Below are 72089 nucleotides of genomic sequence, written 5' to 3' on the forward strand. Positions count from 1 at the left end.
CTTCCTTCTCACCAAAATAGTAGAAGAGAAGCAATATTGTATTCTAGGAATAACCTGAGATATTAATGCCACCAAAAAAGAAATATATCAGAGTTCTCCACATCATATTTTCATTCAACTTTTCCTTGACTCCAAGAAAAAGCAGATGAATTGTGGCAGATTATGATATATCATCAAAAATTTAAACAACTGGTAAGTTGTCTGGTATGGTATCCTTACTGAAATGGATTAAAAACAGGATCTGGCATTTTATCTATTGGTCTAGGGAATGCATTTGTCTCAGTCCTCATCAGTTCCTGTTTATGTGGTAAGAAAGAAGGATACATTTGTTGTATTGTCCAGTGGTTAGTTTCTGTTCTTTTTTACACTATAGTCTGCAAATATTTTGGTTATCTTGACTTTCTGCAGCATATCATGTATATGTATGGGTGGGAGAAAACTTCATGAACATTCAGAGATCTACCACAGCAGGAAAGATTTAGGAGTCCATTGTCCTGTATTTGGATTCTGGTAGCAGCATGTTGTGGTCCAAAAGTTTATGTTCTCCTAAAATTCAGGTTGAAATCCTTACCTATAAGTTGATGGTATACAGAGAAGGGGCCATTTGTGAGGTGACTAGGTCATGAAGGTAGAGCCCTCATGAATAAGATGAGTGCCCTTATAAAAGAGACTTGAAAGAGATCCTTTGCCTCTTCTACAATGTGAAGTTAGAGTACAGACAGCTGTCTATGATTAAATGGGCTCTCATCTCACACCAAATCTGCCAGTACCTTGATCCTGGAATCACCAAAAACCTCCAGAATTATAAGAGGTAAATTTCTACTTCTAAGTGATGTAGTGTACGATATTTTGTCATAGTAGCCTGAATGGACTATTACAAAGCACGTATTTCATTTGGAATTATAATCAATTACTGATTTTTGGATGATGTTTTGAGTAGGACAAACAGCAATGCCTACTGGACTATATTGCAATCTGTCCTTTCTTTTGGCCAATATGATCAGTAGGCCCTTACACCAGACTAAACAAGAATATACGCAGAAAAGAAAGTGAATTTAGTTGTCAGTGGATGATAGAGTCTATAAATGTCTGTTAGTTCCAGTTGATTAGTACTAATTTTTAGTTGTGAAGCATATATAGTGTATGTCTGAATAATCTACTTAATGGTGAGAGAGGTGTGCTAAAATCACCCAGTATTATTGAATTGTGATCTATTTGATTCTTTATTTTGAAAAGGGTTTGTTTCATATATGCAGATGCATTATTGTTTGGGGCATAAATATGTATGATCTTATCTTGTTGCTGGATGATTCCTTCAATGAAGTGACCTATTTCATCTCTTCTGATTAATTTTGAGTTGAAATTACTTCAGTCTGAAATGAAAATAGCTACCAGGGCTTATTTTCAGTTTCCATTTATATCATATCTTTTCTGGTCCTTTCACCTGTAGTCTGTGGATGTCTTTGTAAGGCGAGTCTCTTGCAAACAACATGTTGTTAGGTCTTGTTCTGTCATCCAATCTGACAATCTATGTATTTTTTTAAGACTTAAGACATTTTTATTAAAAAGACAGTATCCTTATAAATTAGTAAGATTTTATATTGATATAGTTTGACTTGTATCCATCTTGTGCCATACCCACCATAATTGCCCCTGAGCAATCTGGACTTTTTTTTTTTTTGCATAGTTTCCCAGAAGATCACAAATACATAAAATCATTGAAGTCATATGTGGTGCTTTACTTTCAAACACTGGATCCAGGGATGCATCTGACTCTTCACTATGATTTTAAGATAAGCCAGGTTAAAAAAATTAAAAAGATAAACCAGGTACATTGCAGCCAAGATGAAGTCACTTTTTGTCTCAGCCTTAAACACTGTCCTCTTTCTGACCTAAACTGTGGGGGATTCAACTGGTCTTGGCGCTACTAGGACTATGCTTCCATCAGTAAGTCCCCTAAGAAATTGGATTTAGTCTGCATTTCTTTCTTCTGTCTATGGCACCTTAGGGTTAGTCCCCTTATACTAGGACTGGATTGTCCCAGAAAACATTTCAAAAAGAATACTGTAAACAGTAGAGCAAATAAAATCTTTTTTTCTTTATTCTTTTCTTGGTACTGAGGATTGAATCAGGTGCACTTATCACTGAGCTACATCCATAACCCTTTTTTATTTTCTCTTTTGAGACTTGGTCTTGCTAAGTCCAATTTTTGTCTTTTGATTGAAGAGTATAGGCCATTTATATTAAATATTACTATAGATGAATTTTATTTCTTGCCATGTTGATTTGTTTCTAATATTTAATTCTGACTTGACTCTCCTTTAATTGACTATTCTAGTGAATTAATCTCTCTTCTGCTTTCATTTTTATTTTTCATTTCTTCTAACTGAAAATCTAATTGAGTATATTTTTAGTGCAAGCTCAGAGGTTATGAATTCTTTAGTTTCTGCACATTGGAAGATTTTTATTTCAGGCCACGAAAGTCAAGGGTCAAATATTTTATCTCATAGGTGGAAGTCAGACCAAAGTAAGGGAAAAATAAAAAGAAATAGGGGTATATAAAAATAGAATTGAGATCAGTGGAGTAGGGTAAAGGTATTGAGGGAGAAAATGGAGGGACAGGAAAAGAGAATGGTGGAATAAATCTGACCAAACCTTCCTATGTACATATGTGAATATACCATAGTGAATTTCACCTTTATGTTTAGCCATAGTGCACTAATTTTAAACAATTATAAATTGAAGAAAGATCAGTAAGGTAGAAAAAAAAAGGATCAGGAGCGGGAGGAGAAAGGAGGATAAGGGGAAGTGCTGGTGACTGAAATGGAGCAAATTATATTCTATGCTTGTATAATTATGTTGAAATGAACCCCCCATGTTATGTGTATCTATAATTAAGTAATAAAAAGAATATATGCTGAGGTTCTGTAAAGCCCTAACAGAAGGTATTTTTTTAGTACAGATCTTTAGTATGTAGTACGAGACATGCTTTCTAAAGTACAGAATAACTTTTCATTTGAAGACAAGCTCTAGATATGTTGCAGGCTCTATAGAAACTAAACAACTGATGCTGGAAGATGAGTAGCCTATCTCGTGTGGTCTGCTGTGAGATCCATCAGGTGAGTACAACCACCATGCATTGTTGAATGGAATTAGTACATTGAAGTTAGTCTGAGTAGGTCCAGAGGACCCAGATTCCCATGCTACTGACCTATGTTACCTGATGTCACCCTCTTTGTTCACCTCTAGGGATCAATGGAGATAACCTGTATTCTGATTAACAGAAAGAAAATGTTTTAGCCTGTTTCACGGTTTGATTGACTTTATAATGTTAGCCCAGGAAGAAAAAGAAAGAAAGAATCAGCAAAGCGGAATTATACACAGGGTTATTCACCTTTAAGTGAGGAGGATATGGCCTGGGGTACGAATTTTAAAGACATTTGGAACTGGCTTGATTAGATGTTCTGGAAATAAAAATTTTGGAATACATAATAATCTTCAGCCAAAAAAATAAGAAAAATCCTGTAATTTGAAATGATGTAAATAAACCTAGAGGATATTATACTAAGGGAAATAAGTCAGGCATAGAAAAGGCAAATACTGTATAATCTCACTTACATGAGGAATCTAAAAAACAGTGAAAATTCATAAAGAGTTAGAAATGTGGTTGCCAGAGGTGGCACAGGATGATGGCAGAAGAGGAGAATGAGGATTTTTTGATCAATTGTACAGAATGGTGTCTAAAATCATAATTTACTACATATTTCAAGACAGCTAAGAGTAAATTTCAAAGTCCTTGCCATAAAAGTATGTGAAGAATGAAATGGATATGTTAATTAGCTTGATTTAATTATCCAACATTGTACAATATATTAAAACACATTTTCCCCATAAATGTAAAAAATTATGATTTGTGAATTAAAATAACATTAGTTTAAAAGAAAAAAATTGGAGAATCGGTGATAAGAAGTTTGGGAAAGAGGTATGCAGAAGGATTTAATGGGATTATAAATCATATAGATTTTGTTCCTTTATTAATGGTCACCAAAAAGAATTGATCATAGAGAAAGTACATAGAAATGAGGTAGACAAGAAGATTCATCCTTTGAATGACAATCAGCTTGTGCTCTTAGGAACTCCAGTGAGTAGACCATAGCTTCATGAAATACATGGCCATATGGCAGGGGTAAGACTAAACACTGACTCAACAATAAGGGCTCCCTCCCAGTGATGCCAATCTAACTTCTGACGATGTTGAATGAAAAACCTGCCAGCTGTGGAGCGTGATGCTCAGCTAATGATGAAGCACCTTGGTAAGAACAGGTGGCCTTTGGTGATAATTCAATTATATCCAATTTCTTATACCTTGTAATTTTTCCTTACCAGACTAACAACAGTTCCCAATTTCCCTTCTCTGGTTCTGCTATCATCATCATCTTTGAGGTTTAAAGAATACATGAATTAATAATATGAAATCACACAAATATAGCTGAAGACTAGAAAATTTATTTTGTAGCCAAGAGTGGAAAGACAATGCCCCCATGACTAGAGTACATTGGTTCCTCTGTATGCCTGGAATTGGCCAGCCAAATTGAATAAAGACATAGGCTATTAAAGATTCAGCAAAGGCCCCAGCTTGAACGTAAGCTCTGTACTCCAGGATATGATATATGCATTAAAGCAGAAGCCAAAACATGGGATAGTCTTCCCAATAAGTCTGGAAAACAAGGTATCAAAATAGGATTTTCCTATGTCACCATTACTCATATTGATTGAATAATATTCCTCTTCCTTATAATCTGATTTATACATTCTCTTTTCTGGGGAGAGTGCTTCAACCAGAGGATATGGTAAGGTTGTATGACCTTAAAAATATACCTGTTGTCTTGTGGACATTAAGAGTTTCTTCTGCTTGTAGTACACAAAGTAGAAAAGAAGTTACCACTGACAGAAATGGTTGACCTGGGTTACACCAAGGAGATAGTGTTGTTGCTACTCAAATAGGGAAGAAAGAAGTGAGCCTAAATCCTAGAAGATTCATTGTGACATCTCTTTTGTTTCTGAATATAGTGGCAACACTCCAACCTATAGGCACAGGGAATTCCTCAATAAGGCCCCTAAAACTTGGAAAATAAAAGGGATGGCGTTAAATTAAAAAAGTTTCTGCTGCTACAGAAAAAAAAAATGATTTTACATATCAATTATTTATTTATTTATTTACTTACTTACTTACTTATTTTTGGTACCAGGGATTGAACCGAGGTGTGCTTGGCCACTGAGCCACATTGGCAGCCTACACATTAATTCTTACCCATCAGTATTTCTAAACTAATTGTTGCTTTAAGTTTTCTTTGAGATACTTTTGAGTTTTCTGTATACACTATCTCTAGTCTAAGCATATTGTCAGTTTTATATTTTCCTTCTAATCCCTGTACTTGTATTTTTTTTTGTTGTATTTGTAGTTTTTGCACCACACTGGACATCCTATATACTGTTGAAGAAAGAAGTGGTAGAGCAAGCATGCTTGTTTTGTTTCCAATTTGTCAGGAGTAGGATTTTAGTATTTCATGATTAAATATATTTGGCCTTAATCTTTTTTTGCATGGATATGCTATCAGTTAAGCAGTTAAGGAAGTTCTCATCCATTCCTGGCTTCTTGTCTTTCTTCTTTTATAATCATTAATGGTTTTAATTTTATCAATTTAATTTCCATATATATACTGAGGTGATATTTTCTCCTTTTGCCTTGCTAATGTGATAACACTGATTTATTTTCAAAAATTAAATCACAAATATACAAAAAGGCAAGCACCATTTAGTTATGCTCTTACTGTTCATTTTGGCTCAATTGTCTTATGTGTTTTTTTAAGAGAGAGAGAGAGAATTTTTTTAATATTTATTTTTTAGTTTTCGGTGGACATAACATCTTTATTTTATTTTTATGTGGTGCTGAGGATTGAACCCAGTGCCCCACACATGCCAGGTGAGCACGCTACTGCTTGAGCCACATCCTCAGCCCCTGTCTTATGTTTTAAAAATATTTTTCTTAGTTTTCTTACATTGAAGTTTAGCATACAAACGAAGTCTCATTAATTCCAATTAATAATATCCTGATATTAAGCACTATTCTTACTTCTACCATTATGTTGAGGGCCACAGCTGAGTCGGGATGACACATGGCATTTTTGCCAGAAGTAGTGGTTGAGAGGTGACGCCAGCGAGCCATTAAGATGATGACTTTTGAGTTCTCACGGAGTTCCCCTTGAGTTCCCATTGAGTTCTTGCGGGGATTCCTGAAGAGTTCGAATTGGTTGGGGAAGTGCTGGAGGAGGGATTTCTGGTTGGTGGTTCTTGGAGGAACTACATGGCGTTCGGGAGAGTTCCCGGGGAGCGTGTGTGGAGTGTGCTGGTGGAGTTCAGAAATAAAGTTTGTTCCTGCTTGAGTGGTTCCTGATTTGTGCCCAGCCAGACTGCAGCACCATTATAGATTTGACTTTCTTATGCCTTACATATGTAGAAACATCTGTGTAGTATGTATTCCCATGTATCTACCTTGATTTATTCAATATCATATCTCTTTGTGCTTGCATGAAAGTCAATCTATATTTTATATATTCATGTGTAGTATGCCATTTATAAAGATATGGTCAAACGTTATGAGAATATGGATAGCAGTTTTCAGTGCCTATATCATTCATTTCTATTGAGTTTGTTTATTTATTTATTCACTTATTTATTATTTTTTTGGTACTGGGAATTGAACCCAGGGCACATAACCAGTGAGTCACAGCTCCAGCTCTTTTTATTTTGAGACAGGGTCATTCTAAATTGCTTAGGGACTCACTAAATCGCCAAGGCTGACTTTGAACTTGTCATCTTCCTGCCTCAGCTTCCCAAGCTGTTTGGATTATAGGTGTGCACCATCACGCCCAGCCCTATTAAGTTTAGTCACAGGAGTAGAAGGACTAAATTAGAATATTGTATATTCAGATTAGTAAATAATGGTAAAAGTTTGTGAAGATGGGTTTTATCAGTTGAAAGTCACACCAGAAGTGTATAAGAATCCTAGTTGTTCCCATCCACACTAACACTTGGTGTGGTCTTTTGTTCTTTTCTTTTTAAGTTTTGCTATTCACATGGGAGAGTAGTAGTAGTAGTGCATTGCAGTTCTAATATACACTTTCCTGATAAGTAAATATTTGAAAACATATTCAGAGCATTTGCATATTTTGTTTTCTGATGTGTCTGTTTATTATTTTTCTCATTAAAAAAAAAGTTTTACAATATTTTATTTTCATTTGTAGTTTCCCATGTATTTCCATAGAAGTAAGATATGTGTAATGCAAATAGTTTCCCAATCTTTAAATTCATTCTTCTCACTAGCAATGTCTTGATGTACCACAATTTTCAATTTTAAAAAAAGCTTAATAACATTAATATCTATGGTTTTGTATTTAAGAAGTCTGCTTGAGAAATCTTTGACTACTACAAAGACATGAGATTTTTCTTTTGTTATCTTTCAGAAGCTTTCTTTTCTTTTCTTCCTTGTTTTACTTTTTGCTTTTAGATTTTGAGTTCTTCTGGAGTTTAATTTTGGGCACAGTGTAAGGTGCATATTCAATTGAAGCAGCACCATTTGTGAAAACAACCAGATCTCTCTGTGTATAGATGTGTTGTTTTTAATGCCTTAATTACTTCAGCTTTTTATCATTTTTTTTTGTTTTGACTCCATATTTCCATATATATTTTAAAACACTTCAATTTCTAAAAGATACACCAGAAGAAAACAAATTTCTTGTATTTTGATTGTGATTACATTAAATCCATGGATGAATTTGGATAGAAATTATATCTGTGATATTAACTTTTTTAATCCAAGTATATCATAGTCCTCCTGAATTTTATCTTAAACATATTTTATATTGGCTTCAGCACACTGTTATATTTTAGTTATCCCTTTAGTTACATCCACATTATTACTAAAAAATATTGAACTATGCAGAAGGTGACAGAGGTTGCTGTGTCTACCAATTAAGAAGTTTCCTCCTGGTTGATGTGGAGATTCGATGCCTCTCCATAGTTATGTTTATTCAACTAATTATGAAATCATTTATATTCATTTCCATGCATCTCTTATTTCCCTTTCTTGTTGCAAATACAGCCAGATATATTTATTACATTTACAAGAAAGCATAATTAGAGTTTTATGTTATTTGCACACTGTATATTCAGGGGAAATTAGAAGCAGCATCAGGATTTCTGGAAAAATCCTCTCAGCTCCTTGTGCATGGTCAGTTTCCTTCCTTTGTCTCTACTCTGCTCCTATTAGCTTTAATCCTAACTCTTATAGTTGTCTGTGAGAACACATTTGTTCATTCAATGTGCTACATCTTTAGTGGTTTGTTAGAACATATTGTTCATTTCATATTGTTCAGCCCTAAAGTTTGGTCTGAGTTTCTGCTTTCAGATATAATACCTGATTGGTAAAGGCCAAAACAATGATCTATCTGGATTTCTAATTAGGCTCAATATTCTTCCCATGCTTACATCCTGACTATGGTAATCGGTGGCAAAATCCTACATCTATAAATTTAGTGATTCTAAGAATATAAAATTTAAACCTAGCTGGTACAAATAATTCCACCCATATTGGCTCCTCATTTCCTAATTTGGAAATCTGGTAATGTCCTGTTACTAATTTCCCCTCTGTAATTTTACCAGTATCAATTTCAAGTTCACATTTGTAACATGTTAGATCTATACGTTACATCTATCCACAATTATAAAGTACTCTGTCTCCTATAAACTGTTCTTTTTCACTTGTAAGTATATCATTGAAATCATTCTTAGGATATACACCTAGTTACCAACAAATTTTTTCCTTATTATTTTCTTCTAAGATGTTTTTAATAATATTTATGAATTGATATGGTTTAGTGAAAGACCAATGAGAGAAACTACTTATCACATAGATTCAATTGTTTAGAGTCATCCAGTAAAGTTAAAGGTCATGTATAGTTGTTCAACTGATCCAACAAAGAGGTTATGTGGCAACCTGGACTCACAGTTGAGTGACTTCTTACCTGTGCTGGTTTCCTGGCACAGAGATAAAACATTAGATGAAAATAATTTGGGCTTCCCAGGAGCTTCTTCTAGGTACCAGGGCAAGTTCTTAAGGGAATACCAACACTGCCCTAGATTCCATGATGAAGGGCAAGGGGCAGATTGTCTCCTTTACCAGGACAATTATTTGCTTTCCCAACTGTATTAACCACAGAAAATTTTAATTATAGATTTGTTCCTATCAGTTATCATCTTTTCTATTGTTTTTAGTACAGACCAGCTACCCCTCAACACATTGCTTGAGTTCTTCACAAAAATTTTTTGTAAAAGTACCTCAGTCTCATATCAATTTATTCTTTGGAATATCGGTGGTACTTTAAATCTTCAAAGCTTAAAAATTCATTATAGTGAAAGACAGAAAGAAACTTCAGCTTGCCAATACTATTTTACAGAAATAAATCCAGGACACAGAAGTGAGTTAAATGGAAAGGACAAGTAATTTTACATTGTATATATTTTTAAAATATGTATTTTTAACAAAAATATGTATATTTATACATCTGGTTTCATACACACACACACACACACACACACACAACATACAAGTATGTAATACAGTGTGTTGGTTGGTCACTCTTTTGAGTATTTTCTTTGTTCTCTCTTTTGTTCTAATAATATAGTGTTATTTATTTATCAAATGTTGAATTAATTTGGAAAAGATCTTTACAGAATAATTCTATGAAGACCTCAAAACTGTAATAGATAGTATTTGCATATTAATCTTAGTAACCCAACGTTAATTTAATCTCTTTTTATTCTCTTCCTTTCTCTTTTACTCTATCTCTTAAACGCACACACATCAGGCTAGAAAATAAGAAATGTCAATAGAAGAAACCATTGACTAATCATTGATCCTTCTCTTAAATGTGGAAAATAATGTAAAGTTCAAAGACAAAAAAAGACACATTCTAGTACCCAGCAAAACAAAATGTCTAGGTGGTTTGTCAATGAGCAGTTAAATCCTGCTCTGAATGGAAACATTAAAAATTCTTCCCACTAGCCCCTTAAAAAGCGGCTTGTGTGCCAGGTTGGACTCTGCTGCCAGCCCTAGCTGGGACATTCCTCATCTCTCACCACTGAGATTCTCTAAATGTCTGTCAGCCATTTGCAGCACTCACTGAATAGGTCAGCATTACCTCATGGTCCCAAAAAAGGTGGCAAAACAAACCGGTTGTCTATTCTCTCTGCTTATTATTTACTTTAGGCAAATGTGAGCCTTAGGTTTGAGACACAGCTCTGGGGGTAACTAGAGCCCAGAATAATAGCTTGAAGGAGGTGAAGGGGAGGGGTTGGCAGGCAGCTCTCACTTGAGAAAGCTTGAGGAGGTGGTATGTGGGGGTGAGCAGGGGGAGAAACGTGAGTTAAAAGAAAAGTCCAAGTGTGCGTCTGGGATCCTTTAACGGAGGCAGAATACTGACTAGTTAGCAAATTAAGTTCTTTCAGGGGCGTCCAAATAAATGATTGGTTTGCATTCGAGCAGAAAATACCATTATTTCTGGCTTCGTGTAGTGCAAATTAGAGAAATGAGATGACAATTTCTTCTCTGTAACAAGAACCCACGAAAGAGATGAGAAAGGCCAGGAGGGTGGGGGGTAGTATGATGGTCTTCCTTTCCTTCAAAGAAGGTAAATTTCCTGAAGATATTTTTAAAATACAAAATTAATGAAAAGTGAAAAGAATACATACTCATTTGCTATGAAAATACATCCATCCTAAATTGTGCTGAAGGTGTGGTGAAGATGAAAGAGCTCCTCAACAGAGGGACCAACCTTCTCAGGTGCTTGTTGAGAATCCTGACTCCATTGTGGCCACTGGAGGCTGCAGGTACTTAGAATCAGCAAGTGTCAGGGCTTTCGTGTTTCATTTAAGCCAGAACCTCCCTTGACAACCTGAATCTGAACAATCTTTCAATAATGTTTTTTAAAGGAAAAAAAAATTTTGAAAACCAGTATGAAGCTAATTTCTCATTAGACTAAAATGGGGTGATAACAGAGAAATACAAACAAATTTATTTCGAAACCTGATGTAAAAAAATCATAGAAAGGGCTGGGGATGTGGCTCAAGAGGTAACATGCTCGCCTGGCATGCATAAGGTGCTGGGTTCGATCCTCAGCACCACATACAAATAAAGATGTTGTGTTGGCCGAAAACTAAAAATAAATATTAAAAAATTCTCTCTCTCTTAAAAAAATCATAGAAAGAAGCAGTTTTACATATTGACATGTATCTGAACTCATGACACTAAAATTTCAGTGTTAGTTTAAAAATATAATATTTATGTGTTGTGGCTATTAGATTCTAAATTAAAATCAAAATGAATCTCTTTAAATTTGAGTAGACATTGCTTCATGTAATTAAAAGTTTGTAAAAGCAATTATTTTCTTTACATCATTAAGGTTTATGAGATAAAGCATTCAAGGAAGTTCAGAGACTGACTTTACCAAAGATGTACATGGTGAAGTTGAAGATTCATTTGTACAAATAAAGAGAAGTTTAATTATGAAAGATTAGATTTAAAAGAGAGAACACCAGAAAGGGAAATATGTAAACACTCATATGTAGATATATATTTTTTCTTCTTAGGGCATCATAATTATATGTAATGGTGGAATTTATTATTATATATTTGTACATGCACACAATATAACAATAAAATTTGGTCAATTTTGGTCCTCAGTACCTCCGCTTTCTCTCCCTCCCTCTTTCCCCAGGTCCCTTTCCTCTATTCTACTTGTCTCCCTTGTATTTCAAGGCCATACATATAAATTTAATAGATATCAGAGCATAGATACACATATAATATATGTATATTCAATATTAAATTATATGCCAGTTTTTGCAAATATGGAATTTGAATCTTAGTTTTTATATATAGATAAGTCTTATATAGATATCAGACTATTAGGATCATTAAAGTATAATCTTCCATGTAAAATGAGCATGATGATTTTTTTTTAATTTTTTTTTTTGTGGTGTTGGGGATCAAACCCAGTACCTTGTGTGTGCCAGGAAGACACTCTACCTTTGAGCCATATCCCCAGCCCTAGCATAATTTCTCTCATAGAATAGTTTAAATGATTAAATTAAATGATACCCACATGCATTAAAGGTTTGGCATTGTACCATATATGTGGTAAATGCACAAATTTTTTGCTGCTGGTAGCTTGTTTCCCTTTATTTTTTTCTATTATTTAAAAATCCTTTATTAAGAATGAGAAGAGGGCAAAGCACAATGATACATGCCTATAATTCCCCCAAATTGGAGGCTGAGAGGGTCACAGTTGAAGCCAGCCTTTGCAACTTAGAGAGACCCTGTTTCAAAATAAAATATAAAAAAAGGGCTGTGAATGTATCTCAGTGTTAAAACACCCCTGAGTTCAATTCCCAGTACCACAAGACAAAAAACAACAACAAAAAGAATAAAAAGAGGCTGAGGATATACGTCAGAGGCAGAGCTCCTGATTAGCATGTGCAATGCCTTGGGTTTGGGGGAGTACCACAAAATAAATAAATGATAAGCAGCTACAAATAAATAAAAGTACTTCATCATTCAAGGATAAAGACTATAGGAATTTTCAAACACATTCTGAATATTTTATTAATATTAGTGCATGGGAATAAATCTGTGAAGATAGGGATGGGAGTGTCTATATAATGTAATTATTCTCTTTTAATGATTATAAGGAGAATGGATTGGTTAGATTTCCACAAGTACACACACACTTTTCATTCCACGCCCCCCCCCCCCCCCGCTTTTATTTAGGCAAGTACAACTTTGGTCTAAGCTAATGTGCAGTGGTTAGAAAATGCTCTACCCATCATATATCCATGAAGACCTGAATATTGCCATGGCAATGAGGAAAGCAGGCCGGATTTCTTAGAGTGAATGCTTCAAAACAAACCATGGGCCCACACAGCCTAGTTTAATCAGCATTATGGCTCTGACAGCCATTGGCTCCTTTATTTTTTCTGTTTACAACAATTTGCTAATTATAATTAAAAATGCCTGGTGTTTGCCAATGATTCCAGAGTCACCTTCTTCAATGCAAGAAGACAAGGATATGAAAAAGTCTAAAAATAGTATCCATCCTAGCAGTTTTAGAATTGAAGAAGGAAAGGAAAACCAGTGAAAAGATATAAGATGGTCTTGAATCTGGTGAGAGAGGTAGCAGCACATTAACTGCAAAGTCTTTAACCTGTTCCAGGAACATAAAAGGTATTTATATATGAAAATAAAAGTTAGCTTGGAATTTTCTTTAACATCAACATCCTCAATCACTAGAAGAAATAATTAGGGTGTAAGTATTTATGTTACTTAAAATTCTATAATAGGGATTTCTGTTCTGTAATTCACAGACAATAAATTGACTCCAAAAGGTCTACATAGTCCAAAATTTTAAGCAATATTGTGAGTTCAGGCTCATTTGTGAATTGTTTTTTCCTGGGTATATGATCACTAGTTCAATAAATTATAACATGGCTGGTTACTCATAAAAGACAATATAATCTTCGTTGTTATTCTGTCTTTGCTTTACAGGGCTGTTGAATTTTACAATTTTACTGGAAAGCAATTTTAAAACGCATTTTGAGAGCAAATATGAATAAAAACTCTAGTCCTAAGAATGTATTCTAAAATAATCCAACAGAAGAATAAGACAACGATGAATCATTTAGGAAGGTTTAGCAACCACAACTTTAAAATAACCTTAAAATAAGCATATTTTTATCTCACAGAAAAGACAACAGCCATTTTTTAACTCAATGGTTCATTAACCTGTCTCTGTCCCACAGTTCTGTTATTTCTTCTCCATGTGTACAATTAACACAGAAGATTGGGCCCGTGGAATCAAGATGGTATCAACATGACTGCAGGCATTCCAGGAATCACATACAGGTAGCAAAGCAGGAAAGCAACAATTTTTGTTGTGTATCTTCATTCTAAAACTAAAAACTTTCCCAGAATCCCCTCACATGGCCCTTCCCTCTCATTGGTCAAAATGTCTTTACATCCTCTGCCTCAAACATTTATTGCAAAGGAAATGATCAGATTCATTCCCTGCAGCTGGAGATAGACCCAGCCTACTGTGAAGGACAAGATTGCTCACAGGAGGGCGTGGAAGTTAGAGATCTGTTGGAGAGTAAGAAGATGGGCACTAGATTTTTCTTGGGTAAGAGCCACTTTCCAGCCATGATGCACTGCCTAGGTGATGTCATTGTAGGAATTTTTGTTTATGGTAATATTAACCTGTCTCATTAACCTGTCTCTATATATTTCACATACATGAAAAAGAATTAACAGGATCATGAACACATGAGTACTGAATCACTCAGCTTTAAGTATTAACATTGGTTCAGATCTCATTAATATATTTGTGATTGCTGGGCGTGGTGGCACATGCCTGTAATCCCAGCAGCTGGGGAGGCTGAGGCAGAAGGATCACAAGTACCAAGCTAGCGTAAGCAATTTAGCAAGGCCCTGAGCAACGTAATGAGACCCTGTTTCAAAATAAAAAATAAAACAGGCTGGGGATATGCCTCAGTGGTTAAGCACCCTTGGGTTTAATCCTTAGTACAAAAACAAAAAACAAATAACAAAAACCTCTGTATTCAGCTATCCAGAATTCATATGATTCCTACTTTTTACCCAGGTATGACTATTAACTGAATTCCTTATTCATCTTTCTCATGCTTAATTATATATTTATGTATTATAAGGACACTTTAAAAATTCATTTGTGATTTTCCAATCATGGGTAAGGAAAACATAATAGATATTCAGTATGCAAGAATAACATTGTATTCCTAGGAATTGCCAACTACAAAAAATTTTAATTCTTTATGGTCTTAATTTTGAATTTTACTCAGTTCATTTAATCAAATGAATCAATAAAAATTGGGATCACATACCACAAGAAATTATTTTTATTTTTTTCATTTATTTATTTATTTTTATTGGTGCATTATAATTATACATGATATGGGTTTTACTGTAATATATTTGTATATATTGTATAATTTGGTCAATTGGAAAGGTCAAGTAAATAAGCCAGTGATAAGCAATCCCTTATTTCTGATGTGGAAAAAAAATGAAGAAATATGTAAGTAAATATCATGGCCCCTGAGTTAAAATAACAGAGGAACAAGAAAGAAACAAACTCTAATTCCAATATGTAAGAAGAGTGCTATAGGAGTGGTGCTTTGAAATTCAACTTGATTCTTCTAGTTTATTATTTATTTATTTATTTATTAGTGCTGTGGATTGAATCCAGGGCTATACGCATGGTATGTACTCTGCCATGGAACTACACCCATAACCACATCTTAGTTTTGAAAATGAAGACCTAGTAGCACATAGTCTAGAAGAAAACCTTTACATTCCATATTTTGCCAGCCAGCTATATTCATTTTTTCTGGGGAATTCTGACTGTGAACATGTCCTGCTCATACTTACAGGGGGATCCTAATTGCCATATTGTCTGTACCATCCCCAAAATGTTGGCCTGTTTTCCTTCTTTAAGACCTTGGAGTTGAATTCTCAGTTCATCTGATTAATATGTATATATTAGAAAAGTCTGAGCTGAGCAAAACTACCCTGCCCATAATGAACTTGCTCATGCCTCAAGTAAAGAATATCCTATTCATCTATTACATGCAAGGTATGTAGTTAACAAGAAATCCAATATGAATAAAAACCAGTTCACATATTAAGGAAGTCCTTCTCTATGGGCATCAACAAGTATAATGTGATGTGGTAAATTCTACCTGAAGCAAAAATTATAGGAAGTTCATAGATGTCAGAGACTGGGGTTCACTCTGGGAATCTGAGAATATTTTATGGGAGAATATTTGAAATTGTTGTTGAAGAATAGCACGAGTTCACCAGGTCAAAAAGAGGGAAAGAAAATGTCAGAAAAACAAAATATTCTGTATTTCAAATAGAAAAAACAACTCCATTTGGCTCCTGACCTCTTGAATGTCACTTTATGATGCTTTTATTATTATATGTGGTTCTTAATGAATTGCAAATTTCCTCCCATTCTGTGTAAAGTCAGTTCAATCTTGGGCTTCTGAGGTTCCCCTTTGGAAATGCTTTTCATATATTTCTTCATTTCATCTGTGGCCTCCCTTTGCCTTACCACTTCTCTCAATTACAGTCTCTTCTCAAACCCAATACTCCTGTTCTTCTCTCACTATAGAATTGATTATCCATTGGGACCTCAGCCTCTTGAGTCACTGGGATTATAGGCAGGCACCACTGTACCCAATTAGGTTTCCTTTAATTCATCAGTGATTGTATATCTTTTCTCTCTTTCATTGTATGTTTAGTGGATAAATGACTTGCTTTGAAATCCAGATTTTAATTCATGTCCAACATAAAATAGTTGCATGTTTGGTAGAAGTGATTTTGTCTTTTGAACTTCAGGTTGGTCATTTAAAACATTGAAGGTAATATAGTTTTATTAGATTTGAGGGAATAATTAAGTGAAAAAGATGTGAGCCAAAGGAGACACTCAAAATTTGAATCTATGTATTCTTTTTCAGGGTCAAGATTATACTTGGTTATGGATTTGCAAATATTCATTGCATACAAACTACTTTCTCCACTCTACAAGGCAATTTCTTGGGGATTGTAAGAGATTGACAAATAAGATCAAGAAAAAGAATCATTTTCATTCCTTATCAAACATTAACAGAATATATACTATAAGTGAGGCCCCATGCTAGGCTCTATGTGAATCTTAAGAAATAATAGCATTGAGTTAATTGAAAAGTGGATGATACAGACAAACAGCAATCAATTTTAACAGGAAGGGCTTCATAATCTCCTGTCACTGGGTTCATAAAAAATTTTGTTAGAGCACATTGGAAAATATGTGACATTTTAGTTACAGTAAATTATTTCTAAAAGAAGAAATAAAAAGCAAAGAATCAAAACCAGCAGACAAACAAACAGAAGTAGAAATCAGTGTCCTATTTGTGATATGCCTATGTTGTAGTTTACTGAGAGTTAGGGCTCACAAATGGTTTGCCTTTGAAAATATTTCCTTGCCATATTTCATGAACTGGTATTATAGATCTACTGCTTTTTCTCACTTTCATCTTACACTACATGGACTTCCAGAAACTATAAAATAAACTTTTGCTAAATATCCAGTGGAGTAGATTAGCTATGGTTGTTAACAAGGAGCAACTGACACTAGCATTCCTCAAAAAAATGGCTTGCACTCAGGATTGGGGAACATGATTAGCCAAATGGGAAATTTGTGGGTGCTAAATTTGGAAGTGAATAGAAAACTTGTAGGCTTCAAAATCCCATTTGGCTCCTAAACTAGACACAACTACAGGGCTGTGTGGGGCTTTTTTTCTCCTGTTTTTTCCCCCTTTTCTATTTTATTCCCATGGCAGTTTTAGAAGAAGGAGCAAGAATTCCTTTCAAGCAAGAATGTTTATTGCCTGCATGATGCAGGCTTCCATTTAGTTAGAAAAACATGTTTTTCAATTAACTTTCCCCTGATAAACAATGATTTAATTTAAAGGATGACTGTTTTTCAAATTGAAATAAAAGACATTTTTGTTTTTGTAAGAGAAAACTTTACTTTTTAAAAGAAGAAACAATTAGTTGCCAAAGTTTCTAGAAGCTGAATAATTTTTGAGCTCTTGTTCTAATTCCAAAATATTTTTAGTAGCATACCTGGAATGCTAATGTCTGTATAATCTCACTTGAAGTGTCTAAGAAGATGGCATCCATCCAACCTAATCCATTTGATTTTCTCTCGTTTGCCTTTTGGTGAACAAATTATCTCTGCTGATAGCAATTTACTTTAAAATTGACACTAGATCTCAGCTTGATGAAGAGTGAATAACTCCTTGTTTCCTCTCAAATCATCACATTTAATTTCCTCCCCTCTTTCACTCTTCCTCATTTGCTATCTAGATGCATGAGGATCATGAGATTTCTTTTCCTTCTTTGATTACCAAGATAAGTAATTAAAATATGTATCTCTTGAATTCAATTCATTTATTGTAATATAGAGAAGTCCAGGTGGTTTTATATACTATGTACATTAAATATGTAAAATAAAGAGAAAAAAACCCTAAGGATAAAGTATTCATCTGGAGAAAAATCACTGCATAAGAAATCAGAGTAAATATTCCTTCCATAAAGGCAAACGGAAAGTACACTCATTTAATAAGAAATGATAACAATGATAGGAATTAGCTGAAGATTCTGTTTCACCTACTCCAAAACAAAGAACTTATCTCCCCCAAGTGCTCCTCTCCTCCACCACCACCAGAAGGTGTGGGGAAGAAAAAGTCATGTTTAAGAACTATTCTCTTAAAAGTGACATTTAAAAATCTTTAGCTTGGTGTTTGCACACCATAGAAAGGCTTATCTTTTTAATTCTAGCATGAGTATGTAGTTTGAGAATGGGTATGGAATGAGGAAAATACACAATAGTAAGTAAATAGTAACTTCACTGTAAGATAGATGGTCTTACTTATTTGGGAGGCTATTAGGAAAATATTTTCCACAAAATATATTTAGATGCTATCCTGAAATGTGTCTGAGAAATGTGTGTGTTCGGGTGTAAGTGTACATATGTTGAAGAGATTGAATAAATTACATGTTGGACATAAAGAAAAACAAAACTGTATGCCTTTGTGCAGTTTATACTTTCAAAAAGAACTAACTTGGTCTGTTTGTAGCTGCTCTAAAATTTACTCCAAGTCTTAGTGTTGCCAGCTGGCTGGGCTGGCAACTAAAAGACCATACAAATACAGAAATACCTTTTTCGGGGGTCAGAGACAGCTCTGAGACTTCAGGTGTCAGCTCCCAAGCTGGAGGACAAGGAAAGCAAGGGAGGCAAGAGACAAGAGAGTAAGTGCACCCGAATGCCAGTATTTATTAGGGGAAGACATTTGATAGAATACTTCACATAAATAAGGCAAAGAATTGTGTTACAATAAACAGGGTGGTGTGTAGCCCAGTCCCATTGGGTGACATCCAATCCCAGAGCTGCACTTCCTTTTCCAGAAAAGGTAAGGCCCACTTGCTTCTCACTTCATGGGATGCTAGTTCCACACCCCCATTACTCAAGGCTAAGGAGGCGTGCTCAGCTCCTGTTCATGGGGGCCCTCCAACTTTGGGTATCTAAGCAACCTCATAACCCTGGAAAATCCTGTGAGTCTAGGAATGTCAAAGGCCACCATGAACTATCTTGGTGACACCCATAGAGTGTGTTCTACAATGGATAACTAAGACTTAGAGTAAGGAGAACACACTCTGGAGGGAAATCAAATCAATGGGTACATAGTAGTCTTTCTTAAAAAAAATAGAGATTTACAGGTTAGAATTTTGATATTATTTGTGGGGGTTATTTTTAAAAGGTAAATGCGAGGACAAGAGAATCAAAATAGGACATGGAGACATCTGTGAAATTCCCCCATTGAAAGATTTAACCCTTTTGATGTCTTTCATTTGTATAATAGTTAATTCAAATATAGAATAGTGATAATAATTCATTTCCTTTCTTATGGTATTTAGCTATCTCAACTTTCAGCAAAGATAGATATTCCTGTATAGCATCCTGTGATGTTTTCATGGAGAAAGGGTGACTGTGAGGAGGGATCAGCAGTCAACAGCAATGATTAATCTTGAATTTCAGGTAGTTAATAGAAGTGAAGTGATTGGTTGACCCTACAATACTGAGAAGCAGTTGTCAGATGAATGACTCAAGATGAATATGAGAACCATCAAATTCTAACTGTATATTGACCAAAATATAAGAGAAGAATATGATTCTTAGAGTGGAGAAAATACTTACACTTGGTTAAATTGATAAACTAGTGTTTAGTGTGTGCTGTGTGTTCTTCAAATATTATTTTATTTAATAATCACAAATAATACCACATTACAAATGAAGAGAATACACTTTAAAGAGATGAAATGATGTTCCCAAGTTTACACTGTTTAATGGTGATAGACTCACCATCCATCTCAATTTTTTTTCAATTTTGTCTTCCCTGAACCTATAGCTTGACTAGTAACATGTCATGGTTGTGTTTGCTTAAGCATGAGGAAAAGACTAATAGTAAACAAAGACGAATGGGGGGAGAGAAAGGGAGAGAGAAGGGAAAGCATATGGAAATGGTAGGAGACCTTCAATGATACACAAAATTATAAGAGGTTATGAGGGGCAAGGGGGAGGGGGGGAAAAGGGGGAGAGAATTGAACAACAGCAGAGGAGGTAGAGAGGGAAGATGGGAGGGGAGGGGAGGGGAGGGGGGATAGTAGGGGATAGGAAAGGTAGCAGAATACAACAGTCACTAATATGCCATTATGTAATAATGTGAGTATGTAACAGTTGTGATTCTGCAATCTGTATTTGGGGTAAAAATGGGAGTTCAAAACTCAATTGAGTCTAATGTATGAAAGATGATATATCATGAGCTCTGTAATGTTTTGAACAATCAATAAAAAAAATAAAAAATAAAAATTTTAAAAAAATTGACATATTAAGTATTCTTAAAATTCCAGAGACCCTTTAATATACTGCTTGGATTGTATTGATTTCAACATTTATTATATTTAATTATCTTTTGAGTTCTGGTTTTTAAAGAAAGATACCATTGCAGATGACTTTAACTTCTGTTGGTAAACTGTAGGAGTTCTGTGTTTGGGATTGGGTCTCTGATACTCTTTGTGATCGTGGCATGCTTGATGGCTAGGAAGTTTCTGTGCAAAGATGCAGAATGCCTGGATGCTGGGAAGTATCTGTGCAAAGGTGCAGAAAGCCTGGCTATCGGGAAACTCCCCTGTCAAAGATATGGGATGCCTGGCCACTGTAGCAATGCTCTCCATGAGGGTTTCAACCTTGATCTTAGGCACATAGCTCCTGGGAATAGAAGAATTTGTTTGATAGATAACTAGAATGTTTCATCAAGCTCTGGTGCTCCAGAAGCTGCCCACCTAATAGTAACTTCAGACAATGGACTTTCTTGAGAACTGCACAAAGCTCCTAACATTGCATATTGTAACTGTGAAATGTAACTGCAGCATGAGCAACTTTACTGATACTCTAAACAATAATGTAGGTATGGTCCTAATCATCTAATATAACCTATTGGTATAAATAAACATGGCTGCTTGGACAAAGAGCCACTCTGCCACCTTCCCTGCCTCTGCACCTTGTCTGTCTCCTCTTTATTATAATTCTTTATGGTAAACATCACTGACTATTCCTGTACTTCTGCCTTTCTTTCCAGAGGAAACCACTGAACTGCAGTTGGATTCTATCATACCCATTGATGTTTTTTTTATTTTTTATATTATTCTCATGAATTGAATTATGTATAATATATTTTCATTACACATATATTATAGACACACATGCATTTATCTGTACATTTAATTACTTAGCTGTAAATATCTGGTTTATTCTGAATTTAGACATTAAAAAACCCTCACCATCTTTTAAAATATTTTTATTGGTGAATTATAGTTACAAATATTATTGGGGTTCATTGTTACATATTCGTACATAAATACAAGATTATTTGGTCAATTTCATTCCTCAGTACCTCTCCTTTCCTTCCCTTTCTTCTTCTCCCCTTGTCTCTTTCCTCTACTCTACAGGTGTCTCTTATATTTCATGGGATCTCTCTGCCTTTTAAAATCCCTTTTCTCTTTCTAGCTCCTACATATGAGATAAAACATATGATGATCCTTGAATTTCTGAGTGTGGTGTATTTCACTTAACACAGTATTCTGAAGTTCCATCATTTTTCCTGCAATTGACATGAAAATCTTTCTTAGATACGGCTGAATAAAACTCCATTGTGTGTGTGTGTGTGTGTGTGTGTGTGTGTGTGTGTATATATATATATATATATATATATATATATATATATCACGTTTTCTTTTATTCATTCATCTCTTGATGGGCACCTGGTCTAGAAAAAACCATAAACATCTTTTTTTTCCAAATTCTATCCATATGGATAAATGTAAACTGATTTATTGATTCTCACACCTGTATAGTAACAACATACATGAATGCATTACTATTTATTTCTGTATTTCTATACTTTTGGATATTTAGATTATTTCATTTTTTTCTGCTACATATAATGCCAAGATAAAAACCTTTGAACTTACTACTTTGTGTGATTGTGCTAAGAATTTTACATGTGTCTAGAAGAGAAGCTGCTAGGCTATAAGGTGAGTCAGTTAAAAACTTCAATAAGGTTTGTCCAACATTTCTACCCTCCACAGTAGTAAGAGCTCCTAATTCTCTATATCCTTTTCATCAATTGCTATTTTCAGAGATTTAAATTTTCTTTACCTGGCAAACATTAAGTGCACTTCCCTGTGTCACTGATTTTCATTTTTCTGACTTCTACTATGCTGGTGCAAGGTTTGTTATGTTTACCGAGCTTTGAAGCACCCTCACCAGAGGTAATTTGAAACACTTCTGCAATTTTTTTCATACTTTTTTAAAAGATGGAACCGAATGTCCCTCCTCTTCCATGTGAGCTAGATTTTGTGCTTCACTTTTAAATAATAGAGCAAAAGAGAACTTTATTGTGCTTCAGAGAATAGGCCATAAAATTCACTGAGCCTTCCTGCTTCTATGCTCTCTTGAATCCCTTGCTAGTGGCAGGGAGCGGGAAGCAGTGCCAGCTGCCATATAGTGAGTGTACTCAAGTAGCCTATGAGAAGCCTATGGGGTTACAAAAGAGGCCTCTTGACAAATAGACAACAAGCAACAGAGGCCTCCTGCCAGCATCTAGTAAGGTGCTAATGACTGATGCTTCCAGTGATTGATGTCTTGCCTGAAATCTCATGACACACACTGAGCCAGAAAAATGTGATGGTCCAATATCACCCCAACTGAGCCACTCACAAATTTCAGACATAATAAATGTTTATTGTTTTAAGCAATTAAATTCTGGAGTAATTTGGTATCCAACAACAGGACTGGTAGAGGCTTCATAGAGCAGGTGCTACTGGTGTTTTATAACTAGGGACTAATTTTATCTTCTTAGAATCAAGGTTCTAACAGACAAAGAGAAAATATAAGCCTAACCCCAGATTTATAAAATGATTTCCCTGTTCTGTTTAATTAAAGCTGTCTCAGGCCTTCTAATCTATTTTTTTTAATTCACAATATATTACTAATATCTGCTGCCTATATTTCAGAAAGGAGGTTCTCTTGCCCTAAAGAAATAAACATTAAAGTATTTGGGCAGTTAGTAGATTTTTCCTATTATTTGTATTGAGAATAATGGTTTTTGCCCAGGAGAGTTGCCTAATAATATAATGATGAATGAAAATTTTAACTCAAGAAAATTAAATTTATTGTCCTCAAATTCTGCAAAAACAGAAATAAGCAATTAAATTGATTACATGTTGAGTATGAAGCTAAATTCTATATTGTACACTTAGCACTTAAATTTTCAAAGCCATTTACATAAAATATTATCAGGCTTGATCCAAATGGGTATGTGAACACTAACGCAAAATCATTGTTGATAATTGGACCAATTTACAGGGCTTATAAAAGAGCTCATGCTAATTTAAATACAGATCCAATGCCATGAGATCCAGGCTTTATTCATTACAACATATTACCTTGTCTACAGCGATAATGTCAATGTGAGTACCTTTCTTTTCCTTTAAGAAAGAAAGTGAACATGTCTTTTCAATATAAAATATTAAATTTATTACCAATGTTTATAAAACTAGAAGTGCTTAGAAAAGCTAGAGAGTATCATAGTCAGTGTGAAATACCCTCTCTCCATCCCCAACCACAAATATATATTTACTTAGCCTTGGGGTCCAAGATACAAACCTGAAGCCAAGTCTTATATTTGTATTTTAATTTTGCAACCAACTTCATGTTCAAATTAACTACCTTTAACATCTGATCTTTTAAAACAAAGGTATAAAGTGTATATTTTTAAATAACCTAAAGTCCCAGAATAAAAAATTATTTAAAATACAATGTAATCATAGGCAAAGAAAATAAAAGCAGATAAAACTTAGTCACACACTAGTTACATACGGAAATGAAAATTGTATGTGTTTGTAAGTACATATTTTCATAAAAATGGTTTCAAAGTGATATAACCTTTTGACAGCCTGTTGTAAATATTTTTCCAGATTTACCGGCTTTTTAAATTATAAAGAAAGAACATACAGTGTTATTGTTGTAAAAATATAACAAATACTAAGATTGCAAACAGAAAACACAGTATGATGTGGTGGATAAAATTGTGGGTTACAGAGGCAGAAAGCCCAACTCTGTCACTCATTAGCTGTGTGACCATTGACAAATCACTTAACCTTCATGTGCTCCCATTTCCTCATCAGTAAATGGAGATAACACTGAAATCTTTCTCATAAATATAGGAATAACATAAACAAATATATATAAAGCTTTTGGGACTATGCCTGACACACACAAAACATTTAATAACTGGCAACTATTGACTATTATGCCTATAAATTCCTATGGGCATTTTTTAGAAGAGAAACTGAGTATTTGGAGAAGAACAAGATCAGAAAGTGAAAGAATTACGAGTAGAAAAGAAATATTTTGTGAAGAAGCACAGAGAAAAACAGGAGATAAGGAAAAGAAAAGAAAGAGAAGATATAAAGAATGATAAACAGGAGGTGTCTCATCTGAATTCACATTGAACTATTTACTTTCCTGTGTCTCCTGGCTAGGAACCATGAGGGCTGGGTAGAGTATGTGCTTCCTTTGCATTTATCTTGATTTGCTAACTAGTTAGTTAACCATTCTTCAGTTTTCTTTTTCCCAAATCTATACTCTGGATTAAAAAATAAGAAGGGAGAATTTATATTGGGGGCTTTATCATCAGAAAATAGGACTGGCAGGATCTGGGATATGGACACACACCCATGTACTCGTGTATGTGAGTGTGTGTGAGCACACACACACACACACACAGGTCAATATATACCAATATTTTTATATTTAATATATACTTTTATATTTAATATATACCAATATATTTATATTTTTATATTGTTTTTATATATTCTGTATGGTCTAAACTACTTAAAAAGACCATAATTTTGAGCAAACAAACCCAAGAGGTTTACGTATGTTTGAGTGTATAAAACTTGCTGTTAATGAAAGAGTGATAATTTTGCTTTCCTCAAGTTCACAGATTCAGGCTCACTGAAGCTAATCACATGGAATATAGCATGACAATCACGTAACAGATGATTCTGCTGTAAATGACTGTCTATACAGCACTTGGAAATATTTGCATAAGATACCTTCAGGCAAATGAACAAATAGCTGTGTTAACATTCCAGTAGACTACAAGTCCCATCCCTATAAGGTAAGATGATTCGAACTGAAATGGAACTACTGAAGCCCCTTGATCTCAATACCCAGCAAAATATGCCTTCACTGATTTGTCAGTTAGCATTGCTCTTTCTGCCTATACACATGATCTCTACAAGAGCTAATCTGGGATCCAAATGTTGCTTAGTGCAAAAAAGTCATTATTCAATCTGTTATATATATAAGAGATCTTTAGATACATTCTCATTTGCATTTGGTTCCAGGAAAAAATATCTCTCTGAAGATAAATATCTTACCTTTCCTCTGCTGTGTAACAAGAATAATATTTAAAAGCTTTCCTTGTGTCTCTTTTTGTCTCAGCAACCAGTTTAAAGATTGCTCAGATAAAGACATTTGCAGGGGCTTAGCAATTACTTTTATATTTTTATATATTGTCATTCTGTTCCCAATTTATCATCTTATTTTTAGTATTTTGATTGATCACTTTTTAAAGGATATTAGTGGTACATAAATTCTAAGGAAAGTCAAAGATTTTAACATTCTGTTTTAATTTGTGGCACTTCAAAATTAAGCTGTAGAGAAATCTCTCTTTTGAGATAGATAGTAAGATAGTAATTGAAATTTTGGAGTATTCCATTTGATTTAATTGAATGTACTGAAGATAAATTCTACACAAACTATTCCTTTTAAAGATGTGGCATTTTTATTAATTTATGAAATGGATACATTATATCTGGCTTTAAATCCTTGCTTTACATACTTATATTGAAGAACTTCAAATAATTTTAAGTGCTAGGGTAAATATTAATTCAGTAAAAACTTTAGCTAGGAGAGTGTGTCCTACTTGCTGAGGCAATTTAAGTTATACGTCAAAGTTTTATACTGAAATCTGAAATATAAGTTCCTCAAATTTTGCACACTACTAAACTAAAACATCACTCTTATCGATTATCAATGATATTATTAGTTAACTACCACTGCATAATAAATTATCCCCAAATGGCTTAAAGCAACCAAGTTATTACATCATTGTTTCTGTTATTCAGGAATGTGGATGTTATCTTTTCCCTTAAGGTCTCCTATATGGTTTTTGGCTGGTTGTCTACCACTCTTGGAATTAACTGGAGACTGAATAGGACTGTGGATCTATTTCCATGATCACTCCTGTGCTGTTGGTAGCAGGTCTCAGTTCCTCACTGATTATTGGCCAGAGGCCATAGTCCTTTGCCACATGAATTGTTCCTCAAGGTGATCTGAGGGCCACACAACATAATGGTTGATCCCCCCAGAGTAGGTGATCCAAGAGGGAAGGGGACTTGAAGCTGCCTTTGACCTAACTTATACACCTGTGCTTTTGTCATATGATTGTAGTTAGAAATGAGCCATTTAGTCTAGCTTACACTCAGAGGGGTTGGGTGTGAACTAACCTCTGCCCTTTGAAAGGAGCAATATCAAAGAGCTTGTGGGTATTTTAAAACCATCACAATCTTCCCTCTGGGCATAGTTTATTTACACTAACCACAGGGCTCAGCGGTAGAGCTCTCACCTAGCACAAGCGAGACCCAGTTTGATCCTCAGCACCACATAAATATGAAGGCATTGTGTTGTGTCCATCTACTATATATATATATATATATATATATATATATATATATCCCTCCTGAAGACCAAAAGCACTGTTACTTTATACCATCAACTCAAGTATAAATTACATCCAGGTGCAGACACTCCATAGGTGCAACTTCTTATTTACAGCTCCCAGAAGAAAGTTCTAAAACTATGAAATAAATAGACAAAAGGAGGAAAAGGGATTCACAGAGGAGTCACTGTACATAGCAAATTTGAAATCTCTCTGGGCTTATGTTGTAACTGCCTTGATCAAAACTTAGGTTTAGGTAATGATTTTCCACAGTTCTTCATCTATCTTTTGGGGTTTGGATCTTATTTTCCAAGTTATCCTTTCTTTGTAGTAAAAGGTATTACATGTTACAGTTGAGTACTCTGCTTCCAAAGTTCATTTTTCATTCTATACTTTCTCAATCCCTTTTAGTCCAAACTGGTGACTTTCCTGAAAACACAATTCTTTTCAAAACTTTCTTGGTTTTCTGAATTTATTAGACCAGTGTTACAAAAGTAACTTGGGCTTTTGTCCAGATGGCTGTGAGACAATATCTTCAAGCTTCTTAGAAGGGTCACTGTCAGATTGAGGAGATCTATGAGACGTAACCTTTCACACAACGATAGGGCTTTTGTTTGACTGGATGCTACTCTGAAGCATCATTTTGATCTTTCTGAACTAGTAACAAAGGCATTTTTTAATTAGCCATTTCTTCAATGCTTCTCAGGATTTCATTCATACCTCCAAGTCCTTCTTAGCGTTTATCAACGGTCCAATAACAAAGTTTGTCCCATGCTTCATGTTTTTGTTATGGAAGCACCACAGTTCCAGTTATCAAAATCTTTACTAGTTACACATCACTGTGTAACAAATTATTCAAAAATTTAGCAACCAAAAATGCCAGATCTTTATAATTTCATATTTTCTGTGAATTATAAATTTGAAAGTGGCTTTCCTGGGTAGTTATGGCTCAGAGTTTCTCATGAGGTTGCACTCAAGAAGTTTCTCAGGACTGAGTCCTTGAAAAACTTCACTAGAACTGAAGAATCCATTTTGAAGCCCATTCACAGAGCTATTGTTCATTCCTCCTCAGAAGGGCCTCTCAATGGCATAGCTTGTGTGTCCTTTCACAGGGCAGCTGGCTCCCTCAGAAGCAGGCAGGGAGAAAGATAATTGAATTAACAGTGTCTTTTATAATCTAATCTGAGAAGTAGCACAATGTCATTTTTGTCCTATATTGTATACTAGAAGTAAGACACAATATCCAGCCCAAACTTAAGGAAAAGAAATTAAGCTCAACCTCTGGAAATGAGGTGTCAAAGGGTTTGTAAACAAACTAAAAACTTTTACAATGATCCTTTTCTGCATCGGAAAAGAACTTTAAAAATACTTTTCTGCTTTATGTCATTGTAACTTGCAATTTTATTGACATTCCTTTCCTAGAACATCCTTTTACTGACTTACACAATGAAAGTCTTTCTTCTTTTTTTAAAAATAATTATTGGATCACTGTTTTAGTTATTTTCCACGTTCTTATCATTGTGTATTAACATCTTGTTGTATTAACATCTTGCTGACTAAATCAATTAATATGCATCAAACATCTTCAACATTTATTTGGAGATGAGGCTGAGCACTGTCACTGAGGAATAAAGGGAAGGAGGCAGCTTCCTCATACAGTCAGCTTAGTTTAAATTTTATGTTTTCAAACTGTATTTGTTTGAGTTATCTGTAGTTCTGTAACAAAATACCCCACGACTTGGTGTTTTAGAGCAACAATCCATCTCTTAATTCTTAGCGTTAAGTTGGTGCCCTTTAGGTGTTCATTTGCGGGGTGTGCTGGCAGCTAGTATTACAGCTATCTAAGAGTTTCATTGACGCAGTCACATGGCTGCTTATTGGAGCTGGATATTGGTTGGGAGCTTGCCTGGGACTATCTACAAGGGTGTCTCAATTATTCTTTATGGGGCCTCTCTGAGTGACTTGACATTATCATAGCACTGAGTCTGAATTCTATGAGTCAGAGAGTTGAAGTTTCCAGTAGAATTAAGTCTTCAATTTTTCAAGATTAGAACATCATTTTTTTCCTGCAGTCTATAATAAAGCCAGTAACAAAATCATCCTCAATTCAAGGTGCATTGAAATAATTACCATGTCCTGATATTAGAAATGCAGCAGACATAGAGGAAGGGGAAAATATTATTTATTCCATCTTTGGAAAATAGCTAGCATAGTCTATTATTTTATTTTATTTTTTTGGCCACAAAAATTCATGACACTCCTCTTACTCAACTCCTTGTAAGACTTCAAAGAGCCTCAACTAATTATAGCATTAGCATATAGTAAATCTAGAATTTCATCAAATAAATCAGGTTAAAGTAGCAATGGGTATCCTTGGGTACCTGTTCCTGGATGTGATGGCATAGAGAAATAAGTCCACCCACCAAATTGCCTGATTTTCCTAAATACCCATTATGAAATGCAAGAAATTGACTTAATAACAGCACTAAGCATCCCTATTCTAACAGGGAAGAGATAGTATTCATAGATGTCACTGGTTCATAGCAATTCTGAAATCCATGTAAATATGTATTGTTTTTTACTCTTATCTTTGGTAGAAAACATTGGCTGTATTGAGTCATTTTATTCTATTTAATAAAAAATAATCTTGTATATGCTGCCAGATAATTTTGTCAGCCTGTATTCTTCATAGGAAAACAAGGAGGACTAAAAGTCTATTTTCATTTTGAACTAGTTCTGTCCCTTTAGTTCAAGATAATAAAAATTTTATAAAAAACCTTGTGGATTTATAGTGAATCAAGTTGTGTTTTATTCTATTAGATTTAATCCACAACTACATATCTGAGATAAGTTTCTTTATATGTTGAATTAAGGGTAAGCATGTGGTGATATAATACCTTTAAGATTCTTAGAATCCCTTTTATCTAACAGAGTCTATAAAGCACATGGTGTATAGCTCAAAACTCTGTAGACATGACCTTAATCTTCCTCAGTTCACATCAAAAGTTTTTATGGATGTCCTTTTGAGCTGTTTTTCCACTGTAAGGCTTTTACTAATATATTCCTGAATTTGACATTGTGTTCTATGTTTTAATTTGCCTTGGGCATCTTTCATGTGTTAAGGTACTTGGGAATGATAAAGATTTTGATTTTCCAACCTAGCAATTATGAGATTTCTTCTATGTGTTTTTTTTAAAAAACTGAATCATGGTAACTTTAGTTCATTCGCTTCTTTCCATATTTTTCATAGGCAAATTTTTAAAAATCAACTTTTATTTCCAACACCCTGCCTGGAAGAATCCTTATACTAGTTTATTAGGTTCATGAATGCATGTCACCACCATTGCAGGGTTCTTAGACATTATGGAACTACATAGCATCTGCCACTTTTTGCCTATATCCAAATATACTTCCTTACAGCTCTTTAGTCTCTACTAATACTGTTATAATTTCTGTATAATACCAAATCTACTGCCACATGTTTTAGATTATAGCAATGGTAGTAGTTCACTTCTAGGTATCCATTTTGTATTATTTATTTCTGTGCAAAAAATTACCCTGTATTTTAATGGCATGAAACAATAATTGTTTAAAATTTGCTTAATCATTCCATAAGTTTACAGGGATCATCTGAAAATTCTGCTGTACATGATGCTATCTGGGTTTCAATTACCTGGCGGCTCAATCAGGATAGAATATCCAATATATTTCACTCATAGTAGTGGGTAGTTTGTGTTGGCTGCAAGGGAAAACTGAAAGTCAGTCTGGGAGATCAGCCTATCTTTGAGACCGGGCACTTGGGTTCTCTTTCATCTATTTTCTCTCTAAGGCTTTAGCTTCTCAGAATTTAGTGTTAAAATGGTCAGAAAGTTAAAGGTCTTAATCCTTTCAAGATCTGAGTTCAGATCAAAACCACCACTTTGCCACGTTATATTGAGAAAAGTCAACCACAATGTCAGTTTACAAAAATAAAAGAAATAAATTCTAGCCCTTTATATTAATTATGGAATGTGCCTAATGTAAGGGAAGAAAAAATTGAAGTTAAGTAACCTACTATTCAGAACATAAAAGCCCTGCAGTGAAAATAACTCACACTCCTTGGAAAATGGATTATTTATCCACTATCTTAGGTTAGATTCTGTAGGGAACTAACTCTAAAGCAGAAATAATTCAAGTCAGAATATTACTGGGAATAAAACATGGCAAGAAACTTGAGAGAATAAAGATAGGAAGTATGGTATAAGAAATTTTAAAAGGAGGTAATTTAAACAAAAGTCTCTGAAAAGTCAGTGGAAAATTCTGGAACTGAGTTGTCTCTACCAAGTTTCTAAGAATTGAGGCAAGGGTGTCTTTGTATACCCATATCCCCAGAGTTGCCTTTAAGCAGGGATTATAGTTTTGAATAAAGTAGCCACCTTTGGCCACAGGAAATTTCTGGAGAGTAACTCAGGTATAAGCAGTCAGCAGCAGACAAAATTCCTGAAAGCTGAGGGGAATAATTCCTTAATCCTGAAGGTCAATTATTACTTTATGGTATCCACTAGCTTCTATTCCTTGCCAGTTCTCAGGCCCAGAAGCCACTGACCAAAAGAGGCTAACTTCCTGGGAAGACATACACTGCAGCATCAGGTCTAGTATTTTATGTGAATGTATAGGTGAGATATAATTTACATTGTATAGTGAAGATTTCTATAGTCCAGTATGCAACCATGCAAAAAGGAAAACAGGATACCCAGGTGTAGTGGCACCCCCTCCTCTACAGAAAATCTTAATTGAACTTTTCCAAAGACCCTCACCATAACTGTTCTTAAACAATCAGCAAGAATTTCTGCAACAAAGTTTTCAGGCAGGAGGTGTGTTGCTGAAGCAGGATGTGATAACAAAGATTAACCCAAGGCCTCCACAGAGGCATTTGCATTTTTGTATCCAGGCCTGGGTTTAATGCCCAGAGCAGCAAAAAGGTTGCTTTTGTGTGGACTTCTACAGATTTCGAGCCTCTGAGCCCCTACCCTATACACGGAGTATAAAGTTCTCAAATCTTCTGAACTCGGGGTTCAGAGGGATTGAAGGAATATGACGAAAGCTCCCTTCTAAGCCTGGCTGCAGCCAATAAACCTACTTACTGCTAATTCCTTGGTGTTCAGCCTCATCTGCCCCAGAACATATGTATTTCAAAAACCGTTAGACACAAGATTTTACTTGAAATTGACACCTGGACATCAAAAGTGCCATTATAATCTAACATCTATTATATCAGGCCTCTAGGTATGCCATGGAGTAAATGGAGTCCCATTCATTGTCTAACTTACATTAATGCCACTGAGTTTCTTACCCCATTTAATACCATTTTTTTCAGTTCCTAAATGCAGTATCAGAAAGAAAATCTTGGTAGTTAGGCCAATCCTCTAATGGGTTTCTTGGCCTTTGTGGTAAGAGTTTTTATAGTGAGGAAGCCTGTGTGGCAAACTCTAAAACTATCATTTTTCAGGAATGAGAATCAATCAGAAACAATGTCAAATTCTGGAGTAAATGGTAGATTAGTGGTACCTTAAAGATCCAAAGGAGAAATGGTCTCCTCCATTGTGTTTCCATCAATTCACCCTTTGCAGCTCTAGAAAAATAAGAGAAAACCTGGCAGATGACAATGAACTTCAAACTTAGTAGCCATCCCTGTTTTGGCTGCTGTGCAGATGACATGTCTTTGTTAGAGTAGATTAAAAGTCTCTTGTATACTGCATGCAGCACATGTGTGTAAGGATGAGTACTTCCTTATCCACCTATCAAGAGGAGAGCTGAGATATAGTTTGCAACCACATGAAAACAATGAAGCAATAACTGTGTATGTTTCACTATTTTGGCTCAGGGTCTCCTCATCTTTTATTATAATAAAGACAAAAGAACCTAGACTATATGATTATAATGGAGACATCATATTCATCTACTGTATCAATGACCTCATATCAATCACAATGGATAATTAATGGAATGCATATTGGAAGACCTATAAAGTTACATCTGTACAGGGATCAGTAGATAAGCCATATAACATTTCAGGGGTCTAACAAATCACAAACTATTGGGGTCTAGTAGTCATGGACTTACTAAGACATCTATTCCCAAATCAAGGACAAAATTATTATATTTCATATTTTCTTTGACTAAACATAGCTTGTAAGGCCTCCATGAGCTTTAGATGCACATTTTATTCATTTGTGAATACTAATCTGACCCATTTACCAGATGACAAAGAAGCTTCCAGCATCATATAGGTCTGCAAAAAAGCAGTAAAAGACTCTGCAACCAATTCAGTTTGTGGTACAAGCAGCTTTGTGTTTTGGGTCTTATGATCCTGATACTGGAAGTGGAATTCTGTACAGAATTTATTGCAAACCATTGTAACGTGTTGGAGGAAGGCCATGACATCTGCAGCAGAGCACAAGACACAATTGAAAAATCAGCACCTGGTATGTCATTGGATCAGGTAAAAATTAAGCTTTTGAAAAAACATTTTTATGTGACCACTTAGGGACAACTCCCAATCAAGAGCTGGGTTCTGTTAGGTCAATCAAATAAAAAGATTTACTTAATTAATTACTTACAGGCTGGAATTAACACATCCTTTACTAGGCATACATAAGGCTGGAGGACACATTAAGCTGCCCACACAGATGGACAGACACATTACTATTGGACTAGCACCTGTTTCAACTCATACCTATGTTCATATAAAGCTATTTATGACCAGATGATGGAAGAGTTGAACAGGTGGGTTAGCCTAGTATATAAGTAGAAACAAGAAAAAAATAGACAGATGCTTCCCTATAGTCTAATTCAGAGATAGCTTTAAATTAATTTTGGTTACTGCATCTGGTCATATACTTGGCATGGCAAAAGAATGGCAGAAGAAGAGAGATGCGCAAATATGAAACAAAAAGGTATAGAGAAGAGATGTGCAGTTGAGAGTACACATAAAATGTTAAGTTTCTTGGATTACATAGTAACTCTCAACAAAGGAAATCCACTATTGAAGAAAAACTAAACAATGAAAGTCAGGATGGCTTTCAATAGTTGAAATTGGCTAGACACTAACTAGGCCATTCCAGTGCTGGTACAAAATGCCTGAAGAGGGTATCTATTGTGATTGATATGAAAGCTATGAATGAGCCCAATTACACAGGTTTGGGATTATCAACATTTAGTTAGCTACTTTGACTGTTGAATGTCTGACATGATATCAACAGGGACAAACACATGACCTCATACATTAACGATATCAACCATTCATTTGGCAGTAAGCTAGTTACAATAGATACCTTCGAACTTAACATTAATTGACCTTGAATAGGACTATCATTTATTTTTGGAAATGACTTTACCTTTTCTGCCTGTTAGGGGACTTTTTCATCAAGGGCAGGGGTTCTTATACAACAAAGCCTTGAATCCTGCAGTCTCCTTTACAGCAGAGTAGGCATGCTTCAGATCTACTAGTCCTTCTATGTCATACCACCCAGAAGTTGCCAGCCTTATAGTTAGATATATCCACTCATTGAAGGTACAGCTAAGGAGTCAACTTGAAAGGATTGCTGTGAGCAATCCTCAAGGGTATACTTTACACTTGACATAACCTGACATTATGATGTGTTCCCTGTGGTTAAAGTACTTGGCTATGGGAACCAAAGACTTTATGTAAAGATGGCTCCACTGGTTATCCATCTCTGTGACTATTTATATTTTTGCTTTATTTTCTGAAATCTCAAACCCTGCTGGTCTACAGACCCAATTTCTCAGAGGATAGACACTTGCACCTGGTAAGTCACTAGTAAGTAGGGCAACTAGCCATAGGTGAAACTAGTCAATCAGCAAAGGTATGTCTCATCCTACTAACCTCTTCTTATAAGTTTCTCATAAAGGAGGTCAGTGAGAATTCTGGAGAAGCTGTACATGGATGTCATAAAATTACTATAAGAAGGGAGTGGTTCAAGCAATATAATATATTGTGAATAATCTGTTGTGTTGTCCAGAGCTCTCTTTCAGGAGTGAAGCATTGATCTTCTTAGCAACCAGAAGTCTAGGAGTCTTAGTTGGATGTCCCATGGTTTCTACCCTCTCTGGCACTTACCCTACAGAGAAATGACAGGCTCCACCAATAGTTAGCATGTTCCATGCTACTGTTTAGCGGGATTCAAAAGTTGCACTTGCTTTGAGGGCATCTCCTATCCAAAGAATAATTTAAGCAGGCATGTGAAGACTCTGAGACAATTTTCTCCCTTTGAATATCAAGGGGCTCTTCCAACTCCAAAGGGCCCCAAGGGTCTGGTTGAGAATTCTGTGTTAACTGAATCATAGTGAAACTTTTTTCTTACCCTTATTTCTTTACAGGCATTGTTCCAAAATCTCCTATAAACATTTTTAATGCAGATCTTGTTTCCAATAAACCTAAATTAAAATCATCTTATTTGCTCAGTAAACTGAGGGAAAGAGTATCATTGAAGGATGAAATCTTACAGAACTGGCTACTGGGACAGGACATTCTCCTTGAAAAGCTCTGTCATAGAATATTTTGCTTTCCCTCAGTCTGTGTGTAAAAAATATATATAGGTATACACCTACAAGGAATATATATATATATATATATACATACATACACACATATGTACACACACACTAATATGTGATATTATATATTAATGTATACATCATAGGTATATATATTACATAAATATGCTATGAATAATATGCACATATACAATATATATGTATTTATGTAAATATAAATACAACATATACAATGTTTCTCCATATTTCTTCATCCGAGGTAGAAGTGTCTCATCTTTTTAAGGGATCATGATTTTTTTATTTTGAAAGTACAGAGGAGAGGTAATTCTGAACAAAGAGTACAGCTGTGCTAATAAAAGTTTCTAAATCCACCTCTGTGGTCAATTTCTGTAACCCCTATATCTGTTATATTACCTAGCCCTCCAGTGGCCAATTTAGGTATTGATTGATCAAGTTTCTACAAGCACATTTTAGCTTTGGAATTAATTAGGTCAACCCTACTGGTTAGCATTCTTCAAATCATTACTTAAGTTCATTAACCTAATGACCTAACCATTCAAGTTACTCAAGTAGATTTATTTTCATAACAATAAGAAACCAATTAAATGAGAAAAAGTGTAAATAAATAAATAAATAAACTCCTGGGCCTATTTCTATAGGGTAAGTTTTCTTTAGATGGCACAATCCAATTAAAAGCTACCTTGATGGATATTTGGTAGATTTTTCATAACCAGCCAGTGATTCTTTTACTCTACTGTCAATATGAGTAACTGATCAAAAAAGAAAAAGATGAAGGAGAAGACAAACACCACCCTATTGAGCTACTAAGTTCTCAAAGTAGCAGGGTCAACTCTTCCTGAATAGTGACAGTGACAAGATCTCAGCAATAGAGAACACAATCTCACTGGTTGACTTTGGATGCCTGTGGAAGCTGTTTAGCTGAACAACTATGGGATTCCAGTAGATGTCAACCAAGGTGATAGAATATATTCTTTTGCTTTATCTCCACTTAGTTCCATTCAAAAGTATTGATCTGAAAACTTACAATGAATGGTTCTTGGTACTTTACTGAACTTTTAAGTAGGTATGCTTTGCCTTTTTCACAGATGAGGAAACTCAGGCTTAAAGGGCCTAAGAAACTGTACAAAAAAATCTGATCACTTTGGTCAAGTTTAACAAAGTTAAATCACAATTAAAAAATATTGGAAGTTGAACAATTTCTCAACAAATGCTGTATTTCTTTTTTAAACGAAGACTACAGATCTCAATTTTTTTCACTAGCTCTCTGTGGATCATTTTTAAATTTTATTATGTGAATAACTATTAAGGACAAATGTATTCAAAGTATCCAGATGGCATTCAACTATTTCTATAATGTTAACTTACAAATTACTTTCATTTTTTTCTCAAGTCCTCAAAAAAAAGATAAAAAGCACGCACATTTATTTCTAGTTACACTAAATATTGGTACTTACTCACTAACCTAGTATAAAAAAGGGCTTGAATTAAATCCAGGTTTTTCTAAATACAAAGCCTTTGTCTTCTACCACACCAATTTTTATATGGTGTACTTCTTGCCACTTCTTGGTGCAAGTATTTTTCACTTGAGCTCAGATGCTTTGCAAAGAAATCTTTTCTCTCCCTCTACTTTTCTTTGCTAATTAATTTAAGAGGAGTTGAATAGGGCTGATATCATGATAGTGTACCAGATCTCCCTCAACTTGTATATATATTGTGTGTACTTAAGAACTTTTTTTGTCCATTTACTCCCATTTGCCCACACAGTGTTCCAGGACTGGTAATATTTGCTATGTATTGAATGAACTAATTCATTAATCTAGCTACTTGCCCGCCCCACCAGCCTATAAATCCATCATCATACTAAGCAGGATTAAAAACAAAACAAAATCTCAGAAAAAAAAAAAAAAACAATAAGCAGACACTACAGGAATGTCTGAACAGGGAAGAAACTCCACAAAAAATGTTTCCTGCAAATTTACATCTTTAAGAGGATTACCTCTGGAGGTGTGTGGGTGACTTTTTCCAGAGTAAGCAGTTGTGGGGCAGTTAATTCTCACCTTTTGGCCTCGGATTTTATTAAGAGCTCAGCCCCCCACGTGGAGATCTTGGCTAGTTGGCACCTGACTAAGAAGTGTTTTATTATAATGGAAGGGAGGAGACATGCACAACCTTGACCCTGCAGCTTTGGACAATAAGAATCCTCAAAATGCTTTCCAGTCACTGCAATTCTTTAAAATCAATGTTATTAAGACAAAATTTGCATACAATAAAAGGCAGCCATCTTAAGGGTACAGTTTGATGAACTTTTGGCAGATGTAGGCATATGTGGCATAAACCCATCACAGCAGGTATGCCATATATCTGTCATCCCCAAAATTTCTTCATTCTGTTTTGCAGTAAATTCACACTCACCCCAAACCCAAAACAATCACTAATCTGATTTTCAACATGATGAATTACTTTTGTCTTTTCTAGAAATTCATAGAAATTTGTAAAAATCTAGGAATATAACTTCTGGATCACATGGTAAGTATATTTCCAATTTTATTGGCAAATGCCAAAGTCTTGTAAAGTGGTTGTGTAATTTTACATTTCTTTTTGAAATGAGTGAGTGTATAGTTGCATGTACTGAAATTATTATATGTTTTCCCCCAATTTTTTTTAGTATGGCAAATTGCCTTGATTTATTTTAGAATGTTAAACCAATTTTGCATTTTTAATAATCCTCGCTTATTCTATTTATTTTTTCCAGGATATCAGTTTGAAGTTTTCTTTGTCTTTTACTATGTCATTATTTTGTTTTGATAGCATAAAAAGGTAAAATGACTTGGGAAAGTTCCACTCTTCGAATTTGCTTAATAAAAAATTGTGAAGGACTTGTATTTATATCTACCATAGAAAGCAAACAGGATTCACCAGAGGTAATATTTAGGCCTGGTACATATTTTTATTATGAATCCAATGTCTTTAATTGATATTGAACACTATACTTTTTTTTCTAATCCTAAATTATTTTTGTGTCTTTATGGAATTTGTTCATTTCATTTGAGTTGTCAAATCTATTGCTATAAAGATAGTTATAAAAATTTTTGCTATCCTTTTAATGTCTGAGGATCATCATAATATTGCTCTGTCATTCTCAGAATTAGAAATATGAGTGTCTTTATTTTAATTAATGAGTGTCCTTAGAAGTATATCAATTTTATATCTCTTTTTAAAAACTTCACCTCTTGTGTCATTGATTTTTATCTATTAATTTTCTAGATTCTATTATGATAATTTCTATTTCTTTTTTCTACTGACTTTATAGGTAGTTCTCACATAACTGCTTAAGGTGGAAAATTAGATCATTGATTTTTCTCTTTCTTCTTTTTGCTAAACTGTTTTCCTTTTCATTTGGTTCCAGTGATTTTTTTTTCTAATTTGTTAAGTTTGAAGACATTTACTTTTGTCGATTTAAGTCTAATTAAATTTTTGTCAGAGCATATACTTTGTGAGATGTTTAAAAAAAATCTCTTTTCTCTCTCACTTTTCTTTTCTTGGTGAATATTTCATGTACACTTAAAAAAATGTGAATTCTGCTATCATCACCTACATAACTATGGAGAAGCTTCAATGAACACTGAAGAACTTCTTCGAACTCAAAGTAAAAACAAGACACTTTTTTGATAGTTGCTAACTCATCCAAAGATGGGTGAAAGAAATTTTAATTGAAATTTTGCCACAAATTAAATATATCTTCTAAAAGGACTTATTTTTAGTATCTTTTTCTGGATAAAAACTTTGTTTTGTACAATTTTAAAAGAGTGCTTACTGAACCAAGAAAGGATGACAGCTAAATATTGATCTCACTCATTATATCTCTATTTACCCCGTAGAACTCTAACCTAACTGAAGCAAGAATTATGGTCATTTTTCTTATCCCTGAAATTAGTGCCACAGTCAATGATAGAAAGGCAATTTCATTTCAAACAATGCCCTCACTTACTTTACAAACTCCTCGGTAGGGAGTACTCTCTGAAGGTCAGTAGCAAAGAAATAATACTCAAGCTACCTAATATTCATTATTCATAGTTTTTCTTTAGGTTCATATTGCTTTGTACAAATAATTATTTATATGTAAATTCCAGCTTCTGATTTTTGGGTGTTTTTAGAGATCGTACTTCCAAAAATAGCAGAGCACAGCATTATTGAAATCATATTTAATAAGTTCATCATATTTTTTAACAATGCATTGCAGATACTCTGGTTCTCATCTCCCTGTGGGACTATAGATGATTGTACTTTCTCCTTTATCTTATGGTTGAGTGGTCATGAGACTGATATGGTCTATGAGTTATGAAAGGAAATGACACATGTCACGTCTTGGCTTAAGCAAGACACATGGGGCCCTCTCTTCTCTGCCACTACCAGCAATATCCTGCACAAAGGCTTCCCCATAGGATTTTTATCAGGGCAGAAATTACAGAAAACAGGTATGCACATGGTCCATATGGGGTATGTAAGATGACTAAAATATAAACCAGTAAAAAGCCACCACAATTGGAAAGTATTGATTACTCTAGCATAACTTTGTTTAATCCAATTAATTTATAGGTCCACCAATGAAATACTCAGTTGCTAGAAAGAAAGCAATATAGAAACTATCCCTGAGTTATTTGTACCTCCTCAAAGAAAAGATAATGAGGTATTAACTGAAAAATGCTTACTTGATGTTCATTTCAAAGGGTACCCATTTAATTTCTTTTTATTAACAAGAATTAAGTCTTTTTAAAAAAATGTTATCATTTTGTCTAGTTATAACATCCTGAATCTTCTCAGGTTCTTGGACAAAATAAGAATGTGAATATTTATCTTATATATGTATGTAATTCATGAAAGAATATAAGAAACACAAAGTTTACACTAAGATAAAGTAGTATTGATATGTAAAGTAATGTAATTCTTGAGTTAAACTGTAGTCTCTCCTACATAGGTCTAGATATAGATCAGGCTGCCATGACAACTATGAAAGTGATTTTTCACATAAAGAATCAGAATTTGGGATCTTGGTCATAATTCTCAGAAACTCTTTCTTTCACTAATTATTTATATTATATAAATAATCTGAGGTTATTCATGTTTTTGCAAGATTTTAACCCTTCAGTGTTTTACTTTGAATGTAAAGCTCAGGCATTTCCAATTTGGGGAAGCATGGCAGATGCATACCCCTTATGGGTGATTATTGCGATACACACATCCTTTTCTTTGCTGGACATGGGCATATGTCTTATTCCATGTGTTTAAAGAGCTCTTTCCCTTGGCCCCTTTCTGAGCTCTCAAAAGCCGTAGGTACAGGTGGAGTGGGTAAAATGCTTATAAGAAGCACAAACATTATTGAAAAATGTGTTCCTGTCATCTGGAGAAGCACAGCAGACTGAGTGTCCCCTAAAACAAAGGTATAAGTTGTAGTTGGGATTTGTTTACTCAGGGATAACTTAGGTAAAACCTCAAGTCTTGAGGACTAACCTGAGACTTATTCTACTTTTGAGACAAGATACATTCCAAGATCAAAAGAACCAAGTGAAAAATCAAATTTGGGATCCCAAATGGTTCAAATTTAAGAGGTAAAGTTTAAGAGGTAGTTTTCCAATAGCCATGTTTTTATTAGATTGATTACACTTTCTGAGAGTTTGAATATTTCTAGAATGTTTTGATTATTGAAGCTTTTTTTGGTTATTTGAGCATTCAAGTTAAAGAATGCTTAAGACACTATCACCTCTTCCTTTTTTCCCAATGTCCAAATGCATTAGATTTTGTCAAAGAAGACAATCCTAAAATTTTATTCTGATTCACCAAAAGAAATCCAGGCATAATTTGCCCTTTTCTATTCTTTCTTTGTAGTCATTAAAATCCAGGCAATCTTGGTTCACAGATTGTCCCCACTGTTTGTCAGTAACTATCAATTCATCTTCCTTGTCTGTGCATTAAATTCTTAGTTCTTAAAATTACACACTTAAGATTTGTCTACTTTATATATATGTTATGCTTCAATTTTAAAAAGCTAATATATTTTGGGGCTGGGGTTGTGGCTCAGTGGTAGAGTGCCTGCCTAGCGTGCATGAGGCACTGGGTTCGATTCTCAGTACCACATATAAATAAATAAAATAAAGGTACACTGAAAACTAAAAAAAAAATAAAATATTTTTTTTAAAGAAAGCTAATATATTTTGTTACACATATTTAATTTTACTACAACATAACCTTTTTGTGTGTGCATTCAACCAAGTATGCCTCCATTCATTCATCTAGTTATTCATAATATTTGTTTTTTTTTTTAAAGAGAGAGTGAGAGAGGAGAGAGAGAGAGAGAGAGAGAGAGAGAGAGAGAGAGAGAGAGAGAATTTTTAATATTTATTTTTTAGTTCTCGGCGGACACAACATCTTTGTTGGTATGTGGTGCTGAGGATCGAACCCGGGCCGCACGCATGCCAGGCGAGCGCGCTACCGCTTGAGCCACATCCCCAGCCCTATTCATAATATTTGTGAATACATATTTGTGATTCAAACTGACTTGAGTTCAAATCCAGATTCTGCGACTGCATTTTTACTCTCCCAAAGTTTGAATTCCTCTTTTCTTGAATGTGATCATTGCTTATTTTCAGGGTTATTTTGAGGGTTAGCTGAAGTAATGTAAGTGAAGTACTTAATGCAGCATATGCTATGTAGTAAGTCTTCAGTGAATAGAATTACCATTTTATAAATATAATGCTTCTATACAAAAAGGCAAACAGTGCTTGCTTGTAGCCACTGTGAAGTTGACCCAGGTGAACAAAGTTTTTTTTTTTCTTCCAAGACAAGAAATAAATGGTACAAAAACAGTAGTGAAAGAAACACAAAACACTCAAGACCTGCTTCCCTTAATTAGAAAGACAATAGAAGAAATCATAAATTGAGAGTAAAAAAATGGAGTGTCCAGACCTATTTTCAAGCTTTGTTTTTTAAGCCTGTCATGAACATAGTGTACTCCCATACTTATTCCAACAGTTTTGGTTTTGAACTTTTAAAGTCGATTTACAAATGCATGTATTATGTCTAAGTATTAATTGATGCACTTCCTATCTCAGTATCCTCAGTAAAAAAAGTTCAACATAATATTTTTATTACTATTATAATCCTAGTTAGCTTGCAAGTAGAAGAGGAAAGTAAAAACATGACACCCTGAGTGAACTTCCTTTACAGTGTTTGTAAACTTTTGTTATTTTCTTGACGCCTATAAGACCTCACCCTAACCACTGAAGTTATTTCACAAATATTAAAATTGTCTGATGTTTCCATTTCAAATTACTTTGTTAACAAATAAAAATTGTATAGTTTTATGGTGTACAAACATGATTTTTTAAAATATGTATACAATGCGGAATGACTGAAACAAGCTAATCCTAAAGTTTTCAGTGACTATGTTTGGTCTTGGACTGGGATATTATCACTCAACTAATATTAACATAAGAAAGTAATTTTTGACTGTGAGAATTTTTCACCAAAAATACGATGTAGATAATTTTCGATATACATGCAATTGTAAGAATAATGCAGAGAGAGCCTGTGTGCTCTTTACTTCATTTCCCTTATGGTACTACTGTGCAAAATTATAATATAATATCGTAATCACAATATTACTATTTATACACCATGTTGCTGTTACTCAAACCACCTATTTTATTTGTACTCACTAGTGTGTGTTGGAGGGGGGGATGTTGTATATAGCTTGATAATGTGTATAGTTTTATGTTGCACCAAACACACTCAGGATACTGAACATTTCCCTAACTACAAGGATCCCCCATGTTAGTTGAAGTGTAAATTTTTTTCTTTCTTTTTGGCCTGTCAATGTGATGAATGGCATTGATTGACTTTCTAACACTGATCCAACATTGCATACCTGAGAATAAGTACTATTTTGCCATGGTATACGGCTCTTTTTAAAATGTTGTATACTGTTTGCTAATAGTTTATTGGTGATTTTCATGTCTAAGTTCATGAGCAATATCAGCATTTCTCTTTTTTAAAACTATGTTTGTCTGCTTTTGGTATTAGAGAAATATTGAGAAAGACTATATGAAATTGTTTTTCAGTTTTTCAATGTTTGCTAAAGTTCTCTGGTGAAGCCATCTGGGGCTGAGGATTTCTTCTTCAGGAAACTTTTAATTGCAAATTTTACTTTTTAATGGTTTAATGGGATTTGATAGTTCATGGTTTAAAAATAATTGGTCAATTTTCTCTAAATTATTGAATTTATGAGCATACACTTGTTCAGAATGATGATTTATTATCCTTCTACCGGTTTCAGGTCTGTAGCAGTAGCTTCAATTTTATCCTGATATTAGTGATTCTTTTTTTTTTCTTTTTATTTCTGTCAGTCTTACCAGAGATTTACCAATTTTGTTGACTTTGTTTTTTGATGTGTTAAGTATTTGTTTAATTAATTTTCTCTATTTTCCTATTATCTGATTTTCATTTATCTTTATTATGGTAATTGACAGAGGCATATGGTGAAGTCAATGCTATAATTGTGGAATTGTTAATTTCTTATTGTAGTTTTATTGGTTTGCACTTCCTGTATTTTGACACTCTCTAGTTTGATACATATTTAGAACTGCTATGTATTTCTGGTATATTGATCTTTCTCTTATTGAATTGCCATTTTTTGTTTCTGATAAATTTTGGAAATATACTTTGTTTCTTATTAATACAGTTATTCTTTCTTTTTTTAAAAAAGATAATGTTTCTCTGGTTCATCTTTTACATCTTTTCACTTTTAATCTACACATGTTGTTCAACTGAGAATGAATTTCTTTTAAATAGAATTTAATTGGGTGTATATTTGTTTCATGGTTCATTTCATTGACCCTGCTGCCAACTTGTCTTTTCATTGGTGAATTTACACTGTTCACATTTAGGATAAGTAATAATAAATTAAACTTAAATCTTTCACTGCAATTTTTTTGTGTGTGTGTCCTCTGGATTTTTTCCTCTGTTTTGCTTTTTCTGCCTTTTTTTTTTTTTGACACATAAACAAATTGTCCAGTTCCATATGGATTTGTGATAGTGTATTTCTGTATCATTCCTAAAGAAAAGGGGACAACAACAACAAAAAAAAAATGTGTCCTTGAATGTTCCTTTTCTACTCCCAAGAAACCTCACCAAGTTAAGGGAAGCATGAGAGCAAACCTGGGCTGGAAAGTCCAGATACATATTATCTTGAAGGCATGGCCTTCTCTGTGAACACAGGTAATTAGGGTAAGTTAGTGTTACCTGTAGAAAATTACTTTCTTGCATGTGTGCAATGATGGTTGCTCCTTGAGATTCTGGTCTTACAAGGAAGCTAATGCTGATATGTTGTTGCAGTCCAGCTGCAGCAAAATAACCGGGGGGTGACGAACAACTTGTGTACATTGATACAGCAGGAGTGGGAGCCGTTTATTGTAGGACAGGAGCGGTATATATACATTCCACACAGCTTATCTTAATTTACATAAACTAGATACAGCAGTAAACCAACAAGAAATCTCCACATTTAATGGCTCGCTGGTGTCACCTCATAAACCATTCCCCCTGGCAAAATGCCAGGCGCCATCCTGATTTGTTTATAGACTCTAACAATATGTCACTGATTCTGCCTCCTAATATGGAATCTATCCTCTGGGGAGTTGCGGGATGGTGTGAACTGGAGGCACTGTGGAAAGGATTTGTATCATTCTACACTCATTCAGCCAGCCGCCATTGGACAAAGCATCAAGAGGGAGAAGAGGCTCTGCCTTGGTGAAACACCTTGAGGTACAGAGGTTCTATTTGCTCAGCCTTCCACCACTGAACTTTCTTAGAGCAGTCACTGATCTCTCCTAAGCTTTCCCTTAATAGTCCTATATCTCTCATGTGGGTATTTTCTTGACTTTCCCAGAGCACATCAGAGGGCCCTGGCACACTGGGCTGTGGACAAGACAGTCTTTTTGTATGGTTTCTGTCAGTGTTGCTCTGGGAATTACAACATATATATGTGAATTTCAACATATATAGATGACTTCTATTGTTACTGGGGTTTCCAATTGACCTCCCTTGCTTTGGTGCCATGCTACCTGGCGTTGTAAGTAAGCTCCTGAATCAACAAAGGAAGGAAGGTATCAAGGAAAACACTGTGCCTCCTTAGGTAAAATGTGTCAATCTCACTTCTGGTTGCTGTCAGTATCTTTTTCTTTGTCTTTATTTTTTATAAGTTTAAATTATTTTTCAGCATTAAGTTCTCTGGAATTATTTTGTTTAGAATTTATTCAGTTTCTTGTATCTATATATTTGTATCATTTTGCCAAGTTTTGGAAGTTATTTTTCATTATCTCTGAATACTCTTCCAAACACGCTCTACATTCCCTCTCCTTCTGGGACTCTGACAATACAAATACTGAATTTTGGAATATTGTCCATAGTCCCAGAAAGTATTTAGTTTATTTAACTTGTTTTCCAGTTCATCTTTCTCTTTTGTTTAAATTGAGCAAATTCTATTAATCCATCAAGTTAACCATCCTTATCTTCTGTTATCTTCAATATATGATTGAGCCTTACAAGTCAGTTTAATAATGTTGTTATTGTACTTTTCAGGTTAACATTTTCCACTTGTTTCTTTTGTATGACTGCTATTTCTTGGTTGAAGTTTTTATTTATTTATTTATTCATTTGTTCCATGAAAGTGTATAATTGATTGTTTAAGTAAATTTTCTGACCATTAATTAAAACCCCTTGTCATGGTGCTGGCTGATTGTCTTTTCTCACTAAAGCTGTGATCCTCTTTGTTCTTGCTATAACTAGATGATTTTGAATATATTTTATTACTAGCAGACTCTGGATCTTCTAAAATCTCTTGTTCTAGTAGATGAACACTCTTCTTAGCTTTAGCACTCAGGTCCTGGCATTCTTCTGTGAGTTGTTTTTTCTCTAACAGTTCAATTTTTAGAGCTTGTGCCGTATATTCTAGTTTAATCTTCATTCTGGTACTGCTGGGGCTTCCACAGGTCTCTTCCACTGCAGATGTTTGGAAAGGGTGAAAGAAGTTTCTGAAAGCTAGTACTACAAAGCATTTTTCATCAAATAAAGGAAGTCATTGATCCTAGGATTAAGTGGCTTCTGTGGCCAGAAATTTATTGTGGTGGGTTTCTCCTAACTGTCACGAACAGAGAACAGAGTATTTTCAGTGAGCATCCTGGCCAGCACTCCTCTTCCCTGACCTAGCATCTCTGGCAATGGCATGACTCAAACCCTCAGAAACAAAATGTTTTCCTTGATTTGGCTGATGAGAAGACTATCAGTTACATAGGTTTTTTTTGTTTGTTTGTTTGTTTTTTTAATCTTCCTATCTTCTTATGTTGGGCTGCTCAGTGTGACACATTTCTTTTGCTGTTGCTGCCCAGTGGTTTGGTGTCTCAGGCTGATATGAAGAGTGTTTCCTCTGGCTTCTGTTGTTACTGGAGTTTCCAACTGACCTCTCTTTCTGTGGTGCCATGCTACCTAGTATTCTAAGTAAGCTCCTGTACCAACAAGGGAGGGAAGAAAGCAACCTGGGCTACTCCTGGGTCAGCTTCTGTTGAGGGTGGGAATCATGAGTCTTCTTACAGTTAAGGGGCTCTGCCAGTTCTGAGTGACAAACCAATTTGCCTTTCTCTTACCTCCTTTCAGGGTTTTTCTTTGGTTGCTCCTTGCGTTGTTCCCATAGTTTGTGGTTGTATATATTGGGGAAGAACAGAGGCAAGTGTGTACATTGAAATCTTCTCCAGAACAAAAGCTGTAGATTATTTTTGAAAATAATTATTTTGAAAATACTATATAGTCAACAACCCATTTCAAAGTACAATAAAAACTTCCTGTTACAAGTTTGATAGAAATAGCAGATAAAGTTTAGCTGGGCCATTGTCCACAATATCATATGTGATCTAGACTTCATAAGCATCTACAGTTCACTTGTCTTCTCACTGAGTTACTCAAGTTATTCATGTGTTCTAATGTATCAGGCCAATATAACAATTTTTCAATATATAATAGGAAAGCAACCCCAAAGTCTCCTTAATTTTTAGTTGCTCCCATTCAATCACTCAACAATTAGAGGTTTATATTATAATTAATAATGCCATGTTTTGATAGATATAAGTATACAAAATCAATTAAAATGTATACCGCATCCTTTGTATATTAGAAACTTTTAAAATAAAGACTAGGAAGAAAACCAGAATACATTTTCATTTATTTATAATTTATTTTGATTACACATCAGGTTTTTAAACTACTCTATATCTACACAAAGATATATTTTTAAAGACACACATACAATGCTTTACACGCCAGCACATCTAATTCAATAAATACCACACATCATAATATGCTATAGATTGGATATAAGATGCTCCCTGGAGAACTCATGAAACAATGTAGGAGTGTTCAGAGGTGAAATGATTAGATTATGAGGACCATAACCTAATAGGTGGATTAATTATTTTGGTGATTTAATAATTTGAAAGGAATACTGTACTGGGTAGTAACTGTAGTTAGGTAGGGCATGACTGAAGGATTATGTCATTGGGAGCATGCCAGTGAGGGTTATTTTGTCTCTGGTTGCTTGATATTTGCTTCCTGGAGCTTTTCTCTGCTGAGATATTTCACCATGGTGTTCTGTCTGACCTCAGCCCAAGAGCAATGGAAGCAACCAACCAAGGACTGAGACTTCTGAAACCATGAGACCAGAATAAACTTTTTCTTCTCTAAATTATACTTATCAGATATTTTGGTCACAGTGACTAAAAGCTGCTTAATACAATGTACTACAGGTAAAACTACATATATTATAAAATGAATATAATTGTATTATTTTGATATTACAATACTTTCCCCAATGCAAATTAATAATAAATTAACATTAATGTTACTTACACAAAATGTTAATAAAACAGCAGATTCAAATAAAAAAACTGAAAAAAATGAAAAAGCAACTTTATAGATCATATTTGCATATAAAAGTATTTATGCTGTAAGGTTAATTTTATAATAGTCCAGAATATTTATTCATTTTAAAAATTCCTCCAGGGGAATTTATATAAAAAGGAAATGAGATATTAATAAAGGTAACATAAATATGAAACATCATTTAATTATCTGTCCCATTTCCAATCTTAATATAAACCACCAAAATGACTAAATATGAATTACCATAGTTTGTAGTTTATGTAAATTAAAAGATTAAAAAAAAGTTATGCCTTTAGCTAATGAAAAGAAATAAAGTAAAACATTTTACAATTGTATTGTCAATTCTAAAACCAGTGAATTGATTTCAATTATTCTATCTATAAGAATCAATAAAAGACTATTTTTTAGGGACAGGAATCAAAATGAGTTGAAGATTGAAATAATGCTAAACACCTGAGTCTTTCAACAGCATAATCATACTCTGATCACTTGCAAATGAAAAATGATTAATATTTTTAGAGATTTCGAATAAAGAACCTTTGTTAACCTCTGCTTTCAATTTCCAAAAAGCCAGTCATCTAACCATAATATTTATGATTAAACAGTGGAGTTTTATTATAATATTCCGGTACAGTTCACAGCATGTTTCCACACACTGTTTCAGAGGGAATCAAGGCTTGAGAAAGTACTTGTCTAAAGTCACCATGAACCCAGAATGGAAAGCTTGCAGTCTGTGATCTTCCCATCTTACCATGCAGTTTCTTTTCTCTTTTTTTTTCTTTTAGGAGGAGAATCATGTCCATCAGAACTTTATATTTATGCAAATTAATTATAGAGTTGTGTGTTTCATTATGGCATACAACATAATTAGTCTATATTCTCCCAAACACCTCCCTTACTCTTCTCTCCACTTTCCTCCCTCCTCTGATTCCTATACTCTACTGGCTTATCCTCCAGTGGCCTCCCTTCTACTTTCATGACATCTTTTTTTTTCTTTTTTTCCATCTAGGCTTCCATATATGACTGAAAATATATGACATTTGTCTTTCTGAGTCTGGCTTATTTTGCTTAACATGATGCACTCCACTTTCACTCATTTTCCAACAAATAACATAATTTTGTTCTTCTTTTTTGGCTGAATAAAACTTCATTGTGTATGTATACCACATTTTCTTTATCCATTAATTGGTTGATGGACACCTAAGCTGGTTCCATAGCTTGGACATTATGAATTATGGTATGATAAACATGGGTATACATGTATGTATAAAGTATGCTGACTTTAATTCTTTTGGACAGAGACAGAGGCATGCTATAGCTAGATTACATTGGTTTCTGAGGAACCTCCCTACTGATTTCCATACTGCTTGAACAAATTTACATTCCCAACAACAGTGTGTAAGAGATGCTTCACCCCACTAGAATCCCCACATTCTTGACAGTTATTATGGCTATTTGTACTATCCATGATAGACATTTAGCATCTCAATGTAGTTTTGATCTGCATTTTTTCTGATGGCTGAAGATTTTGAACATTTTTTTTCATAGAGTTGTTGGCCAATTGTACTTGTTTTGAAAAGTGTCTGTTTTGTTCCTCTTCCCATTTATTTGCCTAATTATTGAATGGGTTATTTCATCACACTGTTCCTTAAATCTTAAATCATTGCTTACTGCCTTTTGGAATGAGCATAGGTGTTTGAACTTACTTGTATATAAATATACATACATTTATGTGTGTATAAATATATCTGTATATCTATATATATGTATATATATACATGTAGCAACCTTCTGAGACATCTTTTAACAATAGATATATCTAATAATTATAAGTTATATAAATATGAATTAGGTATTGAATTGTTTGACTTTCTAGTCAAGGCAAATGACAGTGGCTCACAACACAGGAGTAGTACCAAATAAATGCAGTAATTTGTTCCCTTTACACAAATAGCTGCTGAAAGGCAGATGGAAGTGCCAGTTGTGTGGGGTGCAGGTGATTACGGCCCAGTCCACACATCACCAGGTTGTTTTTTTTTCTTCACCAGAAAACTGTCCATTAACTTTCCAAAGAGCCAAAAGCAAAAGGAGAGGAATTTGTGAAGTTGCTAGCCCATATGGCTGGTAGTGAGTTAATCTGTGTCTGAGCAGCAGGTAGCAAGAGCCAGTCTGTCTGTTGGGGCTGTTAGTAACCCAGGGGCAGATCAGAGAACAGCAGGGAAGGGATCAACTCAGGCTGCAAATACAGTCAGGAATGTGGCAGGAAATTATTTCTGAAAACACACTTTGCAGCATAAGGGCAGCCATCAGATGCTACATGATAATCTAATCTGTACTTCATTTTGGTGATTATTTAGAGCTATACATGTAGGTATGAATTTTAGATAGTTGAAGATATGTAGTTATTGTGAATGTTCACTTTATATAACACCTTGCCTTAAGATAATTATTTTAAGTGTCCTTGCTTCAGAATAAAATATGCATGCAAAAAGATTTTGGAATTTTGAAAAAGAGGAATTGATCTAGATCAGCTATATTAGAAAGAAATAGGGACCTGTTCAAAAGGCAGAACTGCAAAGATAATGGCTTTGTTAAATAACCAAGAGAAAATAGGGGCTGGATAGTATTTCCCTTGATGATCTGGCAAAATAGAGAAAATGAAAAATAAATTAGTAATTTCCTGAAAACAACTAAAAGAAGCCTGAATTATATTAACAACTGGGTACGGAAAATTAAAAAAAGGAACCATGCAAATGGTAGAATTATTATTGGACAATAGTTATTAATATCTTCTTTCCTTCCTTCTTTTGCTTCCTTCCTTCATCTATCAATAGATCGATCTCTCATCTATTGATGTATCTATATGAATGTTAAATATAACATTAAGATTTGGCATATTTTTGTGTTCACAGAATTAAATCTAAACCGTTTGCAAAAATAAACTAGACCAAGGAATCTGTTTACATGTAGTCTTCTTGTTTCTTAACCATGAAAATAAAGCATTAGTTTTCCTAAACTTAGTTAATATAACTTAGTTATATTAAACATCCGTCATTAAAATATTGAAGAGAAGGGTTGAAGAGATAAATGATCAAAGAGGACTGAAAGCTGAATTAAAATGATATTCACAACTAGTAGCAAATGTGATAACTAGGATCATATACTTCTAGAAAATCCAAACTGCTATTTATTTTTTATTTTTAAAATTTTTATTTATTTTTTACATGAGTATTATTATTATTATTATTATTATTTGCATTACAATTCTTAATACACTTCTATACAATTTATTATATCTTTGTATACAAGACATGCTGACACCAAATTCACATCTTCATACATGCACTTTGTACAATGAAGAGGTTCTCCTTCCACCATCCATGCTATTCCCCCTCTCTCTCCCCTTCCTTCCCACCCCTCCTCCCTATCTAGAGGTAATCTTCCTCCCATGCTCTCCCTCCCTATCCCATCCTGAGTCATCCCCCTTATATCAGAGAAGACATTCAGCATTTGTTTTTTGGGGATTGGCTAACTTCACTTAGCATAATCTGCTCTAATGCCATCCATTTCCCTGCAAATGCCATGATCTTATTCTTTTTTAATGCTGAGTAACATTCCATTGTGTATAAATGCCCTTTTTTAATCCATTCATCCATTGAAGGACACCTAGGTTGGCTCCACAGTTTAGCTATTGTGAATTGTGCTGCTATAAACATTGATGTGGCTGTGTCTCTGTAGCATGCTGTTTTTAGGTCCTTTGGGTATATATATAAACATACAACCTTTTCAAATTCATAAACTTGTGCTTACTCTTAAAGAGCTTTAAGAACGAACTCTCTAGAGGGGGAAAGAATTAGAAAGGGCCAAGTCTATGCTCAGGATCAGAATTCAAGTGAACCTCATGTTTCTCTTTCTGAGACCTATGGCCATTAGTTTCAGTAGACTGAATTTCACCTTCTGTCATATCATAGCTGAAATTCTACAACTAAAAGGTTTACTGTTTGGGGGTCTATCACCTGACCCTGGTGATAGGATGTGGTTATTTCCATAGTGAGGCATATTCTGCTTTTTTCCCCCAGAAACAAGGAAAGTGAAATACTGTTAACTCCTGCACAAAGTCATTACTTCAGAGTGGTTCCTACCATTCTTCAATAGCCAGTATATGTTATCCACCTCACAATTGTCCTCTAATGCTTACATCACTTACATAATTTCAGGTGCTCTTGGGCATGGATCTCAGAGGCCAACTCAAGTTTTCTTCTCTTTGCTCCAAATTGCAAAAACATCTCCAAATATGTTAGTGTGATCAAGGGAGGTATCATGATCAAAACTGCAGCTGAACTGGCCCTCAGAGTTTTGAATAATAAGAATCAGAAGATAAATTGTTATTCCATGAAGATTGACATGCTAGACACAAAGTCATCAAGAAGGATTCCAGACTGTGTCCAGGGGGAGAATGCAGAAGAGCGGGATGCCTAAATTTACTTATATCATTCCTGAAATTGTAATACACAGGTCTCATGAAATATGAAGTTCAAATTATGATAAATGATAAAAATTTTATTAGAAGTCAGCAAATCCTAGAAATGATGCTTTGGAAGAAGCTTGATTTTTTTTGATAATCAAGGAAAATGACAACAATGACAAGAAAAAAATAACTTGTTCAGAGGTATCTATAACAAAAGGCTTTAGGGTGAAATTTATGTATATATTAGTAGTATTTAGCAATAATTTGGATTACCTAAGTTTCAGAGAAAATATTAATGTATTTCTATGTAGAAAGAGTTTGTATTTTTTAAATGAGAGGAATTTGTATTTTATTTGCAAATGCACTATATTCTATGTAGCTGTAGAGAAACTAAAAGCATATTATTAACATAAGACACAGACACATGCATATCTATAATGAATTACACAGTACCCGGCAATGTCACATTTGCCACTTTCACCTACTCTTATAGTATTCATTTTCCTTAAATCATGACAACCTAATAAATCCCATTTTACTACAAAGAACAGAAGCTTTCTCAAAAATAATAAAAATTAATGTTATTCATCTATGTATCTGAAAGACATCAATGTTCATTGTTTGTAAAATTACATTTTAAATTTATTATCAAAGTAATATATTTAAAAGTAACTCTACTCTTCCAAGTCCACCACTAATTCTTAAAAGGAATGACATCCAGCTTACTTTTTGTATATTTTATTATCCACACCTCAAAATAACATGTGTGTATAATTTCTTAATTTATGAAAATGAAGTCATTTGTCTATTGTCTTCTGATATGACCAAAAATATTTAAAGCATTTAAACTACCACATCTCCTCCATGTACTCTGGGTATGGTTACATCACTATTCTTAAGTTCTTTGGGGGTAATTTCTATCATTTTGAACTATTAGAGAGAAGGAATATAAATTAATATAATAAATCAATGTGAACATCACCCAATTTAATAAATCTCCAATGTAACACTTGTATCACTTTCTCCATCCTTTCCTTGCACTTAAATTTGGTGTTTGTTTTTCCATACAAATATATATTCACTTATATTTATCCATCTTTCCTGTTACAAACCCTTTTGAAGTCAAAGGTATTTTGAAATTCAGAATGGTTTAGATACTATGAAAACATTACCATAAAGACACTATATACTATAGAATATGTGACATCTTCTGTAAGATTTGGAGCAGGCTCTATAATTAAAATCAATAAGTATTTCTGAAACAGAAAGCATAAATATCCAGAGCAAGTGTGTTAAACAAAAGGAACCAATAGCTTCATGTTATTTTGGTTAGATTTTGTCAGCAAGTGTATTAAGATTACGTAAATTTTATAGCCAATGGATTGGGGGTGGGGTAAGAAATTTCATTTTTATAGCTCTTAGGATTGGGGAGTCATTCATGAGAGATTGTGAAAATACACTAAAGAATGGATTTCTAACACACTCCTAATACATTTGTTCCTAACTTTGTTGATACAGATTAGTGTCGGTCCCCTCTGTGAAACTCACTTATCATCATCACTTCCCTTCCAGGGACCTTTCTTCCCAATGCCTACCTCTAAACGGAGGTCGTTTTTGGCTTGATAACACTTGTATTCTGTTATGGAATGATAACATGGCTTGTTTGCCCTGCTATGTCTGTAATTTGATTTGGAGAGGGCATGTCAATAATCTGCTTACATTACTTTATCTATGTGAATATGGGTTATGCAGCTCCATTGAGCACATCCATTTTTTCTGCCAGCTTTAACTCTATTTAGTTGTGATTTATTTGCATTATTTTAAAAAATATACCTTTCAATTTACCCACAATGACTATCCAAACGTGTTTCCTGTCAGCTGCCTGTAAATACTGAACTCAGATCCTGCATTAAAAGTGATTTCCTTTTTGCTGACATTACCCTATGTGCAAGGCAAACATTTGTTTCCAGTTTCCCACCATATCCTTCACTCTTTCTCCATCTGCTTTTTATCTTTAAAATTTGTTGAAATACATCATTTGCAAATGACTCTTGTCTTTTATATTTATGTTGAGACTATACATGTAAAAGCATAATTTTTGTAAAATACTACATATATATATAAACACACAAATAGTATCAGAAAGGAGAGCAAATGAATTAATATTTCTAGCTTAACATTTGTTTCTATGAATTTTAAGAAGAAAAATGTTTAAATGATAACTATAAAAGATTATGTTATCTGGCAGCAAGGTGGTAAGGTGCAGAACTTAAGCAATAGTTCTGACTTTAAAATGTCAGTATGTTCAATACACAATGTAATAAACATGCAATAAAAAATAAAGTATGTTTTTAAAATATAAGTAAATGACAATAACCCCCTATATTCTCATAAGGAAATCTAAATATGAGGCTCATTTTATATTCTAAGAACTGTGGTTATCTTATTTTGACACATTAGTAAGAAAGCATAAAATTATAAAAAAGCATAAAATTATAAATTAAAATATATTCCAGCATAGTAGTCATTTTGTTACATGTGCATTCTATCACATCATGTTATATACCTAAAAGATTCACAATAAAATTTATTAAAAATAAAATTTAAAACCATGAAAAATAAATAACTTAAAAATACTATAATTCAGTAAAAACTGATCCAGTGGCTCAGGAGGCTGAGACAGGAGGATCACAAGCTCAAAGCCAGCCTCAGCAAAAGGGAGTTGTTAAGCAACTCAGTGAGACACTGTCTCTAAATAAAATACAAAATAGGGCTGGGGATGTGGCTCAGTGGTTGAGTGTCTCTGAGTTCAATTCCTGGTACTTCCCCCTTAGCCAAAAAAATAAAATAACTGATTCTTGTTTCACATTGGTGCTGGTGATTTGTTGAGAAGCCAGCACTTTTAAGTTCCCAAATACATGGCTAAGTTCATAGCTAAATTATTGCAGGTTATTCAGCAGATTTTATTTAAAGAGGTTAAGCAGTCGCTGTTGAAATTCCACTCATATTCCCACATTTTAATCACTTCAGTCTGTACTCCACACACTTGCAATTGAGAGACTGCATTTCTTTATGTGATTATTAAAGTCCTTATTTTATCCAAGCACTGGACCAGAAATGCCAGGGAACAGATTTCCAGAAGAAGTACTCATTTGATGACTGATGAGAATTGGTGTATGAATATTTCAGCTTCTGTTAAGGACCTTTATGTTTGCGCTTCTCCCCTGGCCCCAAATCTGTATTTTGAAGTCTTAACTTTCAATGTGACTTGTGAAATACAAATATTTGGATTATGTGTATTTGGGCCTATGAGGAGGTAATACAAATTAAATGAGGTCAGTAAGATGGGATCAAAACAATCATATTTAGTTTCAAAATATACAAAATATGTTGTCCACGGGGCTGTGGATGGAATGCTTACTTAGCATGTTGAGAGACACAGGTTCAATTTCTAATACATGGAATAAAATATATATATACACACGCATATATATATACGTGTGTATATATGTGCATATGCATATGTTTGTGTGTGTGTATATACACACACACACAGAGAGAGACAGAGAGACAGAGAGAGAGACTCCAGATAAATATATAGACCAAATTAATAACATGTTATATTTATTTGATCTTCAGAAAAGGGCAGTTTTTAGGGTGAAAAAATATAGAGTTTGATTAATGCCAGACATACTGAAAATGATTAGCTTTTATACAGACAATATATTTGAGTAAATTTACATCAAGAAATTGCTTGGAAAAATTCTAGTAAAATGAGATCACTGAGTGGAACCACTACCCCCGTCAGTTTATCAACTTTATCACTGTATTGATAAGGAATAGCCCAGGTCCATGAAGCAGCCAGTGTGTCATGCTTGCTTTACTAACCAAAGCCAGAAATTATTTCTTGTTCTTTTCATATCTTCAAACATATTTCTAGTCATCTGGAAGAAAAGTACTTTCTCTTGCCTTTTCTAATATTGTTTCTTTTTTATTATATATTTCAGAATAAATATTTGCATTTTTCATATTTGAGGGTTAAATTTGAACTTTGTTCTCTAAGATCCCAAGTGCTTCTTTCTTTATTTTTTCATGAAAACTATCCAAGCCCCTCATATTTACACTGGTTACAGGGTTTCATTTGATGAAAGAACACTATTCAAAAGCAATAAACAGAAGGTAGGCTGAGTTTCTAGTTACTGACAGCAAGAACTTGTTGCCTGTGTTCATGATTAAGTAATAAACTATTGTTATAGAGTTTATTAATTCCATCAAATCCTTTAATATAAGCTCATATTAATTATATCTTTAAGCTTCATTCCTCAGCTTAGCAATGCTGAATTTTCCTAATTGGAATTTGGACTGTAATTATAACTTACTTAACTGGAATTTAGGAAGTGTGTTACCTCTTATAATACTTAAAGTTGAATCCCAAATCAAAATTTTGGAAAAAGGATTCTGAGGGAGGGTGCCTGAGCCATACATAGAAAGCTTTGTCCCTTACAGGTGTGTCATCTTTGAGAGTAAGGACATTTATACTCTTGTAATGCTGCAATGCTGTCTGTGGATAAACAATAATTTCAAACTTTTCTTCCTTCCTTCCTTTCTTTTTAGGAAAAAGCATAAAAATTCATTAACTAAGCACTGGAAACCTTTAAAAACATTTAAAGTATAAAATCTTTTGGAGGACGGCATGTTTATATATTACACTTCTTCAGAATTATCTTAGGGGTGAAAATTTTCAAATGAGTAAGATGCCATCATCAATACTCAATAGTCAATGACTTAAGACTCACATCTTCTATATCAAGTTCACACTTCAACTTCAGTATTCAGCTAGTCAAGAAATTGAAGTCAATAGCAAAAACATCATGTATAGTTATCACTGAAAGAATGTCCATGGACACATCTGGTACCAAAAATTCAGTGTCACAGATTTGACCCCTACAGAAACATCTATAGGATTCTTAAAGTCTTATTACCTAATATCTAGGCTAGATGAGACAAAATTATATTTTGACAAAAATTATCACAATAATTCAAATGTAAGCATTTTTTATAAGGTACAAATATTATATTCAAAAAAAGGTAGTAAATTTAATCTGATTATTCTAAATGATGTTTATTTAATCTTATAGCATGTTGTGCATAGAAAATATCATAAGTACATTCATAACTATACAATTAAAGGCAAATAGCTATTTTAAATAGGATTGAGATGTTTTATCTGTCAATCTCTCTCCACTCTCTTAAACCATGAGATGGGTTGAGGGAAGAGAAGCCAAGCCTGGCTGCTGCATTAAATTTGTTGACAATTAAACTTTTATATTCTCATCTGTTGTTTTTACTACTAATAGTAATAATTACAATTTACTGAGTTTAACTATAGACCAACCTTTAGGCAAATCACTTTATACAACTTAATTCTAATGTTCTCTATCAATGGGTAGAACAATTAAAGTTTGGAGAGACCAACAGACTTCCCCCTAGTTACACTTTACAAGATGATGATTATTAGGGTTTAATGCAGGATTAAGAATTACAGAGAATTATGAAAAGAATTTTCCATTTCATAATAAAATTGGCACTTTATGTATTTCGTGTAATCAAATAAAACAATGTGTCTGAGTAAGTTTTGCAAACTAGAAAGTATTAAAACACATTATTATTATTTATCCTGCTTAACAATCGTTAAGTATAAAGACCAATAGATGAAACATGCACAGAGCCAAGATGGAGAAAGAGTCAACTCTTTCTACAACTCTTTCTACAAGAGCCAAGATGGAGAAAGAGTCAACTCTTTCTACAACTCTTTCTACAACTCTTTCAACAACTAAGACACTAGATAAAATATATGAAAAAGTTGTTCTAAAGATATTGGACACTGGGCAATAAAGGATAAGGAAAACTAGAGAAATAAGAATTGCAATTGCTCTAGCACCTGTTGAAGAGTTTCCTGGCAAGGATGCAGAGACAGGGGGCACCAGGTGGAGTCCAGAAATCTCTCTGCATTAATAAAATAGATCTTAGATTCCACGAAGGTCAAGGTGGCTAGAATTCACAGGGCTGAGTGCAGGAGTGAAAAAGAACTGCTCAGTGAGAACTTTGGAGAACAGCAGAGGGTCCCCTATGAGAATTCAGCTGAGTACTAATGATTGCATTCATTTGAGGGAACTACAATCTTAAGTTCACTGAATAGAGTCCTCAGAAGATTTTTCCCTCAGTGGTTGCAAAAATTAGTTCTTGACTACATGTGTTTTAGTAATATTTGTCAAACCATAAAAACAAGAGCAAAAATGGCCAAATATTTTCCAAATAAGTTAATCAAATTCCAAAACAGTTCAAAGATTTTTAGAGAAAAATTTTACAGGTTTTATTTTTATTTTAAAAATATTTAGTTGATAAATATAGCATATTTTCAATGCACACCACAGAATGATTTGATATAGGTATACATTGTATAACTATTACCACAATCAAAATATATAACAGATCCATCAACATCCTATGCATCAGGTCCCTAGAAACTGTTCATTTTATAACTGAAAAGTTTGGACTTTGACTATCATATCCCCATTTTCCTCACCCTCCAGACTTTGGCAATCACCATTCTATTCTCTGTTTTTATGTGTGTGTGTGTGTGTGTGTGTGTGTGTGTTTTGAGATTTCACATGAATGACCAATACAGTATTGGTTTCTGATGAGCTTATTTTGCTTACCATAATGTCTAACAGAATTTCCTTTGTTTCATGCCTGAATAACACTCTAGTTCATGTGTATGTAGGTATGCTCACTGCATTCTCATTTGTATGTTTGTGTCTATATATGTATATATACATAAAATTATATTTACATATTATATATTTTATATGTATTATATGACATTTTATATGTTTATTTTATAAACTATATATTTTTCTGACACATTTTTTATGTTTTTAACTTTCAATGTACCTTCACACTGACTTATAACTTGACTATTGTGAACAAGGCTGTAATGAATATGAGAGTATAAAGCAGATATATCTTGGAGAATATAATTTCACAGCTCAGAGATTATAGCACTGGTCTTACAAAATAAAAATGAATAAATACAGTTCTCAAGCAAGTAAGTCTCACATCTCACCCTTGGAATCTAAACAAAGACTGTCACTCATGTAAAGCAAGGTGTTCAACTTTCTGTCACTATAACAAATGCCTGGAATAATCAATTTATAAATAGAAAAGGTTGATTTTGGCTTGTTTTGGATCCATTACTTTTAGGCCTCTGGAGTGATGTGGTGGTAGATGGCAGTGGCAGGGAGAATGTTACACAGCAAAACTGCTCACTTCATGACCAGAGACAAAAAAAAATTAATCAAGGAAGGGAGTAGAGTCACAAAGTCCATTTAAAGGGCAAACTCCCAAAGACCTAAAGACCTCTAATTAAGCCCTACCTCTTAAAAGTTTTTCCACCTCCCAATAGTGCCTTCCTGGGGATCAAGTCTTTACTACATGGGCCTTTGGGGGCCATTAAAGATCCAAACTATGATAAGCAGAAAATAATAGTTAAGGAAGAGAATGTCAGTCACATGAAACAGACTGAGAAGTAACACACATGATAAAATTAGCAGACAAGGGCATAAAAATTATTACAAGTATATAGCATATACACAGTAATCTAGAGGAAAAAAGAAATATGTTTAGCAGAAATCTGGAAGAGATGTTAAAGAGACAAAAATCTGACTTCTTCTGATGAAAATTATAATATCAGAAAAAAAATGGATTTGATAAATAACAGCTAATGAAGAGAAATATTTTAATGATTTTAAAGACAGAGCAATTGAAATGATCAAAACTTAAAAATATTTTTTAAAAAATAGAGAATTGGTAATTTGTGGCTGTGGTCTAACATACATGATACTTGGAGTCTCTAAAGGGTGGGGCAGAAAAATGCATTTGAAATATAATATCAAATATTTTGCTGAATTGGAGAGCTGCTAAAAATTCACAGATCAAAAATGATCAATAAACTCTAATTATAAGAAGTATGAAGAAAATTATACCTATATACTTCATAACAAGCTAACTTAAATCCAATGATAAAAATATTTTAGAAGCTCAATGTGAGGGAAAAGCACAGTCCATGCAGAAAAATAAGCTGAGAAGGTGAGCAAATGCAGTGTTGAAAACAATCCAAACACAAAGGCCCGGGAGTAACAGCTTCAAGGAACTGAAGAAAAATATTGTGCATCTAGAATTCTCTTCAGACCAAAACTAATTTTAAAAAATGAAGGTGAAGGAAACACCTTATTTTAGACCTAAAAAAAAAAGCTAAAAGAATATAACAAGCAGACAAGAAATGTAAGGGGAGTACTTCAGGCAGAAAGGAGAACTATACCAATTGGGAATCTGGGTCTACATGAATAAAGATCACTCAAAATCATCCCCCATCCCTCTCTCTCTTTCTCTCCCCTCTAGTGTGTGTGTGTGTGTGTGTGTGTGTGTGTGTGTGTGTGAGAGAGAGAGAGAAAGAGAGAGAGAGAGAGAGATAGATACTGGGGATTGAACCCAGGACATCTTTTCCACTGAACTCTATATCCAACTGTTTTTATTTTTTATTTTGATATGGGGCCTCATTAAGTTGCTGAGCCTACTGAGTCACTGGGATTCAGGAATGTGCACCTGAACCTGGTTAAATATAATATTTTAATTAAAATTTATTTCCAAGATAATTAGCAAAAATAAAATAGCAGAAACGTTTCAATAAGAAATAATTATAGAAATAAGCATAGTATTGTAAGTTTATTATACTACATGTGATGTGGTATATTATCAACTAAAAGTAGACTGATAACTTAAAGTTAACTGAGAACTATAAACTCTAAAGAAACAAATGATATCATAGTATAGATGATAAGACAAATAAAAAGAAGATGGGGAATAAAAGTATATTCAGTTAATAAAAAAAAGGCTGAAAATCTAAAAAATGGAAAAAGGGAACAAATGGGACAAATACAAAAGAAATAAGAGTGTTTGGTTTAAACCTAACTATATTAACAAGTGCATTAAATGTAAGTGTGTAATTGTCCTGAACACCACAATTATTGTAAGAATGGATCAAAAGTAAAACAAAACCATTTGATGTATGCAAGAATCCCACATTAAATAAAAAGACAAAAAAAATGTTTGGGACCAATTGAAATGAGAAGAGCTATTGTGATAACACTGATCTAAAGAGAGCTCAGATAGCTATATCAATACTAAAGTAAATTTTAGAACTAAAAGAGATAAGCAGTATCAAGTCCTTGTTTCTTAAAACAAAATTAATCAGTTGAATATTCCATGATGGAGCTGTGAGGACATCACCCTCAATTTTCTGCCCCAAAGCAATGATAAAACATAATAAAATTGCCAACTGCAACCATTTAAGGTTACTAGAGAAGAAAAAAAAAGATATATAACTAATTGAGAATCAATAATTAATTTAAAAATCTAGCCAAGTTCAAGAAAGTACAATGCATTTGGTGGCCTTCTTGCCTTCTTTTCACATCTTCTCCAGGTCTCAATTAGCATAGCAGCATCAAAAAGAAAATAATTCATTACATACAGGGAAGCAATTATTCTATGAAAATCTGACTCTCTTGATTCTCGCCGGAAGTAATGAAGAGAAGAATGTATCCAGTGATAAAAGAAAAACAAGATGCTGGGCAAAAGCTAATTTCCAGTAAAAGAATTCTTCAAAAATGAAGTAAAGAATTTTATGTGTAAACAAAGACTGATGGAACTTTTTGCTTGCATAATTGTCTCAAAATCCTTAAGCAAGTCCTTTGAGCTGAAATAAAATGACATCATATAGTAAGCTGAATCCAAATAACAAAATACAAAAGTGAGAACATTAAAAAAAAAAGGAAAGTTTCTGGATTAAAAAAAAATAAAAGGAATGTATGTTACATTTTATAAAACAAATCACAAAACTGTGCAATTGGTTTTATAGCATATATAATTAATATGTATGACAGTAAGAGAACAAAGTAGGTGGGCAGAAATGACTGTATTTGAGTCATTTTAATATTTTACCAGAGTCTATGTTTGAGTCTATATTTTAACAGAATTTTGTGTAAATCTAGCATAGATTGTGTGTGTGTGTGTGTGGGGGGGGGGGGTGATGGGGATTGAACCCAGGGTCTTGTGCATGCAAGGCAAGCACTCTACCAACTGAACTATATCCCCAGCCCTAAAATAGATTATTATAAGTGAAGATGCAGATCATAATGCCTACAGCAAACTACTAATAAGCTTAAAAATGTAAAAACATCAACAAAAATTAAAAGGATACACTAAAAATATCTCTTTTATCATAAAAGGAGTTAGTAAAGGATGAAATAAAAAAAAAGAACAAGATGTAAAAAATAAAGTCAAAACACAGACATAAATCCAACAATGAGAACTATTATTCTAACCATGTCATTCTAATAAAAAAGCTGAAATTGGATTAAGAAATCAATTTATAACTAAATAGAGCATCCTGAAATTCAAAGATAAGAAAAATGGTAGTATAAATGACAAAGTAGACTTTAAGGCAAAATATTATTGGAGGAAAAAGTGGCTAATTTATAATTACAGATCAATTCATGTACATTTACCTAATAATAGAGTCCTTAAACACAGAAAGCAAAACTTCACTGAACTAAAAGAAAAAATACTATTATCAAACAATAATAATAGATGGAACATCAATATATATGGACTTTATTATCACACTCTCCATAACATATTAGAACAACTAGACAGAACTCAACAAAGATATACAGGATTTAAATGACATTATCAGTCTATTTGTCCTCACTGGAAACAAATCATTTTCTTTTTGAGCAAACAAGGCACATCTCACAGTAACGTAGGTGAGGCTGTAACCCAAGACTCAGTTTCAAAGGCTGAAAAACATACAAATGTTTTCCAACTCAAAGAAATTAAATGAGAAATCAACACCAGAGTGAAATTTGAGAAATTCCTGTATATTTAGAAATGAAAGAGTGTCTGTGTAAAATCCCATGGGGCAAAGAAAAACTCACAAAGTGAGATACAAAGATATTTTAAAATGAATGAAAATTTTAACACAGCAAACAACATGTCTAAGCACAGCAAATGTTTTAGAGGAAAAATGGCTTTAAATGCCTATATTAGAAAATAAAATAGGACTTATAAAATCCATAAATTAATTGTACAACTTGAGAAGCTAGACAGAGAATGGAAAATTAAACTCAAAGCACAAGCATGGAATAAAAAATGAATAGAAACAAGTTGACAAACTAAAAAGGCAACCAAGAGAAAATAACAACGAGACTAAAAATTGTCCTCTCTTAAGGTTATCAAGATTGAAAAATCATGGACTTAATAGTAAAAAATGATAATGACTCAAAATTCCAAAATTGGGAATAAAAAAGGAGTATCATTACTAATAAGGAGAAAGTAAAACACTATAAAGAAATACCATGAAAATTTTTAGCAAATAAAATAACTTTGGCAAATAGATAAATCCCTAGAAAAACAAAACTAAAAATGACTCAAAACTAACTCAAAAAGAAATAAAAAGTCAGGAAAAAATCTATTTGTCAACAACAAATTTTAAAATTAAGTATTTAAAATTCTTCCTATGGGCTGGGGATGTGGCTCAAGCGGTAGCGCGCTCGCCTGGCGCATGCATGCGGCCCAGGTTCGATCCTCAGCACCACATACAAACAAAGATGTTGTGTCCGCGGAGAACTAAAATAAATAAACAAATATTAAAAGATTCTCTCTTTCTCTCTCTCTCTAAAAAATAAATAAATAAAATCCTTCCTATGAAGACTGAGACTATTCGTCCTCAAAGCTGAATTCAAAACATTTTAAAGAAAAAGGTAATACCAAGCTTCCACAAACTCTGTCAGAAAACAAGAAAGACCAAGTCTCAACTTGTTAGAAAATGAAATCATAAAAATATGCAGATAATTATCGCACATTAACTTAGATTTATAAGTCCTTAACAAAGTACTAGCAAAATAAGTTCAGAAATATAGAAATATATTTCTGAAAAGTGGAATTTATCTTTCAAATGTAAGGCTGGTCCCAAAATTAATTAATGTAATATACTATATTAAAGAGAATAAAGAACAATGGACCATATTATCACTTCAAAAAACACAGAAAAAAATCATTTGAAAAACATCCAAAACAGAGTCACAAATAAAATTCTAAACAAACTAGGATAGGAAGGGAAATTATTTTACTTGACAAGTGAAAGCAGTGGGAAACTTATAGCTAGCATTATAATTCAGGGTAAGAAACTGAATTGTTTTCTTCCTAAGATCCAGAACAAGACAAGGATGACACCTGTTGCCATTTATTTTCAACATTGTACTGGAGATTTTATCAGGGCAATATAACAATCAGGGCAATAAAGCTAAAAAATAAGTAAATAGGTAAGTAAGTTAGTAAATAAATAAAATCATCTAGATGGGAAAGGAAAAAAATAAAACTGTCCTCATTAGCAGATAACATGATTCTGTATTCAAATTCTGTGTTATCCACAATGTCACAGGACAAAGGATATAAGATCAACAGGATATAAGATCAACAAATAAAAATCATTTTTATTTCAAAATATTAGCAATAAAATACTTGAAACATTTCACAATGATAACACTAATTAAACAGAAGAAATAAATAAGATCAAAGGCATAAAAACGAAAAGTACACTAAAGAAAAAAATTAAGAAACTCCAATAGCTTTATGTTGATTAAAATAATTAATGTTGCAGTATTATTTTTTTTAACTTCCAATAAAAAACTTTAGACCCATGTGGCTTCACTGATGAATCCTACCAAATAACTTCAGAAAACAAATTTTACACAAACTCTCTAAAAGTATTAAAGAGAAGAAAATACTCCTCAACTCATTATATGAAACCAAGGATATTTTCATATGAAACTGGAAAAAAATTCATAAAAACTGCAGACAAAATATCATTGTGAATATAAATGCCAAAATTTTTAGGAAATGGAAAGCAACAATATATAAATGGTGACATGGAAGGCCAATTAGGATTTATTTCAGTAGTTCAAGGTTAATTTAACATTTGAACAGCAATAAAGAAAATGTATCATTTTAATAGATTAAAACAACATGTTCATCTCCACAGACTCAGAAAACTCAAAATGTGGGATAAATACAACATTCACTATGACTAAACATTCTCAGCAATCTAGAACAAGAACATCATCAACGAAGCCAAAGAAATCTATGAATAACTTGTCGCAAATGTGTTACTTAATGATAAAGATTAGATGATTTTAACTTATAATAAGGAACAGGAAAATGATTTTTATTCTCACATTTTCTATTCATCATTTTACTGAATATTTTAGTAAGTGCAATTAAACAAGAAAAAGAAAAGTTATTCAGTTTGGGCATAAAAAATTAAAACTATGTAAAAATAATAAGATTGTCTATGTAGAAAATTCTACTGAATATCAAAAATACTACCCAAACTAACAGATGACTTAAGCAGTTTGCATACATGAGATTAATATTAAAAACTTATTAGACTTAATATATGAGAATCAAACATTTATCAAACAAAAATTTTATAAATATGCAATTTCAAATAGCATCTAAGATGTGAACTGCTTAGGGATGGATCTGAAAAAAAAATTGATCAAAATCTGTTCACTGAATTTATAAAACATTCCTGAAAATCATTAGAGTTATACAAATGAGGAGATAAATGAAGATTAAGAACTAGAAGTCTTGAGCTGGGGATGTGGCTCAAGCGGTAGCGCGCACACCTGGCATGCGTAGGGCGCTGGGTTTGATCCTCAGCATCACATAAAAATAAAATAAAAATGTTGTGTCCACCGAAAACTAAAAAATACTTTAAAAATTCTCTCTCTCTCTGTCTCTCTCTGTCTCTCTCTCTTTAAAAAAAAAAGAACTAGAAGTCTCACTATGTTTAAGATGTCAATACTCATAGATTCTGCTACTGCACCAAAGGCATGACCATAAAAGGAAAAAAAAAAAAGTGATGACTTGGATTTACTTAAAGAACTTCTGTTCAACAAAAGATAATATTAAAAAAGAAAAACATGAAAAGACCATACATTTATTGAAGTTCATCTAGTTTAGTTCCACAATTTAGCTATTGTGAATTGTGCTGCTCTAAACATTGATGTGGTTGTGTCACTGCAGTATGCAGTTTTTAAGTCCTTTGGGTATAGATTAAGGAGTGGGATAGCTGGTGGTTCCATTCCAAGTTTTCCAAGGAATCTCCATACTGCTTTCCAGATTGGTTGTAGCAATTTGAAGGCCCACCAGCAATGTAGGAGTGTGCCTTTTCCCCCACATCCTCACTAACACTTATTGTTGCTTGTATTCTTAATAACTGTCATTCTGACTGGAGTGAGATGAAATCTTAGAGTAGTCTTGATTTGCATTTCTCTAATTGCTAGAGATGATGAGCATTTTTTCTTATATTTTTTGATCAATTGTATATCATCTTCTGAGGAGTATTTATTCAGTTCCTTATCCCATTTATTGATTGGGTTATCTGTTTTTTGATGTTAAGTTTTTTGAGTTCTTTATACATCCTGGAGATTAGCCCTCTATCTGATGTGCATGTGGTAAAAATTTGCTCCCATTCAGTAGGATCTTCACCTCACTGATTGTTTCTTTTGCTGAGAAGAAGCTTTCCAGTTTGAAGCCATCCCACTTATTTATTCTTGTTTTTATTTCTTGCCCTATAGGAGTCTTGTTAAGGAAATTGGGACCTACTCTGACATGATAAAGATTTGGGCTTACTTTTTCTTCTGTTAGGTGCAGGGTCTCTGGTTTAATTCCTAGGTTCTGGATTCACTTTGAGTTGAGTTTTGTGCATGGTAAGAGATAGGGGCTTACTTTCATTTTGCAATGGATAAAGAAACTGTGGTATATATACACAATGGAATATTACAAAGCATTTAAAGAGAATAAAATCATGGCACTTGCAGATAAATGGATGAAGTTGGAGAATATCATGCTAAGTGAAGTAAGCCAATCCCCCAAATGAAAAGGCCGAATGTTTTCTCTAATAAGTGGATGCTGATCCATGATGAGGGTTGGGGGGGGGACAAGAAAAGAATGGAGGAACTTTGGATAGGGCAAAGGGGAGGAAGGGGAAGGGAGGGCACATGGGAATAGGTGAAATGAGATGGACATCATTACCCTAGGTACATGTATGAACACATGAATGGTGTGACTCTATTTTGTGTACAGAGAAATGAAAAATTGTGCTCCATATATGTACTATGAATTGAAATGCATTCTGCTGTCATGAATAACAAACTAGAACAAATTAATTAATTTAAAAAATTGATTGATAAAGATACCCAATCTTAAAAAAAGACTATGCAAATATAGCAAAAAAATATTTGCAAATCATAGGTGTAAAGGTTTATGTTCTGTCTTAAAGAATAACTCTAAACTAAAAATCAAAGAAACAGTTTTTTCCAAATTTTAAAAACAAGCATCTTCCAGGTGTGGTGGTTTACACTTGTAGTCCCAGTTACTCTGGATGCTAAGTCAGGGGAATTGCTTGAACCCAAAAGATCAAGGTAACCCTAGGCAACATGGCAATACCCTATAGGGGGCAGTAAATTTGAATGGACACTTCTTCATGGGATATATGGTGTCAAATAAGCATGTGAAAAATGTTAATTAGCATTAGACATCAAGGAAATGAAAATTAAAACCACTCTGATATACCATTACATATCTATTAGAATGCTCAAAATTTTAAATATGAATCATACCAACTTAGTGCAAGGATGTATAGTAGCTAGAACTTTAATATATTTTCAGTAGAAATATAAAATGGTATAATTATTTTGTAAAATAATGTACTAATTTCTGAAAACAACAAACACACAGATTTTAGCCATTCCATTTGTACCATATTTCATATAAAATCCTGTGCACAAAACTATCCATATGTCCATCAATAGATTAATTTATAAAGACATAGTTGAATATACATTTAAAATATTATCCAGTGGACACATGCTGATATTCCATTAAATAAAATTCTAGAACATGAAAATTAATAGAGATAGATGAGTTCCTATCTGATAGTTACATGTATATATGTTAAAATTTACAAATTGTACATTTTACATGCAATTTGTTGTTTGTCAAGACCATAATAAAGTTTTTTTTTTTTAAAGTAGAAAGTACAGAGATTGGTGGAGTACTTCCATAACAGTATAGTATAGCATGTACTGTTATAGAAATTTTGTATGGAAAAGTAAGAGAATATATTCTGGACATAAAAAGAAAAACTCATGAACTTTATACAACAATATACCTTGAATGATTTCAATTTATGATACTCCCAATAAGCTCTGGTAATTGCTGCATTTATAAACTCATAAAACTTCCAATTTCCCTCTGAATAGCAGAATACAGGGAAACCATCAGTTCCCAAATGCTGCTCTCTCTTTATCCCAACAGGTGGGCTCCAGGCTTTTCTTTACACCTACTTATTGGTGGACAAATCTTTCCCACTCTGTCTAAGCCATTCACCCCTCCCTTGAGCCACAGTTCTTTATGATGAGATGACTCATTAAGCTTTGCTCCTGGTAGGGAGCTGACACCCAATTAATGAGCTGACACTGTTCTGTGTCTGCTCTCACAAGTGCAATAAGGCTCTGTTTACAAACACAGGCTGTTGTGCCTGTTAGGGAGGGCAGGTTAAAATCTCCCTGCTGGGCCAGTTTGTTCAATCTGATAAGGCTTCTTTAAACAATGTCTTTGTGCCTTAAACATCAGACATACTGCTTTCAGCAGGAAGCAAGTCACCCTCATGACAACATCCTGTTTGGCGGGAAAGTCACTAATATGCCCAGGTTTTGCATTATAAAACAATACAAATAGTGATATTTTATCACAAAGTTGTTCTCCAGACTATCTCATGGTAGATTTTGTTTACCTCTAAGAATTAAATTTCATATTTTCAATTTGTTTTTTTTCAGCTGAAAGTTTGGGCTAAAGCTAGACTCTGTGTTTTACTCCCTCCACCTGGAATTCCTTTTGCCCTTCTCCCTTTGTCAAACTGTGTAACCTCAGACCCTAGCTAAAATACCATTTCTTCTGTGAACTCGTTTTCAAAATTTTCAGGAAGAGGTAAGCTTCCATAAAATGTTCCTATCGTTTTTAAATGCCTCTACAGTAACATTGCATTTTTCCTTTTTGTTTCTTAAGTCATAGTATAGTCCATCATGCACAGTAATCACTGACTTAGGCTTCAATTCTGTGGACATGGGCTTCCTACAATTGTGCTCTAAACCTATTATTCCCCACAATTACTTTGTCTCATACTGGTTACTGAAAGAATATCTCCTTCTATACCATTTGGATTTCAAATCTTTCTCACCTTTCTAGTGAGTTATTCAGAACAGCCATATCTGTGTAGAACTCATGGGAAGTGCTGGCCATGAGCCTTTCTGTTCCAACTGTATAGTGTATAAATCAAACAATATATCTCAATATATTCTAGGCAGTGAAGGATAACTATAAATTACTTATCTCCAGCTAGCTTTTTCCTTTGGTCATACCTCAGCCTCTAAGGCCAGTGTCACTGAAATTGAGAGTTGGAAAAAGCAGGAACAAGAGTTTGGCAGGGCCCAAGAGCTACAGAAATTGCAGGCCATGCCAAACACTATAAACTGTTTTCAAGATTTTGCTTTTTCTTTTTCTTAAGAAAAATGGCAGAGGTGGACAATAGGATGAATTGACACTCCTAAAAGATTATTTGCATTGTGGAGTTGGGATGGGAGGATAATATAAAAGGGTATTGGAAGACCAGTTTGGACTCTATGGAAGCAGAAAATAAGAGTTCATTGTGGCTCAGGCGAGGTTGGTGGTGATGATGATTGTGATAGTTGTGATAAAGGTGAGAAGGTGTGATAGATTTGAGAAGCATCTGGAAGTAGATAGTCAATGATATACAAAAACACAGTAGATGAAATACAAAAACCAACGTTTCTTATATCCATACCTTAGTGTATGGTTCATGACATCAACTGGGCAAGGACAGAATTATTAATATCTATTTGGGGGTGAGAGTAAAATTCAAGGGCAGATGTGAGGCTTTCTTTATGGATTCCTGTATTCATTTTTGCATATGTTGGATTCAGCATCTTCATAATTCTGATGAAAATGTTCTGATGCTCTCCATAGTCATTTTATCAAATAATTGCCACTTCCTGAGAACTTCAAACAACTCCCAGTCCTTTACTGTTTACTAATGCTCTTAAACTTAAAAATCATAAAAAGAACATAAATAATCACAGAGGAAATTCCAAGTCTTCTATATGTCAAACAATAATGTATTCATCTCGATTGCTGCCCTATCTTCCTTTTCCCTTGCTTCCATTAAGAAACTTCCTTGAACTTAGAATTCTTCCTTTCCCTATCTAACACCCCTACTTTAACTATTGGACCTCATTGCATTATTTCTTCTTGGAAGCACACATTATTAAGTGTCTCAGATGGACTCTTCTTATATGATTTTGAAAATACTTGTCCCTTTTATTCAACAAAAGGAGGGAGAGCTGTCAACTCCCTCTTCTCTACCACTTCTTTTCTACCTCCTATTAAAACAAATCACTAAAGGAGAGAAATGAGGAGAAGTTAGTGACCAATGAACATTGAATTTCAGTTTGGGAAGATTATGAGTTTTGGAGATGGATTGTCTTTTTTTTTTTTTAAAGAGAGAGTGAGAGAGGAGAGTGAGAGAGAGAGTGAGAGAGAATTTTTAATATTTATTTTTTAGTTCTCGGCGGACACAACATCTTTGTTGGTATGTGGTGCTGAGGATCGAACCCGGGCCGCACGCATGCCAGGCGAGCGCGCTACCGCTTGAGCCACATCCCCAGCCCCGAATTGTCTTGATAGTTTCATAACAATG

The sequence above is a fragment of the Spermophilus citellus genome, assembly GCF_964194105.1.
Source record: "Spermophilus citellus genome assembly, chromosome: 7".
NCBI lineage: Eukaryota > Metazoa > Chordata > Mammalia > Rodentia > Sciuridae > Spermophilus > Spermophilus citellus.